General features: G+C 34.7%; 3 protein-coding genes, 1 long non-coding RNA gene and 2 pseudogenes across 6 annotated transcripts; 1 reads left to right on the top strand and 5 right to left on the bottom strand.

Moving 5' to 3' along the window:
• Positions 1-5,356: 5,356 nt before the first annotated feature.
• LOC143604183 (protein NRT1/ PTR FAMILY 5.14-like) lies at positions 5,357-8,973 on the bottom strand (annotated as a pseudogene).
• A 3,792-nt stretch (positions 8,974-12,765) lies between these two features.
• LOC143604185 (protein NRT1/ PTR FAMILY 5.14-like) lies at positions 12,766-17,273 on the bottom strand (annotated as a pseudogene). The gene is made up of 4 exons (XR_013148239.1): positions 16,948-17,273; positions 16,622-16,836; positions 15,372-15,808; positions 12,766-14,731 (listed from the first exon to the last, which is right to left on the bottom strand). The product of XR_013148239.1 is annotated as a protein NRT1/ PTR FAMILY 5.14-like (transcript).
• Positions 17,274-29,473: 12,200 nt separating this feature from the next.
• On the bottom strand, positions 29,474-30,877 carry LOC143604187 (vacuolar-sorting receptor 1-like). Its single transcript, XM_077080745.1, has 2 exons — positions 30,183-30,877; positions 29,474-29,875 (listed from the first exon to the last, which is right to left on the bottom strand). Exons 1-2 carry the CDS (start codon positions 30,781-30,783, stop codon positions 29,778-29,780), a joined length of 699 nt encoding a protein of 232 aa, XP_076936860.1. The 5' UTR covers positions 30,784-30,877; the 3' UTR covers positions 29,474-29,777.
• Positions 30,878-32,813: 1,936 nt separating this feature from the next.
• LOC143604188 (DNA-directed RNA polymerases II and V subunit 8A-like) lies at positions 32,814-34,799 on the bottom strand. Of its 2 annotated transcripts, none has more exons than XM_077080746.1 (5): positions 34,624-34,799; positions 34,384-34,541; positions 34,188-34,282; positions 33,121-33,226; positions 32,814-33,023 (listed from the first exon to the last, which is right to left on the bottom strand). In XM_077080746.1, the coding sequence occupies exons 1-5, from the start codon at positions 34,694-34,696 to the stop codon at positions 33,003-33,005; spliced, it is 453 nt and encodes a 150-aa protein (XP_076936861.1). In that variant the 5' UTR covers positions 34,697-34,799; the 3' UTR covers positions 32,814-33,002. The 2 variants fall into 2 exon arrangements, with proteins under 2 accessions (XP_076936861.1, XP_076936862.1); XM_077080747.1 differs by having other exon boundaries at positions 32,820-33,017; positions 34,624-34,797.
• Positions 34,800-36,935: 2,136 nt separating this feature from the next.
• Positions 36,936-46,645, bottom strand: LOC143604186 (uncharacterized). Its single transcript, XM_077080744.1, has 5 exons — positions 46,383-46,645; positions 44,096-45,035; positions 43,213-43,308; positions 42,998-43,134; positions 36,936-37,247 (listed from the first exon to the last, which is right to left on the bottom strand). The coding sequence occupies exons 1-5, from the start codon at positions 46,634-46,636 to the stop codon at positions 37,061-37,063; spliced, it is 1,614 nt and encodes a 537-aa protein (XP_076936859.1). The 5' UTR covers positions 46,637-46,645; the 3' UTR covers positions 36,936-37,060.
• A 1,925-nt stretch (positions 46,646-48,570) lies between these two features.
• On the top strand, positions 48,571-50,167 carry LOC143604184 (uncharacterized). The gene is made up of 2 exons (XR_013148238.1): positions 48,571-48,953; positions 49,662-50,167. It is a non-coding gene; the product is annotated as an uncharacterized LOC143604184 (long non-coding RNA).
• The last annotated feature ends 11,044 nt before the right edge of the window (positions 50,168-61,211 follow it).

Genomic DNA, 61,211 nt, shown 5'->3' with positions numbered 1-61,211 from the left:
AAGGTTCGGTTGTTAATCGGGTTACCGGTTAGTTTGTTAATGATTGGGGACTCGTACTTAATTAATAATTAAAATAAAGTAATATTATCTTATTGTGCTTTTAAATAGCTAAACCAATATTAAAAGAGACAAGACGGGTTTTAAATCAAGAGTTCGGTTTTATAAGAATGAATTGATATTAAAGCTTATAATAATATTATTAATAATAATGATAGAAAATGATAATAATAATTCTAAAGAGATATGTTATATATATATGTGTTTATATATATATATATGTAAGATAATGATGATAACAACACAACTATTTCTAATAATACTAATATAGTATAATAATTATAATAATAATTATTGTTAATAACACTAATATTTATAGTTAAGGAATAAAAATCTTTGATACAAATTTAAAGTGATGTTGATAAAAATAGTAATAATAATAAGTAATATTGGTAGTAAAAATGATATCATTTGGTTCGATTTCTAAACGAGTTCACAAAATAACCATATTAATACTATTGCTAGTAATTAATGATAAAATATGATTTTGATAGATAATAATAATAATATGATTATTTATAATATTAATAGCAACTTTAATATTTATAATAATAGTAACATTAAAATAATACTAATACTAATAATAATAATAATAATAATAATAGTAATAATAATAATAAAATAGTATTAATAGCTTTAAAAATAAGTCTTTTATATTGTATATATATATATATATCAAATGATAATAATAATAATAATAATAATAGTGATAGTAATACATAATAGTAATAATATGAATTTAAATCTAAAATTATAATATAACATTCATATATATTTACTTAAATTTTTATATATTAATCCAAGACCGATTTTAAAGATGTTAGTAACCCGGGTGTTCATCTTTTCCCAAATCAAAACAACAACATATCCACTCCACCCGATTCAAGTATATAACTAAAAATATAACCAGTTATTAACAATTTAAAACTGACAATCGATATATAAAACTAACAATACCAAAACCCAAATTAAATTTACCTATTATAAGTTCACGAGTCGTGGCTCTATACCGAAAAGGAACCGAGCCGAAACGGGGTCGTCGGAGGGAGATGACGAGAAGAGGGAGAGAAAGAGAGAGAACCGTAGAGAGAGAGACGCGAGAGTGAGATACGGAGGGAGAGAGAGACCGAGAGGGAGAGAGAGAGTGGCGGAGCTGCAGTGCCGGGTAGGCGGCGGCCGGTTTTCCGGTCGACAGAAAACGAAACCGAAGGAGAAAAGGGGAGCGGGTGGCTGGGGTTTCGGACCTGTGGGAGGTAGGTAGTGGTGGTGGTGTGTCGGAGGTGGGGAAGGAGAGGGTTCGGTGGCCGGAATTCGCGCTGCCGGACTCTCGCCATAGATTCGCGGCCGCTGGAAAACGCAAGAGAGAAAGAGTGGCGGCTGGGTGAGATAAGTTAGGGTTAGGGTATTTAACTATTTATATGTAGTATATAAATGTTACCTTTTGGACCCTCAAGTTCTAGTAATGGTTTAAAACGAGTTTAAATGTTTCCAAGCTTCTAATAACTTTACAAAACTCAGTTTGAACCCCTTAAGTTTTTCTTAACAACACTATATTATGACCAACATCGATTTATTTAAGGTCGAGGTCTAAAATGATATTATATAATAATTAAATAAGGTTTTTGGATGTTAAGTCGGGCTTACATAATAAAAGTTTACAAAACGAGTACCACTCAAGACTTAAATTTGACGAATGTCACATCAATCTTAATACTAATAGTAAGATAGTACCTAATCATGTTGGTCTAAATCATCGTGAGACGAGTTGTGGTCTTGGTTCGTGTCCTTGTGGAAACATATCGCAATGCAACAATAAATTATCAAGTTTACTGAGCAAATACATACCAAAAGTTGATAGTACTTGTCTAAACGAGTTATGTTCTGATAAAGGATTTGAACGATGTGCTTGTGTTTTGATTCCGGAACAAAAGAAGATCAAGGAAGATTGTTGTTCGTTCGATTAGATGACCGGGATTGCAGCCAAAGGAGTGGTTATGCGTTTTCATACGATCGAGGGAATGGTTGGGGACAGTGTCACCGAGGTAGTCGAGTTCGGAAGAGCCGAATGAACACAATCACGGATCAAGAGGAGTTCCAGAAGGTCAAGACCAAGATGAAAAGGACCAAGATGGTTGTGAAAGCCGAGATGGTCAAGATCGCGGGTCAAATCACACGGGTCAAAGAAGACAAGTTTGGAGACAAAGATCCGCCAATTTCGAGTAGGAAATTAGGGGGTGAGTCGGGTGGCTCGGGTACAACAATTGAGGGGGTGATTGTTGGGTCAATTGTTGTTTGGCTCAAGTGTAAGGCCCAACCCAATAATTAGGGTTATTATATTTGGTAATGTCTTGACTAGCAAGTTAGGTTAGTTTATATAAACCGAGTAATGGTTAGACATTAGATATAGGTGAGTTGGTGTAACCGAGTTAGGGTTCATCAAGAGTCAAACCGAGTTAGGATTTGAGGGTTTGTAGACATTAGATATAGTATGCTAGAATAAACATAAGTTCACAAATTGAGATATGAATGAGTAATTAACAAATTAAACAAGGCGAATCCTATTATCTTGAAACTTCAATGTCATCACTATGTTCGTGTGTGAAGCTTCAATTGTCACACCCCGACCAAAGGCGGAACATGCCGGGGTGCAACGTGATTGGACAAATATACAAGACACTATTTAAAGTGACAATATTTAATCAACTCATTTTATTTCAACAAATCAATAAACAACACATCTCGTCCACACAAACAAGTTGAATACAAGTAGCAATTATGTTGTTCATTTTTCTAATATCCTAATAGTCTTGGTAACATTTTCGTCAAGTCCTCGAGTCAACAAAAGTCAAACCTGTAACATTTCATAAAATAAAGTTTGTCAACACAAAGGTTGGTGAGCAATTCATAAGTTTGAGCATATAAGTATATAGTAATAAAAAGCCACAAAACTTGTATACAAAACGATAAATAAAAGCAACAACTTGGATAAATTGACAACCGCTAATAGAATTACGTTAGCGCCACCTAGCTACAAGGGGTTGCCAAGTAGTCTAGGATTTAATAGAATATCGTTAATTGCATTACGTTAACGACACCTTGCTACAAGGGGATGCCAAGTAGTCTAGGATTTATAGATTCAACCAACCGAAAGCGATAAACACATAGACATATAAATAGAACACCAAATCAAGCAAGTATTTAAGTAATGTATACAATCACGTTTGTGGGTTTAAGATTCCAGTAAATAAAGCATTTAGTTTGATAAGTATGAAATGTCACCTCAAAACGGAAGATGGAAAAAGGGGTATGAAAGTACTCACCTCGATTGATGAACCGAGAAATAAATAGATAAATAAATGAAGCTCGAACGGTAAACGAACAGATCCGACTTGAAACGATAAACACCTTAGCTAAAATAAATAATGTAATATATATTAATGAACTTGAAGCCATAATGAAACTATATTGGAAACACTGGACGAGAAGGTTCGGTTGTTAATCGGGTTACTGGTTAGTTTGTTAATGATTAGGGACTCGTACTTAATTAATAATTAAAATAAAGTAATATAATCTTATTGTGCTTTTAAATAGCTAAACCAATATTAAAAGAGACAAGACGAGTTTTAAATCAAGAGTTCGGTTTTATAAGATTGAATTGATAAAGCTTATAAAATATTATTAATAATATTGATAGAAAATGATAATAATAATTCTAAAGAGATATGTTATATATAAATATATATATATGTGTGTGTGTGTGTGTTTATATATATATATATATATATATATATATATATATATAGATATGTAAGATAATGATGATAACAACACACCTATTTCTAATAATACTAATATAGTATAATAATTATAACAATAATTATTATTAATAACACTAATATTTATAGTTAAGGAATAAAAATCTTTGATACAAATTTAAAGTGATGTTGATAAAAATAGTAATAATAATAATAAGTAATATTGATAGTAAAAATGATATCATTTGGTTCGATTTCTAAACGAATTCACAAAATAACCATATTAATACTATTGCTAGTAATTAATGATAAAATATGATTTTGATAGATAATAATATGATTTTTTATAATATTAATAACAACTTTAATATTTATAATAATAGTAAAATTAACAATAATACTAATACTAATAATAATAATAGTAATAATAATAATAATAAAATAGTATTAATAGCTTTAAAAATAAGTCTTTTATATTGTATATATATATATATCAAATGATAATAATAATAATAATAATAGTGATAGTAATATATAATAATAATAATAATATGAATTTAAATCTAAAATAATAATATAACATTCATATATATTTACTTAAATTTTTATACATTAATCCAAGACCGATTTTAAAGATGTTAGTAACCCGGGTGTTCATCTTTTCCCAAATCAAAACAACATCATATCCACTCCACCCGATTCAAGTATATAACTAAAAATATAACCAGTTATTAACAATTTAAAACTGACAATCGATATATAAAACTAACAATACCAAAACCCAAATTAAATTTACCTATTATAAGTTCACGAGTCGTGGCTCTATACCGAAAAGGAACCGAGCCGAAACGGGGTCGTCGGAGGGAGATGACGAGAAGAGAGAGAGAGAGAGAGAACCGTAGAGAGAGAGACACGAGAGTGAGATACGGAGGGAGAGAGACCGAGAGGGAAAGAGAGAGTGGCGGAGCTGCAGTGCCGGGTAGGCGGCGGCCGGTTTTCCGGTCGCCAGAAAACGAAACCGAAGGAGAAAGGGGGAGCGGGTGGCTGGGGTTTCGGACCAGAGGGAGGTAGGTAGTGGTGGTGGTGTGTCGGAGGTGGGGAAGGAGAGGGTTCGGTGGTCGGAATTCGCGCCGCCGGACTCTCGCCGGAGATTCGCGGCCGCCGGAAAACGCAAGAGAGAAAGAGTGGCGGCTGGGTGAGATAAGTTAGGGTTAGGGTATTTAACTATTTATATGTAGTGTATAAATGTTACCTTTTGGCCCCTCAAGTTCTAGTAATGGTTTAAAACGAGTTTAAATGTTTCCAAGCTTCTAATAACTTTACAAAACTCAGTTTGAACCCCTTAAGTTTTTCTTAACAACACTATATTATGACCAACATCGATTTATTTAAGGTCGAGGTCTAAATGATATTATATAATAATTAAATAAGGTTTTTGGATGTTAAGTCGGGCTTACATAATAAAAGTTTACAAAACGAGTACCACTCAAGACTTAAATTTGACGAATGTCACATCAATCTTAATACTAATATTAAGATAGTACCTAATCATGTTGGTCTAAATCATCGTGAGACGAGTTGTGGTCTTGGTTCGTGTCCTTGTAGAAACATATCGCAATGCAACAATAAATTATCAAGTTTACTGAGCAAATACATACCAAAAGTCGATAGTACTTGTCTAAACGAGTATCGTTGTTTGTTTCTGGGTCAAACCAGCTTTTGAGTATTAACATGAGACCAATGTTTGCCAACTTTCCAAGACACATCACAATTTCCATATAGTCCTCACCGTAATTCTTCACGGGTTTATCTACTTGTGACCAGAAAAACGTTAACAACCCACTCTTTGTAAGTCCTTCCATGAATCCAAGCATAATGAACTGCGGCACTAACCAAAGAAAACTTATGGATGTTTCTGCATCATCATCAGCAAAATTTCGGATTTCTTTCAACCTGTGAATCTCTAATTGCCAAGCAAAAGTACAAGATATGATATAACAAAGCATTCCGACGCCAATTTTAAGCTTCTGGTTATGGCGAAAACAAGTCCACTTATACAAAAATGGAATGGCAAAGCATGAGAAATCTTGAATCACATTGTATATCTGGACCGGCATTTTGTCATTATTTTCAAGATTGTCGAATTGTTCGGTATAGAAAGTGCTTCCGACTGCTGATATTAGGGACACCACAAAGAAAGTTCCCCATAACGGAAACATCCTTAACAGGCTTCGAAGTACCTTCAGATCTTCTTTGTAGCACCTATCTACTTGGTCCATTTCCCCTAGTGGTGATCTTCTGGGTGTAATCCCTTCATTTTCCGGGTTTCTTTCTTGAGATGTTTCTTGTGTAGAGGTATTGGTTGAACATCTACTTAAGAAAACAATATATTGTAGGATTTACTTTAAAAAAAATAAAGTGTCGTATGGAAACATTTGAATCTACACTAAAAGATAAATTGTCAATGATTTAGTTGTGTAAAAATCCTTTTTTTAATAGAAATAGGGTTAGAATATCTCAAGTGAGGTTAAAACCCACAACCTTTTAATTAAAAGTCATACCCCTTTACCACTAAACCAAACTAGTGGTTGTGTAATTAAACATTATATATATACATATCGTTTTTCAAAAAAATTTATATATAATTTATAAGAAAAAAAATCCGGGCTTGTCGGGTTGTCAGGCCGGGGTTTCGTCGATCACCTAGCCCTCCCTTATAGTCAGCCCTGTGTTTTCATTTGTTTTAGTTGTAGCTATTGTAAGAATATATATATATATATATATATATATATATATATATATATATATATATATGTGTGTGTGTGTGTGTGTGTGTGTGTGTGTGGTCATCATTATCATTTATATAATATTATATATAAAAGTTAATTATATCTTATTATATATTAGTTTGGTAATTGTTGATAGGTCATATTATCTTTAATTAACTAATAAAGGGTTTCCTTTGGGTGTATATAAAGAGAGATAAAGATTAACATCATAAACTAATCTCGCACACATACAATTTTGTGTCTCCTCTCTCTTAAACCGGGTCCCTGAACCTCAACACGATCCTTAACTATATATCTTAAGGGGAACTCGATCAAGCTGACAACTATGTCGTCTACATCCTTCACCGATTCGGTTACTACTCTCCATGCTATAACAGATACACATATGATTAATGGTTTTATTATATTATCATGTTTTCCATTATCACTATGAGGAATTGATAAACATGTGGTATCAAGAACAATGTTGTTTAATCGGTTTTTCATGGTTTTTCATTAAATCTGGATTTAAACCAGAAGACTTGAATCTAAAGTTTTGATAAACCCTAATTTTGATTTTTTATTATGCTTGTACTTATTGAAATCGGTTTATATATAAACTGTTTAAAACCTTTAGAACCCGATTTCACATTAAAAACCTGTTAAAATTTTATGGTTTTTTTGTTGATGTTCTTCGTATTTATCATGGTTTTTTTTTCGAAAATAATACATATTTTTGTTAAAATTCGGATTATGATTGTGTTTTTCCTAAAATAATTGGATAAACAAATCTCTAATTTTTTTTTTTGAAATTTGAATAATTACTAAGAATATAAATTTCAAAATTAAACAAATCTTGGAGATAAAATGAATCCCTAACCAAAATATTATTACCTTAAATAATTTTTTTATTTTAATGCTTACCGAAATCTCGGTCAAACCGAGATCTCATAAAACCAAAATCTCACAAAACTAAGATTTCATCAAAACCGAAATCTCATTAAAACCGAAATCCCATTAGGACCGAAAACTTATTAAAAACCGAAAACCTAATAAAAACCGAGAACTTAAGTGTTGACCGATAACTCATAAGGGTTGACTGAGAACTCATAATTTAAAGATATGCCCTTGTGGGTCTAGAGAACATATCAAGTGTGGAATCATGTAGAGCATGCATTCGTCTTTAAGAAGAAACCGATATGTACTCTAGTTTTTTGTTGACCATCTTCTCTAGTTTTTTGTTGACCATCTTTTACCTTTGTGTTGTTTTCATTTGTTTTGGTTGTAGCTATTTAATGAGGGTAAAACATTTAATAAAAAGTGTTTTAACATTCCAACTCTTTTTGTGAGTGTGTGATACTGATAACCAACAAATATTACCGTGACTTGGATTTAAGTAGCTCGTGAATGCGAGCACGAATCACCCTGAAGAAGATCACAATGGGTCTATGAGTTAATTCGCCTTGATGATACAAACCATGTCCTTTACAAAAGATCATCAAGTTGACTGTCATTGAGATTAAGCAAGTCCAGAACGAACTATTCCAAGTTGTATGAGCTCCCCCAAGAGAATATGGGGCAACCCACATTGTTGCTGAAATGGAACCAGAGGCAGATGCTATATTCCACCACAATGTTGCTCGTGCATAAGATCGCTCTTTGTTTCGATTTTCTGATTTGTCAACTTCATTAACCAAATCATTAAATACGTTTTCTAAGAGATTATCTCCTGATCTTCCAAGAGCTAAGAGAACTAGTATGATCACAGCAAGCCATGTCACATCGTACGGATTGAATATCAACAATAATATCACTCCCTGCAGTAGCAAGAGACATGTGTTTACAAGCATAGATACATACATTAATTCAAAAAAGAAAATATTATATTGGAACAGCCTAAATGAAAGCTAACAAAGATGATTCTCGAATAATCCGATGAATTAGTCACACTTACACTTATAAATGCGGTGGTTGAAAACAGAAGTGTTCGGAATCGTCCCACATATGAATCAGCCAAGTGAGCCATGATTATCACAAAAAGTGATGATAATGATTCTTGAATGTTTGAAAGGACTGTAGACCTTACAAAAGGTTCATTGTGGTCTACCAAGTACCACATAAGATTGTCCACAATCGCTTAGTATGTTAAGGAACGACTAAACACCAAACCTACATGCCCAACACATTGAAGTAGGTTGATACCGAAACAAAGTTTTCATAAACAAACCCGAAAACACATAACACTAATCGGATATGAAACTGAACTTACCAATGACAAAGAGGAGACGATGATCGTAGATAATTATGTAATTTCTTCTGCAGAATATATAAACAAGAGTAGAAACTATTAAGACCCCCAAAATTGAATAGGAAATGATGATCGTAAGGTCCATTGAATATTATAAGATCAACTAGATTGCTTCTTGGGAATGCAGTTTGCCGAGTGCTTTGAGTCACTCTTTTTGTATTTTACATTCTTAATGGTAAACACCACATTCTGTATATCACAGTTCCACAACTCATGTTTCACATGTTGTCCTTTCTACCATTTTTAAAAGTTCATGGTAAATATAATGTTAACATAAACACAAGTTAAAGTGACCGTATCAAAGACCGGAAAATATATGTAACACTTTCGGATGTCATATATGACTTAGATATCTTTCTGAATCACGAAGATTTCGTTTTCAGATTAAGTATTTCACAGGTAATGTAACTAAATACTCGGATACGACAAAAAAATTATTTTCAAGAAGTTTTAATATGTGAATTTCGAATGAATTCGATTATTTTAATTAGGCTAAGTGATTTCCTTTATAGACGTGTCAAATCAACACAAATTTAGGTTAGGGTGAAATGTACTTTCGGAGACTAATAAGGTATACTCGAATCGTTTTATACAAATACCAATTGACAAGGTTCGTGGCTTCAAAATGAGTTATTTAGGCAAGGAGATTTTTTTATGGCAACTTACACACCTTAAGTTCTACTTTTAAATTTATACTTTTGTGTAACATTCTAAAAATTTTGGTTCAAATTTGACAAATTATGAAAGATGACCCAAAATATTCCCAAAATATGTGATGAAAAATGTGAAATAAAGAAATGGGTTTATCTCACATTGATAAAATAAAAAATTAAAATTATCCCACATTGAAGAAAGAAAACATAAGATTTTACATACAAATGATTATAATCAGAATAGTATTTATTTTTTATTAAGAAACATAAAGTTTTATACAAGGGATAAGGGATATAGTCAAATTAATATTTCCGTATGGCTTAGAAACGTAAAACTTTATATACAAAAGTTATAGTCAAATTGATATTTTTTTCTTGAAGAAGAAACAGAAACAAAAGATGTTTCTTCATGAAGAAGAAACATATAACAAAGGGTCTAGAGGTCCAACTATTTTATAAAAACAAGTGATATATTAAGGTTAAAGCTATGCAAAACAGACTAACGGTCTCGATGATCTAGTATTTACAAAAGTTATTCTCATATTATAGGTCCTTGGTAACGCTCAAACATAACAGTGAACTGCATTGATCATAACAAAGGTGAATACGTCTAAATCCTTATATAATCATAATATAAGCTATTCACTTATACAAAAGTTTGCATGAGATTACAGATTCCTAAAATTTTAGTATCTGTTGGCATCAAGCTAGTTATACTTATGCCTGGATCATTACATATGTGGGTAGAGGGTAGGCATACCCTGGCAGGTGTAGTACAAGTTCCCGTCTCGTTGAGCCAGTCTATAAGGTTGTGATGGCTTGACTAATGTGTGATATATATGTAATCATTTTTTATATTATTTACTATATGTATGAAGTGTTAATTTGATTGAAGTTAATTTCAAGTTGTAAAGCTGTAAAGTAACATATTAAGAATCACTCTTGGCCTCTTGGGCCATACATGATCTCATATGCATTCCACAAAAATGGAGACTGGTCGGGAATAACCTGGAACATAAAAGCAAAAGCTCTCTCTGTACATGGTATAGCTGCTCTTTATTTTTATTAAAGTTAAAGCTAGACTTGATTTGTTCCTTGCTTTAGATGACAACCATGAAGATATTGAAACGTAATTGGTGCCGTCAAGTCCCTATTGGGCCACTTGGCGGCACCATATTGGTCCTTGCCATTTGTTTTTTTGTTTTTCTTTTTTTTGTGTTTTAGTTCTAGTACTCTTAACGAACATGTATAACGGAAGCCAACCGAACGTCAAATTTGTTTTTTTTGTTGTTTTAATTTCGGTATTGTAACGAAAATGACGGAAACCAAGTTAAAGTTAGACTTGGTGTGTTCCTCGCTTTAGATGACAAAAGCTCTCCACGAGTTGTCATAAACTTAATGATGTATTTATTAGTTGTCATATTTAATTTCTTAATTGTGGTATTATTTAAGTTTAGTTGTAAATGATTATAATCTTGTGTAAAGCAACCTAGTATAACCTTAAAAGTTCATGTAGTAATATATTAGTTCTTTCTAAGATTGTATTCTTTGGTTTGTTTTGTTTTATATACTACTACCTACATCACTCACATATAAAATTGTGGTTTTGCCTACAAGACACCGCACAAATAAGCAAGCATGTGATCCAATAGATTCTTCACTTTCAAGCAATTTCCTATATACCATACCTTATCTTCCATCTTCCACCATTGATCATAAACAATATGAACAACCAATATTTGTCTTTTGATCACGCTGAATCCGATAGTTCCAATCAACAATATGAATCCTGAGAACAACGAATTCAATTATCAGATCAACTATATTAATAACAGTGGGTCAGGACATGCTCAGCGTATTCCGGTGCCTAAAAAAAGAAACTTTTGGTTCTTTTTCTCATATTCTAGCTTTCTTGTTGTTTATCTAATATTTGTGCTTGTAATTGCATACACCTATCCCCTTAAACCCGTATACAATATCAAAAACTTTAATCTTCCGGTGTTTGATGAATCGCCCAATATAACTGAACAAATGAAGAACTCAGTCTACATGGAGGTCCACTTCACCAACCGCAATCCACTCATATCGTATCGGTATCATGACTTTATCATTGTCAGTATAGATTATTATCCTCGCTCGGGTGACCCTGTTAACTTTGCAGGTACTAAAATTGATCAAGGCTTTTATCAGCATAACCAAAATCATAAGAAGGTTAAAGTTCACATGCCCGCAACTGATGGTTTATCCAGTTTATTATCTCAGATAAATGACGAATCCAAATACATTTATTTTCGCGTGAATTTAGTTTTCAATGTGAGTTTCAATTGTAAAGTGTCGTGCATGCGTAAAGATCCTTTGCTTGTGAATTCTAGAATTTGGTATGAGTTTCCGAAACCGAATAAATGGTAAAAGAATAAATGTACAAGATTGAAATATATCATTGTGATGATCAATGTAACTGAACTCTTTATAGGGCTTTTGCAAGTGCCTTGTAATTTCAATCTAGATCAAGATTATTAATGATTATTGTTTGAACCTTTGAATGAATGCACATATTCTTTATGAAGGTTTCGTTGTAAATTTGTGATTAATTTGGTAAAACCAGTTTTTGCTTTATAATGAGTAACTACTAAACAAATAAATATCACTAGCGGAATATACTGATAAAATATCCATCAATATACTAACCCCACATATACTTTTTAATTCGTTGGAAAAAAATATTCTTATATATAATTAAATCCATTAGTAATTCCATCGGTAAAAAGTTTGCCAGTAATCCATCGAAAATACATCACTCAAGGTCATATCCTACGACCAGTTACCAACGATACCGCAGCTTTTTGAAGTATTAGCTCGTAGATCATGATACTCCGGTTATTGTTTAGTCGTGACTATTGAAACCATGAACTAACAAGTCCATATTACAACAAAAATAGAATTATTACAGTCAAACTATAAGAAAGTGACCAAAGTAGACACATTTGGGTAGAGGGGCCTTCCAGCTAAATTTTCTGTCACTAAACTCTCAAATATTGGTGTGTGTCAAAGAATAATTCGATCCGAGGGCTCTTGCACAAATTAGTTCAACCCGGTTTTGTAACCTTTGATTGGTACGTTGCACATTTAGTGAGTCTTTCGACACTACCATTCATCGTAATCAGCTACTATCGTTACGTGATTCAAAAGATAATCAAGTCTTGGCCAATCTTGATAACAAAAAGGTAATTAAGTCTTGGCTAATGAAGATAAAAAACAAGATGAACAAGTGATGTATAACTCTAAATTATACATATAAACCTTACACACTGTCCCACATTTCAAGAGATTTATAATGCAAATTCCTTAACTGAAATTCTTTGAATTTGTAGGTTTATATGGTGTTTTGGAGAAGTATGGAAGAAACCATCGGAGTCGTAGACGGTTGCAGAGCTGAAGTTGGGATTGATGGAACAAGCAAAAGAAGAGGAGGACGTATGGACCGTACTCACATCAAATGGCTCGCATAAGTGTTAAAAAAACATTTTGAACTTAGCATTAGACTATTGTTATTATTATTCGGTCGTATTATATGTGTACGTAACATTAAGACTTAGGTTTATTATTATTATGTGTTTTGGTGGTTAATTAACGAACACGTACACATCCTAACCGTTGCAACGGTTGTGTTCTTCTATGTATCCGCCAAATACACTATTAAGTATGTGTATCCATTGTAAATATATTCACCAAGTTACTAATACCATTAACGTTTTTTTTTATTCACACATCCGCTGCAAATTACACACACACATTCACAATATCGTTTCGCTTGTTCGATTATCGTTTTGTTAGGAATCAACAAGAAGTGGCTAAACCATTTCAGAGACCTAAGGCGTACTAATTGATAGAAACCCCAACCCATACGAATTTTCACATTAATTCATATATATATATATATATATATATTCAAAAAGACAATTGTCAAAGTAATAGCAGGCCAACAATATCTCCCCAAAGGGTCAAAAAACTTGTCATCCCCATGAGCCGGGAATCAAAACCTGAGACCCCTAGAAGGAAACCCTATGGAATAAATCTTGACCACCCCTATCACAGTGGTGATGGCAAGTAGTTAATTATATGAGAATGTAAGTACAGACTTGGCAAAATTCACCACACAGTTTTGGAGGCGTTCAAATTTGTATATATAATCACAAGATATATAAAAATTAAAGTATGCTAGAATAAACATGAGTTCATAAATTGAGATAATAAAGAGTAATTAACAAACTAAACAAGAGGAATCCTATTATCTCGAAACTTCAATGTCATCACTATAATCGCGCGTGAAGCTTCAATCTTATAACTAATAATAAGATACGTACCTAATCATGTTGGTGCAGATCATCGTGAGATGAGTTATGCTCCTTTTTCGTGTCCTTGTAGAAACATATCGCAACACAACAATAAATTATCAAGTTTACTGAGCAAACACATACCAAAAGTCGATAATACTTGTCTAGACGTGTATTGTTGTTTCTTTCTGGATCAAACCAGCCTCTGAGTATTAACATGAGACCAATGTTTGCCAACTTTCCAAGACACATCACAATTTCCATATAGTCCTCACCATAATTCTTCACGGGTTTATCTACTTGTGACCTGAAAAACTTTAACAACCCACTCTGTGTAAGTCCTTCCATGCATCCAAGCATGACGTACTGCGGCACTAACCAAAGAAAACTTATGGATGTTTCTGCATCCTCATCAGCAAAATTTCGGAGTTCTTTCAGCCTGTGAATCTCTAATTGCCAAGCAAAAGTACAAGATATGATAGAACAAAGCATTCCGACGCCAATTTTAAGCTTCTGATTATGGCAAAAACAAGTCCACTTATACAGAAATGGAATTGCAAAGCAAGAAAAATCTTGAATCACATTGTATATCTGGACCGGTATTTTGTTACTATCTTTAAGATTGTCGAACGGTTCGATATAGAAAGTGCTTCCGACTGCTGATATTAGGGGCACCACAAAAAAAGTTCCCCATAAAGGATATATTCTTAATAGGCTTCGAAGTACCTTCACATCTTCTTTGTAACACCCATCTCCTTGGTCCATTTCCGCTAGTGGTGATCTTTTGGGTGGAACCCCTTCATTTTCCAGGTTTCTTTCTAGAGATCTTTCTTGTGTTGTGGAATTGGTTGAACATCTACGTCAACATATTGTAAACTTTAGTTTCTTTATGCAATAAACAAAGTGTTGGTTGGAAGCATTTGAATCGACATATATAAAAATATAAAATGTCAAATGATATTGCACTTAATTTTTACACAATGAAATTAATAAAATAGCTTTAATTTTCCATTAAAAAGTTTGAAATCAAGTAATGTTTGGCAAGTGTCTTTTGGCGCAACATAGATATACATTTTAATTTTGGCGCAACAGATTTTCATCCATTCTCGAGTTTACATATTAATTTTGGCGCTCAGATCTAGTATTGGAGTTATGATTGTCTGAATTAAGTGGGTGTGCGAAGGACTAATACAAAGCATCATGTGACCATTTGAAATATAAACATCGTGGATTAAGTCATGTTTAAAGATATGCACTTGATGGTCTAGCCGTCGTCTACTCGTGTCATTCGTTGAGATATGTGAGGCATACATTCGAGTCTTTAAGAAGATGCCGCTATTTTTTTCTAGTTTGTTGTTTAATGTCTCTTTTATCTTTGTTTGTTTTAATGTGTTTTTGTTATAGCTATTTAAGTAGCGTTAAACATATAATAAAAAGTGTTTAATTGAACTCTTTGTGTGAGTGAGTGAGTGATACTGATAACCAACAAAGATTACCATGACTTGGATTTAAGTAGCTTATGTATACGAGCACGAGTCACCCTGATGAAGATCTCAATGGGTCTGTGTTTTAATTTACTTTGTTGATACGCACGATGTCCTTTACAAAAGATCATCAAGGTGGCTGTCATTGAGATTAAGCAAGTCAAGAACGAACTATTCCAAGTTGTATGAACGCCCCCAAGAGAATATGGAGCAGCCCACATTGTTGCTGAAATGGCACCAGAGGCATATGCTATATTCCACCACATTGTTGCTCGTGCATGAGATCGTTGTTTGTTTCGATCTTCTGATTTGTCAACTTCATTTACCAAATCATTAAGTACGTTTTCTAATAGATTATCTCCTGATCTTCCAAGAGCTAAGAGAACTAGTATGATCACAACCAGCCATGTGACATCATACGGATTGAATATCAACAATAGCATTACACCCTGCAGTAGTAGTAAGAGACGTGTGTTTACAAGCATAGATACATAGCCACAAATAACAACACTTTCAGTATAAGAATACCTAAAAGCTAGCAATTTCATATAATTCAATAAGCAAATATGATATTCACTACCGGAAAACAAGGGGTTTCGCTATGCAAAATGTAAGGCTCATTTCTAGTTTAGTCTTTTGTATTTGTAACTTGTATTTTGTTAGTTTGTCTAAACTTGTATATTGTATGTTTGGCCCAAAGGCCAATTGTATTTGGAGCCCATTGGGCCGTTTTATATGAAAGATGTGTATGGGAATACACACACTATATATTGTGTGTGTATCACATACACAACATAACCTTTTGCAAATATTATTCTCTAACCTACAAACTCTCTCTTTCTCTCTTCTTGTTCTCGGCCTAAATAATCACCAAACAAGATCCGAGATCTCGGTCCTAGCTAGTTGTTTCCGTCAACTAGTTGAGAGGTTGATCCAAGATAACTAGTAATAGTTAGTGTGTCGTTAGATCTGGTCACGGGACCTACACAAAATTTGCTACACAACTTTTTTTTAGCAAATTGCTACGCATTTATGATAAAATTGTGATGCAAAAGAAAACCCTAAATTACCTACGAGTTTTGCTACGAAATTGTGATACAACAGAAAACCGTAATTTACTAATTTCCCTACAATTTTGAATTTTTTTTATTTATATAAATATATAAAAGCCCCTTGATTTCTAGTAGTGATTAATTGGGACATACTAAATGAAAGCTAACAAAGACGATTCTCAAAACTCCTAATGAATTAGTCACGCTTACACTTATAAATGCAGTAGTTGAAAACAGAAGTGTTCGGAATCGTCCCACAAAGGAATCAGCCGAGTGAGCCATGAATATCACGAAAAGTGATGCTAATGATTCTTGAATGTTTGAAAAAATTGTAGACCTCACAAAAGGTTCATTGTGGTCTATAAGATACCACATAAGATTGTCCACGATTGCGTAGTATGTTAAGGAACGGCTAAAAACCAAACCTGCATGCCCAACACATATAATTAAGTAGGATGATACCGAAACATAGCTTTTATGATCAAACACGAAAGCAAAGCTTTTATAACATTAATCGGATATGAAACTGAACTTACCAACGAGAAAGAGGAGATGATGATCATAGAAAAATATGTAATTTTTTCTGCGGAATATGTAGATCAGAGTAGAAACAATCAAGACACCCAAATACGAATAGGAAATGACGATCATAACTCATAAGGTTCGTTGTATATTATACGATCAATTTGCCGAGTGCCATGAGCTAGGGTCACTCTTTGTGTGTTTTATTTTCTAATAGCAAACACCATGTTCTATTGGCAATGTTTTTTTCTATATAACAGTTAGATAACTCATGTTTCACATGTACGTTGTTCTTTCTACCCACTATTTAACATTAATCATTCTCCACTTTAAAAGTTCATGACAAATAAAGTTTTAACATAAGTACAGGTTAAAGTAGACAGTATCGAAGACTGGACAACATATAAGAGTTTTGGATTGCGTATATTACTCAGATGTATTTTTGAATCATGTAGAGGTCATTTCAAATTAAGTATTTCTCGGGTAACGAAATAAATATTCGGATAGGAAATAAAGTTTCTTTTCAAGACATGTGAAATTTGGATGAATTCGATGACTAAATTAGGCCAAGTGATTTCCTTTATAGATGTGTCGAACCGACACAAATTCAGGTTGGGATGAAATGTCGTAGTTAGAGATTTTTAAGGTATATTCAAATAAGTTGGAATTAAATTGAGAAGGTTTGTGGCTTCGAAATAAATTATTTAGACAAGGAGATTTTTTCATTAATTTCAAAATTTATACCTTTATCTATGGGCCATTTGTATAAAAAAAAAGTAACGAAAAGAAGACAGTGAATGAAACCCAAATCATCTTTCTGGACGGATTACTTAAGACTGTTGTACTTTAACCATTCATGACCAAAAAAGTTAAAATAATAAAAATAATTAAAAAAAATTATTTATTGGAAAAATTGGGATGCCAAAATACTTAATAATAATCATGTGTTTGAAGTCTTATTTAATTTATATAACTACTTTTAAGAGTGTATCTTAGAATTAATGACAAAACTATAAACTAATTAGAGTCTTATAAAATCATGTATTTGACCACCAAATATGTATTAATATCAACTTAAACAAAAGTGAATAGATTAGTTGAAGTTTAATGCTTATACAAAAAGTGGAACCAAACTTATGTGACAAATAATATTCATATTATTTTATTTAGTTAAGGTAAAAAGATTTGATCAATTTATTTTTAATTTGTTACCACTTGCCAACCTACTCCTCGCCTCTACTCCTAACTTTTCCCTCGTACCCTCTCAGATTGTTAGTACATTCTAATGTAACTTTCATGTCCATGTGTAGGAAGTGTTAACTGCTTGTCTGCTTGAAGTTAATTTCAGGTTGTAAGTTGTAATAACGAATAATCACTCTTGGGCCATACGTATCTAGGGTTGTCAAAACAGATCTTATCGTGTTTAACAAGTTAGAGACAACGTGCTATAACAGAAGTATCAAATATGAATACGACTCGTTTGACTACTTTATATCTCATGGATATAAGACAATTTTGAATTTTATGTACCAACAAGAAGAAATGATAGAGCATAACCTACTAATTTGAGTTCTTTAAATAAATTAATAAATAAATAAAATAAAGAATCACATAGCACACTTTTTTATTAACATGTTTTATCTTTTATGAAACATGTGTCCAATCTCTCATACTGATTACATAAAAATACAGACTAGTCACCTAGAACATAAAAGCAAAAGCTCTCCCTATGGTATAGCTACTTTTTATTTTTATAAAAGTTACTTTATAAAGTTAAAGACTTTATTTAAGATCATATCAACGCTGATTCTTGATTTGGCGGTGAAATAAAGGGTGGATATGTGTATAAGCCATAACTAGCTGTAAAGCGAATTATAAGAAGCTTATTTATTAGATAGTCTTAAAATGTAATTTTTCGTTTAATTTTGTTTTCGTTTTAATCATTGTATGGGTATAAGACCCCCTTGGTTGTAACAAGCCCAATGCGCAAATCCATTTGGGCCCATGATGTAAGTTAACCTAGTTATGTATAGGTGATCAAATCGGGTTGGTCAAAGGAACCGGAACCGGTTCAGAACCGGTTCCATTAGTCAACATCACTGTTTAAACCGGTTCCATGGTCGAACCGGTTAGGGAACCGAACCGGTTCCCCAACCCTCGGACCCGGAACCGGTGGAACCGGTTCTGACCGGTTCCTAAACCGGTTCTTACACTGTAACCGGTTCCAACCGGTTACAGTGTAAAATATTATTTTTTTTTTTCGTTTTTCGTTTCCGCTGCTTGTGTAGGTGATGATTTGTGTTCTTCTGATTTCTGAAGAGGCTCATGCTACTTTTGTTGTTCACCCACAGAGCAATGGTAAACAACATATTGAACTTAATGCTATGAGTGTCAGCGTGTTTGAATTGATTAGTCTGTATCGTGTATCGTGTAATGGTGAACTTAAATCTGTATCGTGTTACATTTGTTGAGTTTGCTATGTATTATAGTCTTTTGGCTTACGCAAGTCAAATGCTGAATTATAATCAAGAGCGGTGTTATATGACTCGTATTTGTATAACATGTTAAATAAAAAAAACAATTAACATAAAATTCATTTTATTTACTTTAAGAAGTTCAAAAAAAAAAAAGGTTACATGTTTTAAAATATTCAAAAACAAACTAACAAAACATTAAACTTATAAATATAAAGTTGTGACATATTATTTCTAGAAAAGCCTTCTTGTTCGTCGTAATTATTGAGTGGCGACTTATTCATCAGAATTACTTGTAGAAACGCCTTCTTGTTCGTCGTGCACTCGAACATCAAGTGGTGTTTCGTCTTCCAGAGTGGTTACGTGTTGAACACGATCGATTGAGTCCAAGTGATCCTTCAAGCAAATGCACATCTCCACCGACTCCAAATTCAGTCTTGTTCTTCTCACCGATATTACCCTGCCACTAAGAGAAAAAGCAGATTCCGAAGCTACCGTAGAAGCTTGGGCGGTTAGTAAATCACGGGCCATGGTGGCAAGAATCGGAAACTCGGTTTCCTTTACCTTCCACCAAGCCAAAACATCAAAAGTGCCATATTCCTCTTCGGATAAACCGGTAGAGAAATCATATGCACTATACCTTCCTAGTTCGCTTGAAGGGGTGTTACCCCTTTGTTTTTTAGCCGTTACGTTGCGAACGGTGTTCATAAGGCTAATCATGGGGTCTCGTACTCTAGTAGTACTTGAACTTGATGAAGACCCCCCGGCGTAGGCATGTGTATGTGACCCATATTTATTTATATAAAAGTCATACATAAATTTAAAATTCAAGTTAAAATCATTTTGTGCCTCTGTTGAAAAGTTTGGGTCAACTTCATGCATATCTAAGGCTGAAAAAATTTCGTCTATCACACATTCAACCCCCGTAACATTTAACATTGGGTTTAAAGCGGCGGCGCAAGTAAAAATCGGTGGCAATTCAAGAAAGTATTTTTTTAATTTAAACTTCATTGGTAATATGATGTTTGAAAACATTGAACTTTTATTTTCAAATTCTTTAAGATTGTTAACGATTAAAAATAACTCCGAAAGAACCAAGGGACTTGTCGGATAATACGTTCCCGATAGTTTCGTAGTTGAAGTTTTAAAAACTTCAAGAAAAGTCGATAAGTCATTGATAATTTCCCATTTCTCATTTGAAAAGGGGATTGCCAAATCATTCTCGGCAAGACTAGAATGAAACATTTGTAAAGTTTCTCTTTGTTTCAAAGCACTTTGAAACATTATGCAAGTGGAATTCCATCGATGAGGTACATCCCAATTAGCTCCCAAAGCTTTTCTTCCCGTATCTTTACAAAATTTTCTATAATCCATTTGTCTTTTTTTACTTTTCTTAAAAACTTCATGTAGCATTACTCTAAAATCGTTTATAACCGATGTAACCTCATCCGAAGCAAGTCCGTCTTGCACGATTAAATTAATGATATGTGCAACACACCTTGAGTGAAAAAATACACCATTGCAAATCGGCGTATATTTTAATTTTAATTTATCAACCGCCGATGTATTATTCGACGCGTTATCAAATGCAATTGAAAATATTTTATTTTCTAGTTTATAAGTTTTTATAACATAATCTAAAATTTCAAACAAATTATCTCCCGTATGTGGATACTCAAAGAGTTCGAAAGAAATGGTGCGTTTCATCATTTCCCACGATGACGGGTCTACCCAATGAGCGGTGACACAAAGATAAGATTCGGGTAGACCATGTGGAGCCGACCAAACATCACTAGTTAAGTTTATTCCCGTATTTATATTTTCAAAATATGCAATTAGTACCTCTTTGGCCTTCTTCCACAATTTTAAACAATAACGTTTAAGAGTATGACGACTTACGTGAATGTATTGTGGTTGAAGCGTATCTCGAATCATGGCGGTTAAGCGAGGGTTGTCGAAGTGGCTAAACGGCAAAGCTTCTTGAATCACAAACTTCGCCATACGATCTTGAACTCGATCAATTTGGTATGTAAATATTCCGCCTTCACTATCCATTTGCGTTTGTTGCGACTCGACGTTCTGTTTCAACGCCCTGCAATACGGTCTTTCGATGTGTTTCTTCAAATTTGAATTCGAAAGTGGGTTTAAATAAATCCCACAAAACTTGCACCGAGCCTTCAATGAATGGTCACTCAATTCAACCAAATCCCAATTGCACCAAATCTCTTGATTACGATTATGAGGTACAATACGAACGAAACTTGGTCCGGCGGTGGAACCTTGACCAACCGATGATTGTGAGGCAGCCATAACAACAAATATGAATATAGAAGAAGAGAAAACAAGAGATTAGAGAACTCAGAACGTTGTAATAGCGTTTTTTTGTATTTTTTTGCGTTCGGGTTTGCGTTTTGAGTGTTGTGATGAACCCATTACACCAAATACCTATTTATACTAGTAGTGGGGTGTTTGGGGAGCCAAAAAAACGGCCATTTTTGACCCCAACGGTCAAAAAACGGCCATAAAACCGTTTCCCAACGGCTAGAACTACTCCAACGGCTAGAACCGGTTCCGAACCGGTTCCGGTCGAACCGGTTCCAGAACCGGTTCCGGTTCGGTTCCGGTTCCTACCCGGTCCACCTCCAAAAATGTCAAACCGGTCCCGGATCGTCGGGTTGAAACGGAACCGAACCGGTTCCTACGAAAAACGGGTAGGAACCGGTTCGGTTCCGGTTCGGTTCCACCGAACCGGTTCCAGGAACCGGTTTTGTTGTCCACCTCTATTAAGTTATGGAGTATAAAGAGACATGTACACTACACTCCATATCCTGATAGACTTGATGATTCTGCTCACCAAGCCTACATATTGATCCGAAATTTGTTGTTAGATCCATCACGAGACCTACAATTAGTATCAGAGCAATAAAGATTTATCTTTGTTTGTGAAAATCTGAGCATGTTTAAAACATTTGAAAATTTGATCGGACCTTTGAAAAAATGATAATACATTGACTGAATGCATCTAGCTCATGGATAAATTAGGCTAAAAAGAGCTATAAGCACGAAATCTGATGTGCTCAATAGGATTCACATGTTTAGTAAAAACTTAAGTGATAAAAACTAAAATACGCTAGATTTAGTGGTTTTATTCTTTGAAAGGTGTTCATTTCTCAAGATACATTATTTCGAATTATAGACAGAAATATGATTATCCAGTCATACACGAGCCCGTTAGTGGTTGGTCACCACAAAAATATATGTTGTTTTGTTATTAAATGCTGAAAATTGAAAAGGAAAGGCAGAAACAAACTGCAAAAGTGCTTAAATGTTTGATATCATCATAGAATGTTGATAATACGCAAACATAAAGGGGTATATTAGAACCACTTGAGGCAGGGCAGTAAGTATGACAGCAGTAAGTCCGAACTGCGTAGCAAGTAAGTCGAGGGTTCAACCTTTTTCGTTTGTAAAAGTTTGCAAAATATCTTAAAAGTTTAGTTTATCTTAAATGTTTTAATCCAATCACTAGGGGGTTGGAGCCATTCGGGGTGATATGGAGAAAATATTTAACCCTTAAAAATAGATATAAGACATCATTGTTCTGATATTGTGTGTTTGAGTGTTTCTTGATCTGAGATCCTGATAGACTTGGTGATTCCGCTCACCAAGTCTACAGATTGATCCAAGATTATTTGTTAGATCCCATCACGAGACCTACAAGAACTATGTTGATGTTGTAGTGGGGAACGCCCGGCCATAAATGTCACCAAGGTGATTGCCATGGTGTTATACACTTTGAGGCTTTGGAAGCATTAGTCGTAACCATCGATCTCTTGTCAAAATGAAGTGGGTAATCCATTATATTGAATTCTCAATTTACGAGGAATATGTTCATTTTGATGTAGAGGTTGTTAACATGACTGAGAAAACACAAACCATAGGGTTTGAGGTAATCCTAGTATGAATGTATGATGGGGAGTTATGAAGACAATAAACAAAATGTGATGAAAATGATCACATAGAAGTTCATTACCATTTGTGTGATCTCATGGTAGAGGGTTTCGAGAGTAGAAAAATTCAAAAGTACTAATGGAGTTATTGATGATTAGAAACTTGTGTTAACACAACCTAGTATAACCTTAAAAGTTCATTAAATAGTATATCAATTAATTCTTTCTAAGATTGTATTCTTTGGTATGTTTACTACTACCCTACATCACTTTCATATAAGGTCCACCTCCATTTTGCCAAAGCCACTAATATTGTAAGTACTCCTTTGGGGATGAGAGCTAAATTGTGGCTTTGCCTACTAAAGCAAGTGACCCAATAGATTCCTCACTTTCATGCAATTTCCTATATACCATACCTTTATCTTCAATTCCACCATTGATCATAAACAATATGAGCAACCAATTCTTGTCTTTTGGCATTGACTTTGATATCGATGAAGTAGTAACCAGTGATGAAGATTATAGTCCTGCACGAAGAAACAAAACGAATTCTGAGAACGACGAAGACAACGATCAGAACTTGAATAACAATGGGTCAGCCCATGGCCAACATGTTCCGGTACCTAAAAGAAGAAAATTTTGGTTCTTTTTATCCTATTCTAGCTTTCTTGTTTTGTATCTAATATTTGTGCTTGTAATTGCGTGCACCTACCCCCCTTAAACCAGCCGTACACGAAATCAAACACTTTTATCTTCCCGTATTTGATGAATCACCCAATATAACTGAACAAATGAAGAACTTAGTCTACATGGAGTTCAACTTTATCAATCGCAATCCACTCATATGGCATTGGTATCATGAATTTAGCATTGTCAGTATAGATTATTATCCGCGCTTGGGTAAGCCTGTTCACTTTGCAGTTACTACAATAGCTCAAGGCTTTTACCAGCATAACCAAAATCATAAGGTTAAAGTTCACATGCCTGCAACTGGTTTATCCCGTTTATTATCTCAGATGAATAACGAATCCAAATACATTTATTTTCTCGTGAATTTAGTTTTCAATGTGAGTTTCAATTGTAAAGGTTCATGCATGCGTAAAGATCCTTTGCTTATGAATTCTAGAATTTGGTATGAGTTTCGGAAACCGAATAAATGGTAAAAGAATTGATGTACAAGAGTGAAATATATCATTGTAATGATCAATGTAACTGAACTCTTTTTAGGCTTTTGTAAGTGCCTTGTAATTTCAATCTAGATCAAGATTATTAATGATTATTGTTTGAACCTTTGAATGAATGCACTCATCCTTTATGAAGGTCTCGTTGTAAATTTGTGATTAATTTGGTAAAAACCAGTTTTTGCTTTATAATGAGTAACTACTAAACAAATTAATATCACTAGCGGAATATATATACTGATGAATTAATATCCATCAATATTAACCACATGTACTTAATTTTCCATTGGAAAAAAATATTCTTATGAATCCATTAGTAATTCCATCGCTAAGAAGTTTGTCAGTAATCCGTCGAAAATCAGACTACTCAAAGTCATATCCTGCGGCCAATTACCGACGATACCGCAGATTTTTGAAGTATTAGCTCGTCGATGATACTCCTTTGGTTATTGTTTAGTAGTAACTATTGAAGCCATGAACTAACAAGTCCATATTACAACAATATATATATATATTACGGTCAAACTATAAGAAAGTGACCAAAGCAAACACATCTGGGTAGAGGGGCCTTCCAGCTAAATTTTCTACCACTAAAATCTCAAATATTGGCATGGACGAAGCTTATTGAGGGCCAAGGGTGCCCAACTGTTTTTTTGCGCAGTAGTGTAAAATAACTCGTTTTTCGCCCAAAAATTTGTATGCGTGGTGTAATCTTACCCGTTTTCGTCCAGGCTTCGTCACAGAATATTGGGGTGTGCCAAATATTAATTCGATCCGAGGGCTCTTGCACAAATTGGTTCAACCCGGTTTTGTATCCTTTAATTGGTTGTTGTATGTTTAGTGAGTCTTTCGACACCCTAGTCGACACTTACCATACCATTCATCGTCATCAGCCACTATCGTTACGTGATTCAAAAGGTATGACATGTTTTATGATTGACATCAACTGGCCCCGGACAATAGATGTCGAAGACCACAACAATAATTTGTACACTTTTGTGGGACTCAAAAGATGAATAAAACACAACGACTTTATCCTTATGAATTGCTAAAAAGAATGGGGGAAAAGTATTAATGCTGTCATGTCAAAGGCCAACACCTACTTTCTCTATATCTTTATATAACATGTGGGAAACATTTACTCATGGTCTATTAAAGTGAACTATCTCATCAACAAAAACTAAATAATTATCATAAGTTTAGTTGAAAATATCTTAAAAGTTAATGTCTATATGATGAATAAAAGCAAGGTCACTGTTACATATAATGATGCAAATGAGCTTGACAGGACTCAAGTTCAGATTGAAAACTCTTTGCTAAGTTTATTGGAAGTTAATCCTAATTAGTAATTGCATGTTTATCTAGGTGTTTGTCTCAATGGCAAAGCTTGGACAAGAACGCGGGGAAAAAATCAGAAACGAGGGGGAGGGGGCAGGCTCAATTTTTCGATCCTAATTAGTTATCAGTTTGATTTAATTGCGTGTTTATCTAGGTGTTTGTCTCAGTGCCGAAGCTTGGACGAGAATGAAGGGAAAAAATCCTAAACGAGGGTGATCGAGAGGGGGCAAGCTCAATTTTTCGATCAAAAACGGTAAATTTACACTACGTATAAAAATTTCCAGGTAAAATCTGGGTAAAGTTGCACTACTGTGTCAAATAAAACACAAGGAGCCACCCTTGTCCCTTAAGAAGCTTCGCCAATGGTTTGTCTTACTAGATATTAGGAGTATGGATTATAGTATGTTTAGGAAGTTATTTAATATAAATAGAAGGTAGGGTATGCAATCAGTGTGCAAGTTTATTGATTACTAGCAACAGTCTAGTATTTGATTGCAAAACCAATTGTTCGAGTGTTATTTCCAAGGCCACCGACAAAGTTTGAGCTCAGCTCAATGTGTTTTCGTATGTAACAAACGCGAGTTTGACTCACGAAAGATTCTAGATCGGCTCAAAAAACTCAAATATTTAAATAAAACTTTTTTTAAACTCAAATGTTTAAATAATTAAATAGGATACGATTGGCACGAACATGTAGATCTACGAAATTCTCTACATCCAGAGTTTGTAACTCGAATATACGTGTATAGTATGCATCTCTAACCAGATAAATGTTGGTTTGGATCAAGATGACAGCTTCTGTAAAGATGTTTTTTTTCTACTTTGTTGCGGTTGTTTTCGATTAGACGTTCCTGTTTGTCCCTTGAGCTGCAACTTCAGATTGATTGTCCAGTGGCATGTATTGTGCCATGATGGCCCTGATCTCAGAATCCATGTATGTCTACACAAAATATTCACAAAGAAACAATAAGAACACCCTCCTAAATTCCTAATTAATATCATGTCAAGAATCTAAGTAAGTTGAACATGTACAAGTGAAACTACTAGAAAATAGCATTTGTGATCGTTTTGACCATCTCAATTACCCTTTTGCGACGCGTGGGAAATCACTTTTCGACCATGTTTGTGACCCTAACATAAAGGTGGCTAAATTTGCAACTGTTTTGTCTGGCCAAATTGAATTTTATTTTGTTCTTTTATTTTTAAAACCACTAAACAAATTCGGTAGCAATAGTTGCGGCAAAATTAGTTTGTATTTTACCTTTTTTTGTTTTATAAAACTAGAAACTGCATTTGCAACTATTTCAGTTGATATATATGCGCCGGATTGGGAAAAACAATCCTTGTTAATAATTTTGCGAACGATTTGTTTTGGCTGCTTATTTTGCGATCAATTTGTTTCAGCCGCTAAGTTTAATATTAATTGTGTTCTTGTTGATAATTTTGATACAACGTGATTCTGATCGTTAATATGGTTGCTAAAACTACGACCGTTTTTTATCAGTGGCAACTGGCAACCATAATTGTGTATTTGTGTGATAATCTAAATATTTACACTTTTAAATGTGTAGAAAATGATTAGATAAAGTTTTTAATTAACATGTTTTCAAGTGTGAATGATAATTTATATTTTTACATACCTAGCTATGACTTTGTACTATTTTAGACTAAAAATTATTTTTACAAACTCATGTTTGTGGTAGTGACATTGATTATTTCACATTCTATATATAAGGAGAAGGAAGCATTGAAGATGTTACTCAAGAAAATGCATACCCGGATTCTGTATTTGTAGAATGCATACGCTATGCCTCCGGCAACTGCCAAACCGAGAACGATGATCCATACAAAGCCCCATCCAACTTCCCGCCTAGCATCAAATTTACCTATTTTTCAACAAGCATAGTATTCATGAGCTGAGCTCATATAAGTCAATAATGCTCAAATGCTCAAAAAAAACATTTATTGTCTAGTTAGATCATATATACTACTTCTTTGTAGTTTTTTGATAGGAAGTATCCGTAATTCATGCATGTATAAATTTTAGAGAGTACAAGATTTGCTACAAAAGAGACTCAAAACGAAGTGGTTGTTTCTAAAAGAAGAGAGTAATAGGAAACAAGAACACTCACTTATACACGTGTCGTGTTCTCTAATATATAGCAAATCACCACCAACAACACCACACTGACACTCGTAACTACCCCATGTATTCTTGCATTTGCACTCGGGACACTGACAAGCCGTCTTCTCTTCGCATTCATCAATGTCTGGTATGTACATAGTAAGGACATGACTTCATTAATGTGTTTGACATATTAGGACATTCTAACTTTAATAATATGTTCAACATACATAGGTTACATAAGTAATAAAAATCATCAAACTAATTTCCTTATATATGTTATTTTAATTTTGTACTACTTATGAAAGGAGAAAATACCTTCACAGTTTTTAACTCCATCTCCCTTGAATCCTGGTGGACATTTGCAACCCTTGGAATGATTATCCTAATGAAAATTTGAAACATAAAATAAAACATAATGGGACAATAAAAGATGTAATTACAAAATAAGATGTATGTATAATGATTCATAGAGATTGAGCACTAACGATACAAGCCGAATACGTTCTACCCTGTTGGCTATCTTTCCAACAACCTCCATTGTTAAGCCAACAACGCAAAGCTCCCGAAGCTGCAACAATATATGGCACTGATCAGTAAAAGCACATTGACAAGAGATGATTGATACGGTTAATACGAGATAACCACTCTCCAAGAACGTAATAGATTAATGAAGAGACTAAGACATTTTTATTCATTCAGGTTTTCTCTAGTTCCTATTACAAGACTTAAATACCAAAAGAAAATTACTAATAGAAAATACGAGCATTAAAGATAAGACTAATATTATGGTAAGCATTTATGGAGTCACATGTTGAACCCTTGAACTATGCATCATTGACTTGTTCTGGTCATTCAATACTATGCTGATCCGGTTAAAGACTCTTTGATGGATCATCATTATGGGTCAGGTCATGGATGTTGGATTAATGGCCTTAATATCGTATCAATGATGCAGTATACAAATTACCTTCACAATGTTTATAACCGTCGCCAAAAAACTTTACGCCTTGAACAATTGGGCATTGGCACACTCTTCCCCTAAAAGTATCCTACACAAACCCATCAAACCATTAAAAACTATATTATGTGAAATTATGCCTAAACAAACCAAAAAATATCATAAGAAAAAAGCTCTTTATACCTGGCAGGCTGTGATATTCGAAGCTTTGTCGATCCAGCATCCACCGTTGTTTTCCATACACTCATTTGTTTCAATTCCTGAAGCCATGATCGTATGTATACATCACTTGCTAGGTGTACATGTGACTTCTTGTAAGTTTAAGTTATGAGCAAATGAGAAAATAACAAAGTAACATATCTAAAGAAGGGACTGACCATCTCTTAAACAAATGACTGGCTCTGTTGTCTCCTCAAATCCTGAACAAATGGCCTTTAGAACCGTTCCTTTATCGAGCTTACCTGATCAAGAAACGGTTATTTGGATATCAAACGCCTATATGTTGGTGATATTATTTTAGTTGGATTTACTTAAGATCAAAGAGAAATGGGTATAAATATTGTTACAAGTTAGGATGTGTCGAGTAAACATTTCTTCGCGTTTATGTGGCGATCGAGCTATATTTTAATCTTAATATTTGTTATATGTTGCATACCGCGAAATTGTCTGTTGTTTATGATGAGTGTTGGCAATATAGTGACATCTCCGCGGGGACCTTTACCTATCTGTGAAAGCACAAACTTAACCTCTTTAGACCTCTTGATTCCAAAAATTAGTCGAGTATTTTAATTATATCGTAAATTCTTCTAAATTGATCAACAAACCTGCGCATTCTGCTCGGCTTTCAACACTTGGTTATCCACATCTGCTTCTGTATCTCCCACGCATTCTCGTATTTTCTTCACATCAACACCTGAGAAAGATAGCCACAAGTATTTAGTGACATAAGAACTTAAACATGCCGTCACTAATCACATTAAGATATAAGGGTTAGATCCGATACAAATAAAATTAAAATACTAAACATACAAAAAACCAGAGTAATTAAAGTTTTGAACTAGAGTAATTATGTTAGAAAAAATAATATAGTGTAATAATAATTACTCTAGTTCAAAAGTTACAATGTAATAATAATTAATTACTCTAGTTATTTGTACATTTCTCACGATAAAAGTCATTTGTATTAATTTAATCAGTCATTAAATGTTTTAAAACCTCACCAAGTGATGCAATCACATCTTCAGCACACTCTTTAGTATACTTCTCATCTGTCATCGGACACCGAATCGCAAAATCCGTCACATAATCCCACCAAAGCCACGGTTTTCCGGATTCATTAGCAACTTTAAAAAAACACGCTTGCCGCAAATTTTGCACGACAACATCTTTCCCATCATACCCGCGACCAAAATCCTCATCCGGGTCCGGAGCGCAATATCTCCCATTATTAATACATTGAGACTTACATTGCTTACTCAAAATAAAAGCCTCAGGACAATACCAAGTAACATAATGTGGTGTAAACTGAGTGTAACCTTTTTTTTCCAATATTTGAGCCACCCCTTTAAAATCTTTCAAAAACTCTTTTTGGCTGTCGCATTTGGGGCCGCACTCGTCGTTGCTGTTTGTCCAGAACTCGTATTCGACTCGGTCATCAGGGTGTGGGAGAGCTTCTCTCCAGTCAAGGTTTACTTTCACCATGTCTGGTTTGCTTAAGGCTTTTTTAATGGCTTCACCAAGTGACTGGCTTATAAGGGCTGATGGGATGGATATGTTTTGTAAGTAATCGGCTCGGGCGTGGCCTTCTTCGGGTGTGTCCATGGTGATTAAGGGCTCGGGCCGGTCATCGGCTACAAGAACTGCAGCTGCTCCAGCTTTCTGTGCATTCCATGCCTTTAGTGTGAAATAACAATCTGCCAAAAATAAATTTGTGTAGATTTAACTTGAAATGTTGATAAATTATTACTATTTATAATAAATTATAATTTGTTTTTAATTCCATTTTTCTATCAAATCTTATGTATTACACTGTTCGAGATCGACTCGTTAGAATCTAAAATCAAACCAAAATGTAAAATGTTCTAATAAATGAGTCCGAGACTGAGCTTTATATACAGAGCTCACCTAAGCTTATTTTGTTATAGTGTAATAATAATTACATTACAACAAATGAGTAGCATAATAATAAAAACTCAAGTTCATAAACAAGAACAACAGTAACAATATTAATTTTTCTAGTTATTTATATGTTTTTTACTTTAAAATTTATTTGTACCAAATTCCACCACAAATTAATTATATCTATGCTATAGATATTACAAAATTAACTATATAATATTTTATTTATATACACATATATCATTTGTATATAAGTAAATATCTAAATAATTAATAAATAATAGACGAGTCAAGCTTGAACTTGGAATTTTTTTCTCAAACCCTATTAAGCCAAACAAGCCGGGCACAAACTTAACCCAATGTGTTCACGGTTAAGTGCTTCGGTGCGATAAGTTCTAGGACGTTGTGTGTCCTCCTAGAGGTCCCCACCCAGATAACCAAAAACAAAGTCGTAAGTTTTTTATGAGCAAAGTGGACTACATTGGTTAATATTCATATATTGATATATATTATAGCTCGTTTTGTATATTTTTTGTCAACCAAATGCACGATACGCATAAGCAATGAATGCGGTGATTTTATAATAGATGATTCGATATCAAAACAACATATTTGAAAGAGGGATTCGAATCAAAATTTACTGCCACGATCAACAAGAAGGAAAACCGGAAGACCAGCACCGGATTTGAAATTGAAAGTAACATGATCTGAGAAGCCATTGCATGCCTTTTGATTAAACTTAGGATAGACAACAGCACCAGCTAATGTACCTCCATATTGAGGAACACCAAAATTACCAATTGCACATTCATAAGTATCTTTTAAATTTTGTGGTGATGTCACCCTCAAATTATTCTTCTCAACCACAAATCTCCCAAATGTTGATCCACACAACAACAAAACACATATTGCCAACTCTAATTTCATGGTACTTTTATTTCAGTTTCATAAGAAACCGAACAATTGTTTTCGTGTTGAGAATAAGGTGAACGAATTTGGGTTGAAATCTTTAAAAGATGAAACTTTTTTTTATAAATTTGGCATGGATTTCAGTTGAGAATAAGATGAGCAAAAGAAGAGAAAAATGCAAAGGTGTGGAAATGTGTTGTTTGTGACTAAAATACAAGTGTAAATCATAGAGAAGTTTACAGGCATAATTTGATCAAGTCTTTGATGGACAGTTTCTAAATATAGGTTTACTTGGATAAAAATAGGATCTTCATGACACCTAATGTTTTAATATTCATGATATTTATATAAAATTAATCACATATATACACATAAAATGAAAATTTTTAATAACATTCATTGATCTTAAAAGTTATCAATTAGAATTAGTGTTATCAATCGTGTTAGTTTAACAGGTTGCATATTGGCGGGTTGAACTGTTCAACCAAACACAACCCGTATAAAGTATTTGTGTCAAAAACATCAACTCTAATTAACTTGATCACTTAACCCACCGATTGGTGTGTTGTAAAAAAATGAGTTAGAAAGTTCAACCGGAACACAAGACACTTACTAAACGGGTTATATGGCGCAAACCTAATATTTTCGTATCGTGATAAAAATCGACATCCCTAATCAGAAAAATCTGATTAATACACAAACAACAATTCTCAAAAGGTCACTAATTTTGGTGTAATTAATCACTTAAAGGCTATTCCCCCCCCCCCCCCCAGCGGTCCGGTGTGCGTGATTAACTTTTCGACAATACAAGAGGAATCCCTAGAACATTTGTCAAAACAAAATAAATTGCAAGCATGCATACCATAATGAGTAAACCATAGCTCAAAAGTACACATCATGTATGAGCAACTTATAGTTGTCAACATATTTTACATCTGATTGATATTAATATAATCTCATTAGTCATAACTGAGCATCAGCCTGCTTTAGAACACAGATTCAGACATGTGGAACTAAGCCTTATCCACCTGCAACTAGAAAAAAGGTAGAAAATTCTTATAAGCACAAACCAACAAAATGCAGCAAAACGGGCCGGGCTACATAACTAAAATTAAAAAGATATGTTTTTACCTTCATCATAAGAATGAACAACCTCTGATCAAGCTCAAATTTAGCTGCAATTGAGGGGTCACCCCTCAACAACATCAATAAACCGCCAAATGAAACATAAAGGTCCCTGAAAAACACGTGCAGGTAAGATATAAGCCGTCTTGACCATATTTCATTGGATAATCTCATAATCGGATTAATTACATATAAAACTTATACAGTTTCAAAAACTGATATGCATCTTTTAAATTACATGACATCATATATACCTTTTTAAAACACTAAAAATGTAAAATGTTTGGTAGAACTAGTTTTCAATGATATAGCAGGGGACTATATACCAGTTTATTACAAAACTGTCACTAACTTAATCTTAACCATTAAACTGATTTGATCAAGAGCCTAAATTGTTTTCTACGCCTTTAGGCCAAATCCAATTTGTGTGTGTATCTCCGTATGCATACAAATATATACGATATGTGTGGATATATTCATATAGGGTGAGGATCCTAAGAGAACTTTTTGAAATTGAGAACTTTGAGAACCATTTTAAGCCACAAAAAAACCTTTTAAAAAATATTTTAAAAAAATATAAAACAAAGAAAAAACGAAAATTTAAAAAAAGTAAAATAACCAAAAAATTTTATTTTTCATCCCAGTTTCATAAAAAATAAAGAAATATATATAAAAAACACATATGTATATTTGTATTTAATCTCAATTTACATAATGTACACATGTGTATATTATCATTTATCTTAATTGTACAAATGTGTACAAAGAATAACATGTATAAAATTAAAAAAAATAAGTATTATACATATGTGTATAAATTTGCTAAACCGATATTTTTTTTAAATTTTTTTATGAAACCAGGATGAAAAAATAAAAATTTTTGGTTTTTCTACTTTTTCTATTTTCACGTTTATTTCTTATTTTTTAAAAAAGAGTTTATTTTGTAGTCCAAAATGGTTCTCAAAGTTCTCAATTTCAAAATGGTTCTCACATGATCCTAATCCTATTCATATATATACATAAATAATTTTATACGGAAAAAAGCACATAGATACTATAAGAATCAGACATACGCTTTAACATTGGCTCCCGAGCCTTCCTCGGATATCCTATACAACTTTCCGTGCATCACGTAATCAAATTTGTCAGCAAGGGACTTTCTGCCACCCTGGAAATAGAAACAAAATTCCATAAAAAAATCTTGGGCTAAATTATTGTCGAAGTTATATTTTAAAAAAAAATTTAAAAAAAGTGTCAAAAATAAATTACCGGAGTAAAAAATCCACTGTCGGGAGTTCCGTCTAAATTTAAGGTAGTAGCTAAAACCATCATAAACTTGTCACCAACGTGCATAGGATAAACCTCCGTATTCACATCCAGTTGCATGTACATATCGAATTGATCGCTCCTTGCTTCAATGCGATTAACTACAAACAATAAACATTTTATATACTCTTCAATAAGATCAAAACAAAGATAAATAAGATGAAACCGAAACAAAGACTTAACCTTTGTCAAATTTCTTGCCATCGGGATCGAGCTGATCAACCCTAAATATGTCTTCAAACAAAGTTTCAACCATCCTTCAGACACGAATTAAATTCACCTATAAAACAGAAACTTACTAATTCAAACGTATTATGCTATTGCACAGGGGTGAGAGAAATAACCAAACCAAACTGTTAGCATAAACCAAACCGAACCGAAATTAACACAAAACCGAAGTAACAGAAAATTGGTTATCGGTTTTTTTTTTTTTACATCCTCGGGTTCGCTAAGCAGTTAACGCGGAAAAATATCGGATATTGGCCAAGGACCGATATTTGAGATATCGGTAATTTAAATATGATGTAAAATTCACATATATAGCAACTTAACACTAATAATTCAGTAAACTCTCCTCCTACCAGGCTACCATTAACAAATTAACCTTTAACAACTTGCAGAACACTAACAACCGTAGCAAGTAGGAACTGATTTAGACTTAAAACACTAACATTGAACACTAAAAATTGATAATTAAGACTTAAAACACTGATATCGGGAATATTGGTGATACATCAGTCAAATATCAGTCAATATCGCCGATATTATCGGTACCGATAGTTTACCAACCGATATATCAGCGATATCGACTGCATAGTATTTTTCATATAAAATCCAGCTTTTATACCTCCATTTAATAATGAATTTCATGTTTTGCGGCTCAATTTCAGGTAATTATACATAAATTTAATGTATTTATACCTCCGTTTCGTGTATTTCTAAGAAAAAGTTTTAGCCTAGCTTTAGTTTTGGTTATTAACCAGAGTTAACAAAACCGAACCAAAAACCGACTGACTAACAGAATTAACTGGACCGAACCAAAAACCGACAAATTAACGGAACTGAATCCAGCCAGCTACCTTTGGTTTCAGTTTTCGGTTTCTTCAAATAACCGAATAAAAAACCGAGAAACTAACCAAACCGATCACTAGGCATTCAGCTATATATGATATATGCTCACACCTAATTGAATTGAATTGAATTGAATTGAATTGAATTGATCAAAATTAAACCTAATTCATTCAACATAATCAATAACTAACTAACTAACAGGTTCTTAACGATGATGACGGAAAACATAATTAGATTGATGGAACTTACAGGTGATTACTGGACGAGCAGAACTGGACTACTGAATGGTCTGTTAGGGTTTATATTATTCTAAATCGGGTTATCGGGTCGGTAAGTTGAAATGGGCCCAATACTAATGGATGACAGACATCATCATGGACCTGGGCCTAACTAAAGGTGCATAAATCGGGTTTTTCAAACACCGGTTTCGGGTATGAAACCGGGTTCGAGTATTGGAAAATCAGGTATTAGCAATACCCGAGTCGGGTCCGGGTCCGGGTATTGTCTCTAACAACCATACCCTATGCATCGGGTTTGGGCCGGGTATAGAACCGGGTATTTGAATCCCTTGTTTTCGGATATTGAAAAAACCTATTTTCGGGTTTTTTCAGGATTTTTTCCGGGTATTTTTCGGGTATAAACTGGATTTTTTAGGGTTGTACTTTTTAGGGGTTTTTTTCGGGTAATTTTCATATATTTTTCGGGTATAGATCTGGTAATTAAAAACCCCGGTTTCGGGTATTACCAGGTACAAATCGGGTCCGGTTCGGGTACAGGTTTTGGTACCGAAATGCATACTCCATTCGTATCATGCAGGTATGGTCGGGAACGTGTTCGGGTATTAAAACCCCGGATATAAAAAAACCTGGTTCCGGGTTTTTTTTCAGGTCCGGTTACGGGTTTGGGTTTTTTGTTCACCTCTAGGCCTAACTACTATCATAATATAATTTTAATATCTATTAAACGAAGTGGAGTGCCCGGTGTTTACGTCCTCTTGAGAAGTTAGTTGGTCAAGTGGTAAGAGGCATGTCCTGTCCTCCCTTACCTTAGTGAAAACACGAGTACGATTCTCACTTGGACCAATTCAAATGACATTTGGACGAATCAAGGCTTTTAATCACAAATTTAAACCTGACAGTGTTTACAGATTCCCACTTGGGCCAATTTGATGTATATAGCAACACACATAAAGACTCAAGTCTAGCTTTAAGCTAGTTAAGATTACGAGACGTTCACGGTCTGATTCAAATTTATCTTGATACAAATACTACGGGTAACCAAAACCGGTTGAGTTGGTTAGCTAGGTCGAATCAATCAAACCATCCAACAGCCACAATCGAACCATATAAATCTCAAACCCACCGCTTTAATTCGGCTTAGACATTTTTTATCGCGTTCTACACATGCAAAAAAAAAAAAAGTCAACTACTAGTGTGCTTTCTAATTTCTATCATCATTCAACATCTTACAACTCCATGGTATATTCAAACCAGTTAGTAACCCTTTTATACATACACGACACACGACATAAAACAACAACATCGTTTGTTCATTCTCGTTTGTCTTCTGCAAGAACCTCAGTTAGCCCGATAAGATGATCAGTGGAACCCAGCCCTTTCTTTTCCTTCCTTTCCATCATTGTCGTTCCAGCTTCACCGCCGTCCACTTTCACTCCTGTTGTAAGTGATATCGCCTCCTCGTCATAGTCATCTCCTGTATCCCCTGCATACGCATATCTAGAATCCACATGAAAAAACATGTTATTCCTTAAACTTTACAAAACTAAACACTATTGTAAACCCGAGTAGGAAAATGGGTATAAACGTGTTTGCAGGTAGAGGTGTAAATGAGGCAAGATGCTAATGAGCTACTTGATATCGGCTAGCTAAAAGCTCGAATTGAGCCGAGATTAAACAAGCTTGAGCATAAAAACAAAAGCTTGTTTAAAATAACAAGCCCGAGACTGAGCTTCACTTATCAAGTTCGAGCTGGCTAGCAAGCTTAAACGAGCCCAGTTTTTGTATATATTTTATTTAAAAATATATATTTATGAAAGCTAATATTATATATAAAATATGATAAAAAAACTAAATAATATGCTATATTATTTATATAAATTATAATTAAAATATATTAAAACTTATAAGTTTATATATACAGACAAGTTAAGCTCCAGCTTTGAAAACTACGCACCAGCCGAGCTCGAGCTTTGGAAAAAAAGCTTGAAACAAGCCGAGCTCAAGCCTAGACGAGCTAAGACTCGGTTTGTTTAGAACCCTACTTGCAAACACTGCTTCTGTCTGTTACGAGCAGTGTAGAGAGAGAGAGAGTGAGAGAGAGAAACAAACAGAATTAGGTATCAATTTCATAGATGATCCCCAATTACAACAGAGTTAGGTATATAACGAACGTAACAGACTCGTCAACTATTTACAACACAGACCCTCACTGTTACTACACTGACACAACGACCCTTCCTACTTTCAACAATTACAAAAGAACCCTCTTATATTTTCTATTTCGTATCATTACACCCCGCCCAATTAAAGTCTTGACCTCAAGACTTAAATTCGGGAAAACGTAACTTGAATTCTGCAACATCTTCCCAAGTAGCCTCTGAAACTGGAAGCGAATGCCAATGAACCAAAACTTGCGTTGAAGCCCGATGACCTTTTTTGTACACTCGTTGTTCTAGAATTGTAGCAAGTTGAAACTTAAATCTTGGTTCAACAGGAATGGGAATAACCTGTTGAGTGAGACATGAAATGTGTGATGAACTTGAACATCATTTGTAAGCCACTGGACCCATTCTTTCAAGCACCAAAAATGGGCCATAGTACTTAGGAGACAATTTTGAAAATTTATTATATCTCATAGTAGATTGACAATAGGGATGGATCTTAACAAATACCCAATCACCAATGTCAAACACTCGTTCAGAACGTTGTCGATCTGCCAATTGTTTCATTCTATTCTTAGCCCGAAGTAAATACTGTTTAAGAATAGAAATCATTTCTTCCCTATCACAGCATAACTCATCGACTGCTGCCACTCTAGCATCTTTAGGAATATAAGGTATGAATAAGGGTGGTGCATAACCATATAAAGCCTGAAAAGGTGTCATATTGATGCTTGAATGATGGCTAGTGTTGTACCACCATTCCGCAAGGGATAACCATTTACACCAATCCTTCTCTTTACCCATAACCATACACCTCAAGTACGATTCTAAACATCTGTTTACAATTTCAGTTTGTCCGTTTGTCTGTGGATAGTAGGCAGTGGATAAAGCTAAGGTGACTCCATGTAACCGTGTGAACTCCTTCCAGAAGTTGCTCAGAAAAATTGGATCTCTATCCGAGACTATAGTGTCGGGCCACCCATGCAACTTAAACACATAGTCTAAAAAAACTTGAGCTACAGCTGTGGCTGAATATGGATGGCTTAATGGAATGAAGTGAGCATGCTTGGTAAGTCTATCCACCACTACAAAAATAGTGTCTATACCTTGAGATATTGGCAGTCCACCAATGAAATCCATTGATATGTCTGAAAAGATGAATTTTGGAGTGTCAAGAGGTTGCAACAAACCGGGACTAGCCACATGTTCAGATTTAGATCTTTGGCAGACTTCACATTCTTTGATAAATTGTCTGACATGTTTAGAGACCCCTTTCCATGTAACAAAGTCTTTAATTCTCTGCAAGGTTGAATGGACACCTGAGTGACCAGCCATTGGAGTTGAATGACAAAGGGTAATTATGTCATTTTGCAGCTGATCATCTTTGCCCACCATTAAACTGTTACCTTTGATTAAGGTATGACCGGTCCATTTATAATTTCTAACTAACTGCCCTTCTTTTAACCTTGCAATAATATTCTTGAGCTTCTCATCATTGGACCAGTTCTCCAATGTAGCTTTAATTCTATCAAATAGGGATTCATCCTATACTCTTGACAAGGCATCAGCAGCCAAATTTTCACAACCTTTTTTGTATGAAATTTCGTAATCATACCCCAACATTTTAGACAGCCAAACATGTTGCAGAGGTGTAGTGACCCTCTGATTAAGTAAAAACTTCAAACTTTTTTGATCAGTTTTTATGATAAAATGACCCATGGATAAGTAATGATGCCACTGCTTGACTGCAAATAGGATGGCCATCAATTCCTTTTCGTAAACTGACCAAGTTAGTTGTTTTGGTGAGAGCGCTTTACTGATAAAGGCTATAGGATGCTGATGCTGCATAAGAACTGCACCTATACCTTTCGCTGAGGCATCTGTTTCTAACACAAAGGGTAGGGTGAAATCTGGTAAAGCCAACACAGGTGGAGATATGAGAGCTTGTTTAAGTTGGTTAAACGACATAGTGGCTTCATTCGACCATTTAAAAGAATCTTTCTTAAGCAGATCAGTTAAGGGTTTTGCCAATATGCCAAAAGATTTGATAAATCTTCTGTAATACCCTACAATTCCCAAAAAACCCCTCAATTGTTTAATGGATGAAGATATAGGCCAAGCTTTAATTGCTTCTACCTTTTTAGGATCAGTTGAAACACCACCATTGGAAATTATGTGGCCTAAATACTCAACATTAGTGCCACCAAAACTGCACTTAGATTGTTTAGCATACAACTTATGCAACCGAAACAGTTGGAACACCTCCTCTAAATGTACCAAATGCTGATCCAAAGAGCTGCTATAGACCAAAATATCATCAAAAAACACTAGTACGCTCTTCCTCAATAATTGATGAAATGTTGTGTTCATCAATGACTGAAATGTAGCAGGAGCGTTTGTGAGGCCAAATGGCATCACCAGAAACTCATAGTGTCCCTGACGAGTTCTGAGTTCTGAAAGCGGTTTTATGGATATCAGCCTCATTCATTCTTATTTGATGGTACCCAGATCTAAGATCCAACTTAGAAAACACTTTCGCTCCCCCTAATTCATCAAATAGTTCCTCTATCAAAGGAATAGGGAATCTATTTTTTATAGTTGCATTGTTAAGCTTTCGATAATCAATGCATAGTCTCCAAGTATTGTCTTTTTTCTTAACCAAGACCACTGGAGCAGCAAAAGGACTAGAGCTATTTCTGATCACCCCTGTATCAAGCATTTCTTGAACAGATTGTTCAATGATATCTTTTTGCATTGCCTGATACCTATAACTTTTTTGATTAATAACCGTACCTTCATCTTGCAATGGTATTTTATGGTCACAATCCCTATGGGGTGGTAAACCAGATGGAGTTTTGAAGATATCTTCATATTCTTGTAAGAGTGAATCCAACTTAGGTTCTACCATAGCGTTTGTTATAGCAGCAGAGTGCTGGAATTGACTGTTCTGCCCTTCAGAAGTGTGCAGTTTAATACTCAGTAATTGAGCCTTAGAAACATCTCCTTTATGTAGCAATTCATGCATCTTTATGTTGGAACATAAAGAGATATTATTATCACAACCCTTAAGCTGATGATCTATACCATCAATCTTGAATTGCATGGTGAGATTTTTGAAATTCCACACAATATTGTCAAGATTGAGTAACCATTGCACACCCAAAACCATGTCATAGTTTTCAAGTGGAATAACAAATACATCAGCTCTGAACCACATACCTTGCATAGCCCATTGAAAATCCGGACAAATCTTAACACAGTCTAACTGATTTCCATTGGCTACCCCTACCGTCATACTCTTAATCTCTTTTAGAGGACAGTTCAGTTTTTTGGCTAAATTTTCATTGATAAAATTGTGTGTTGATCCAGAGTCGATTAATACATGGATTTGTCGTGTTCCTACAGTACCCATAACCCTCATGGTGGAATAGGAATGAATTCCTGTTAGAGCATGAATAGAGATTTGAGGCTCTAAATTGATGGGTTCACAAGGTGTAACAGGTTCATGTGTTTGAATGATCTCTTCGTCATTTCCTATTACTTCTAATACAAACAATTGTTTATTCCTACAATTGTGTGTTGGAGTGTATTTTTCATTACACCAAAAACACTCCCCTTTGGATCTCTTATTTTCCATTTCTTTACTAGAAAATCTTCTGGTTGTTAATTTTTGGCTAGTAGGTGGAGTAGGAAGCAAGGGTAAATGGGAGGTGTGAACTGGTGGTTTGACAGTAGACAATGGTGTAGGGTTAAGGGTAGAACTGGAATTATTAAAAGGTTTGGCATAGGTTTTAGGCTGATATGAGACTTTTAAATTGGTTGCATTCTGCTTCTTGGCAAGCAAGTATGCTTCTTTCATGGTTTTTGGATCAAACATGCCTATAGGACCTCCTATTTCAGGTTTTAATCCCTTAAGAAAAATACTAACAGCATATTCTTCAGCTATTGTAACCCTAAGCAAGTTTTCATCAAATTGGTCACAAAAATCTTCTAATAATCCGGTTTGGACGGTAGAAATGAGAATACCCATAGCATCATTGAAAAGAGTAGATGAAAAACGGTCAGTAATGGTTCTTGAGTACTCAGACCAAGACACAGTAGCAATTTGTCTGTTTTTGATGAAATTATTATGCCACTTCATTGCTTTACCCTCCAAATTGATAACAGCATAACGTACCTTGTAATTTTCAGGAGTCTCATCGACATCAAAGAAATGTTCGCATTTACAGATCCAGTCCTCCACTTCCTCTGTAACGTTGAATTTGGGGAATTCGATTTTGCCTAATCGAAACAGTCTTTCTGTTCTTGAGTTATTGAAATTTTGATTCGCCGTCTGATTTGCATCTGGATTGCTTGTTGAATTGTTGTTATTTACCAATTTGTCAAGAATTTGACGAATGTCGGTGAATGACTGCTCAGCCTTCTCAACGAACGCGTCAAACTTCAACAACGACGTGTGATGATCTCTAAGGGTTTTATCGACTTCTGCTTGACTTCTTGTTGTCGTCATCGTGAATTGAATGAATACTGGTACGAATTGGAATTCCGGTGGAAAGAATTGAACTCCGGTGATCAGAATTCAAAGATAGAATCGAAAATCGGAATCGCGATTATAAAACTAGACTTATTACAATAACTATATAAAGTCGTTGCCCTTTAAAAACTGTATTTTTGCGGCTTTCAAACCATTTGACTTGTTCTGACTTTTGAATGAAGCATAACATGAATCAACCAAGGATACAAGTAAACGGGCAAAACCAGCCACTTCTATTTTGTCCAATAAATTTAATAGAATACCCTCCAAGAATGAAGTTAAAGAATCTTGTGAACCCATATCAACATTACTCGTTTTGTGTTATTATGACAATGGGAAAATAAAATGGCGGTAAAAAATTGTCAAATTGGAAATTCAATTACGAAAGAAAGAGTTTTATACAATTTAAAAGGAAACATAGATAAGAAATAGAGGGGGCAAAATGGGAATATAAAGGGGTCAGTTCAAAACAGGTAAATTTTTGTAAGGCTTAGGTTAGCCCAAACTACTTTTTGTACAAAATTGTAATTATCAACAAATAAAAAGATTACCTAGTGGGATTGCGGGAAGGAGCCCAAAGAACGCATATAACTACCAAAAGAAAGAAAGCAAGCAGTGACCAGACAGCAGGGATAATCCAGGAAATACGCCATAGCTCGCTTATTGGGTCGGTTGCATTAAAGTATAACTGTAGCATTCATTGATGAATTACAATTAGAAGAAATAATAAATCCACAATTATATCTTATAAAAATATAAATGGTACCTCATACCCAATCCAAGCAATGGAAATAAGCACAAAAAGAGCAAGTGCGTTTGTGAACTTTCTGTAAACCTCCAGTTTTGCAATGCTTCTCCTCATCTAATAATAAATATCATATTTAACACACAGATATTTAATGCCAAATACGTAAGAGATTGAACATAAAGTCACATTATTACTGAAATAATAGAAGTGTTTTTTGATGCATACGGCCTCCTAAATCACATTATATAAAACAATATCCAACTGTAACTGAAATAAACTAACCATATATCACTTATATCAAAATGTAAAAGAAAAAAAACATAAAGTGTTTTCAGGAGGCCTGTAAAAGAACCGAACGAGCACGAAGAAAGCATTTTCATGTTCATTCGTTTAACTTTATCCGCACAATCAAACACAAGCAATTAAACGAATGGGGTTTTCTTGGTCATGCTCGTTTGCTAAAAAGATGTGTATGGCCCTGTTCATTTATGTCTGTTTGTTAACAGTATAAGCGAACGGTTCAAAAACATAAATGAATAAACATAACTTAACATAGAAAAAAGAACATAACTGAACTAAAACCAATTAAAAGTAAATGTGAACGTGTTAGGCCAAAAAAACATTTTCAAAAATAGTAGTAGTAATGGGTAAAACATTAAAATTAATACATTAACGAATGTATTCATTTAAAACGAATTTAAATGAATAAACATAAGTGAACGTTCACAAACATAAATGAACGATTAAGACACGTGTAGATGTTTGTTTGTGGATTTGTAAACGAACTTCCCACTGCACAGTTCACTTCAATTCGCCTACAGCAGTTCAACCCAACAAGGTTTCGACCCATACAAAAAAAAGATTATTTTTTTAAATGAATTCATTAGGAAGAAAACATTACCTGAAGCTTCTCCAACGTCTTGGATAAAGAAGAAAATATCCACAAAATAAACCAAGCATCCAAAAACGCAACCGGCAACACAAAGTACAATTTCGTCCTTCCAGAAAAATCATTAATATTCCCCAAATGTTCAACAACCTCAAGCGACTCAGAAACAACAAAATAAGCAAAACCGAGTATCAACACTTTCGAGGTCACACCACCTAGCGTGGGCCTCACCACACCGTATCCCATCGCCACCACCAACAACAATAACCGAGAAAGCGTCTTTTTAACAGCACTAATTGTAACCGCCCATAAAGTAATACCCACGGGCCGACTGCCGGTAACACTAAGATTTGAATAATCAAAGTACCAAAACGCCATTTCACACATCCCAAGAGCAATTACAGCCGAGATATGATAATGCAATTGCATTATATCTTTCCAAAATTGCACAAATCGTAAAAACCAACCAAGCCCGAGAATAAGATAAGCTAACGACATGAACCCATAAAACGTCATCAACGGAACCATTTTCCCGGGTAAATACCCGTCGGGATTTCGCCACACGGTTTTTCCGGTTATTGTTGTACCTTTGAGTTGTGGATCACAATACATAAAATAAAGATAATACATACCAGTTTTATCTATCTCAACCGATTGAGGAGTCATTTTAACTTCTTGATTATTTCCTTCAAAGAAGGTTTGGATACGTTTCGGCCATTCAGGGTTATTTTCGTCTTTTTGGATAATAACTTCGCCTACTGTGCAGGATCTCTCTGCTGAAAGCTTTGGGTTGCAACATAACACATTGGAATTGTTTTTCAGAAAATTGCCACCGATTCGTTCGGTATCTTTTACCTCGAATATAATTGCTTCAATTAACCCGGTTCTACTCTGCATCTCATTTTGAATTTTGGCTGATTCAGCTGTCCTTTTGAAGGATACACTTTCAAATCTGAAATGTCAAGATAAAAGCTTTTAAATCTTTTACTCAATTTAAATATCATCAGATTTCAGTATGGGTATACATATTTGAGCACAGCGAACAAATGCACAAGAAGGCGATATAAGACTGACATAATAAGAAACAATTTATTGGAGTTATAATACAACTTAAAAGTCTACTTATAATGCCAAAAACCTCCTAGATAGTTTTATTCTAAGAGTTTGACTATTATTGTATCTACTAGTCAAGAGTCGTATTGTTATTTTAGTCATAACTAATGCACTAGTCATTTTCTAATTTCTAATAATAAACAAAACAAAAAATTGCTTGCAGCTCAGCCTGACTTGACTTAATTCGATCTCTGGTCAGCGCATTAAGATCCATTATGAGATCAATTATAGGAAATTAGTTAAAATAAGCACTGTTACAGCGAGGAGTCAATACTCAATAGTATATAAACTGTATAATACACATTAATGATTAAAACATTAATATAAGATGTCCATATAAGTATATAACTTCATTAATCAAAAGTTTCTCCGCAACTAAAAATTAAAATTTTCAGCATACCTAAAGAAGCTAAACTTATGGCTAGCAGAAATAAATCAAACATTTAAGAAAATGAATCTTGGCTTGTAAACGAACTGTTCTCGGTGGGACGTTCGTTTATATATGTCTATTTAATAAACAAACCAACTCGAACAAATATGTTTTGTTCATTTAATTAAACAAACGAACAGGAACACGCGTTTTCGCACTTCAATAATGTAGCTGGTGAACGTCCGTTTATGTTCTTAGTTTACGTTTGTTCCTTCATGTGCTGTCCAATCATGTTATAGTTTATTTGTTCATGCTCGTTTATAGGTTTTAAACAAACGACCATGAACAAACACGAAAACGCCTACCATTCAACTTCCTTATCTTAACTTATATTCGTTTACGTGTGTTCAATTACGTCCGTTTTAGTTCATTTGTTTATATCCGTGTGCTTGAACTGTTTGTTTAGGTTTTAAACAAACAAACAAACAAACACGAAAACGACCGTTGAGTCCGTTTACAGGCCTGAAAACAACTAATAACATCCCTATCAATTCTATACACTGTCCTCACATATTCAATCACTCAGTCAACCTTCAATTTCAGTCACCTTAATAATAACAATAACAACAATAACAATAACAATAACAATTTCAATAACAATAACAATAACAATAATAATAATAATAATAATAGCTAATAATAATAATAATAATAATAATGATAATGATAATGATAATATAATAATAATAATAATGCTAATAATAATAATAATAATCATAATGATAATGCTAATAATAATAATAACTGTAAAAAAACCTAATGAAGGATTTGCCGGCGAGAGGTTTAATATCGGTGTTGTTGAGATCATGATCTTCGTGACGTTTAGAGGCGAATAAGCCTTCGCTGCCGCCGTGAAAGAGGTAGGCGTTCAACTGTGGCGTGAATAACTCGCGGCGGTACTCGTGAATCGAAGCTTTGATCGGTGCAATTGAGAAGCTGAAGAAGAATAATAATAATAATATTATAAAACCTAGGTACAGTAATAATCGATCGCCATTGTAGAGTCTCATTTCTCTCTGTATGTAATGTATATCTGTGTGTGTGTGTAATGAATACTCTAGAGCTCGGTTACGGACTTCCGAGTTCCGATACGAACGTCGGGTAGGTAATTTTTTAATCGTTGATAGTTACGAAAACGGAAATGTCGGTTTTTGAGTTTTTTAAAACATTTTGGTTTCGGATGTTTTGGTTTTTTGTTATGATTCGGTTTTGGTTTTTGAGCTTGAAAATTTTGGGTCGAATAGAATAAAAAGAGTTGGTTAAAAAATAAATGGTTTTTTTTTTCCGAATATTTCGGTTTTGATGTTTGGTTTCCGTTTTTGGGTTATGTTTGGCTCGGTTTGGTGTTGGTTTTTTCTGTTTTGATATTAGGGTTGGAAAATTTTGGGCTGTGGATAAAAAGAGGTTGGCAAAAATAATGAATTTGGTTTTTTTGGTTTTGATGCTTGGTTTAGGTTTGGTTTTGTTTTTTTGGTTTATGGTTGGTTTGGTTTTTCAGGTTTTGATATCTAGGCTTGAAAATTTTGGGGTGAATAAAAAAGGTTGGTCAAAATTAATGATTTTTTTCGGTTTTGATATTAGGTTTAGGTTCAATTCGGTTTTGGTTATTTCGAATTTTATATTATGTTCAATTCGGTTATGGTTTTTCCGACTTTGATATCTTGGCTTGAAAATTTTGGGCCGAATAAAAAAAGTTTGTCAAAAATAATGAATTTGGTTTTTCGGTTTTGATTTACGTTAGGTTTGGTTTTGGTTTTTTCGTGTTTTTTGTTTATGTTTGTTTCTATTTTGATATTTGGACTTGAAAATTTAGACCAAATAAGAAGTTGGGCAAAAGCTAAATGAATTTGGGCCCACTTAATGAAATTGGGCCTAAAAGTAGTGGATCGTGGATGCATGGTAAGTTGGTAACAATAATATTCATTCTTTGTGACAAATCACATCATAGAAATTAGAATTAGAATGAAAAAATAATTGAAATTATGTATCTGTTTTGCAAATATAGGAAAATTCGAGTTTAAGAACTGATTCAACATGTTTTTTAAAATATTCCTTTTGATAAGAATACATAATTGAGTGGGAATCCTATACAATTCTAAAGAAAAGCTAGTATGAATCATGTCCCAATATCCATCTCTTTGGCCATTAGGCCATGCACCTAATGTTACAAAAGCAAGAGCACTACTAAAATAATCTATATTATATGTGTTTTAATTATAATATCAAGGAGCATAAATGAAAAAAAATTACATAAACTAATACGCGAAAATAGTGATGTAAGCGAGTCGGGATGTGTTTAAACACGATTAAGTTTGAGTTTGGATTTCGAGTTTGGATTTCTGTAGTGCAAGAAAGTTCAAACTCAAGCTCCGCTTGTATCGAATTTTAGTTATGTGGTTTATCAACTCATGAGTGTTTAGAGGCTCAAGTTCGTCGCGTGAGGAATTTTATTGGGAAGTACGACTTATATATAAGAGATTATCAGTTAATTATATTATGTTAATAACTAAAGTAACGTTGGTAATCACAAGATTAGTTATATAATAATAATAATAATCCAACATAAAGAAAGTTTCACAATATATAAGTAACAATAATGATATTGTAACTGCTAATGATTTCATGACATTTAACCTATCTTGTTTCAAATATACATGTAATGGCTTTACACATGTTTTTAAATTGTCACATGTATAAGCATGTATAAAAGATAGACAACTATAAAATTGTGTTTCATCAATTATTATATATAATAAACAATAAATTTCAAAACAAAAAATATATATATACGTCATTCATAATATCCGGTAAATGTCACATTAAACGTGTTTCAAGGAGAAACAAAGTGAAAAATTTGTTTGTAACTTTTGGTAAACGTTAATGTCATGTGTAGACATGTGATACGTATTGATAAATTATAATTACCGAAAAAACATCTTGGATGGTCATCGCCGTTTAAAAAAGTAATAATAATACATAAAAGGATGAATAAGTATTTTAGTTAAATAAGTCTTTCCTTTTTCTTACTTTTGATGACAACATTTCCACTAACTTTAAAAAGATAATATTGTGAATCCAATTCATTTTCCATAAATTGGGGAGGTGCGATCATAAAATCAGTTCAATTCCATCAATCTTTTTGTTGCATATCAAATGGAGAAGATGACACTTCTTCATTATATGGACACCATTTTGGTCCCTTTTAGCTTCTTTGTTACATTTGGTTACCATGCTTATCTTTGGTACAAGTTTAAGACAAAGCCATCTTGCACCACCATCGGCGTTGAATCGATCAAGCGAAAGCATTGGCTAAAAGGCATGAAACAGGTATCGGTTAATTACGCTTTGTGGCTTGAAACCCTAATTTTGAGAGTGTTTTTTATGTGTTTGTTAACATCAAAAAGATTTTAGACTTGAATATGGCCATAAATCAAGAAGAATTTAGACTATATGAGTTTTGTTAAATCAATAAAAAAAAACCTGAAGTTGAATATGATCTTTGGCGGATCAAGATGATGTTGAAAAATAGTTCCATAAACAAACTTAACGTTTGGTTGAATCGTTCACCTTGAATAATAAACGAACTGCCATGGTTAAAAAAAAAGTGTATTCATTTAACTAGACCGAGAGAGCATGAACATATGATATGTTCGTTCATTTTTTTATGTTTGTTCATTTATATTGGTTCATGTCCTTTTATATGTTCATTAATTTATATTTATTCAAAGATGAGTCCAACCTATTTTATAACCATAACCCTATCCGGTCTATTTTGTTGTATACTTCAAAGTTTTTATTGATGATATTTAAACTTTAATTTGGAAATTTTTGTTAACTTCTTTCTAGTTACTACCCATTTATGTATGTTTGTTCTCGTTTGTGTTCATTTGTTCGCTTACAATATAAGCGAACGTGAACTTACTCACTTTCTTAAAGAACGAACACCAACAAGAAAATATGTATGTTTGTCCATTCATGTTCTGATCCTAATCAAAACCCTAACTAGTCATGACTTATTGTGTGTTTCTTGATCAGGGAGATGATAACAAAGGTAACTTAGCAGTACAAAGTTTGAGAAACACATTGATGAGCTCTATACTAGCAGCTATGGTCACATCAATTATAACAGTTGCATTGGCTGCTTTGATAAACAACACTTATAGCGGAAAAGATCTATTCACCAACCCATTCTTTGGGTTACATACCACTAAAATCCTTTTCTTAAAATATGGCTCAACCTTTCTCTTCTTGTTAACTAGCTTCCTATGTAGCTCTATGGCCATTGCAACTTTGATTGATGCAAACTACTTGATTTATGGTTTGGGAGCTGAACCCGATGCCGAAGATGTATCATCACCATCACCATCACCAGCGTGGTCACCTGCCTCGTCACGTAAATACACTAGGGATATTTTGGAAAGAGGGTTTATTCTAGCGGTTTTTGGGAACAGGATGCTTTGCATCACGCTCCCGTTGCTTTTTTGGTTGTTAAGCCCGGTGGTGTTCTTTATCGCTTCGGTGATGTTAGTTTGGGGTCTTTATATGCTTGATTTTGTTAATGTTGTTAGTTGCTACTAAAGTACTAAATACTAATAAGTGGAGTCTTTTAACAAAATGAACTTGTAAGCATCATTTGGTTCATTGGTTGTGATTGTGTGAATCTTATATATTATCTTTGATCACTAGCTATAAAATCCATCACAACATCCATGTATAAACGAGACGATTTTCACTGGTGAACGTATACGTTGGAAATCCCTAGTGAAAAGGGTTCATTGGTAATCCATCAGTGATAATTTTTAGGAATACATTGAGTGCATAATGAGTTTATGACGGGTTACCGATGGATTTTACCGAGAGATAGATAACCTATGACGGGAGAGTGACATCGTGAGATTACCAACAACTATGTTTACCCGGTTGAAGAGGTTTCCACCTACGACGGGTTTTTCAGTCGGACCTGAAGCGTCACATAACTATGGGCGGTTGAAATCTTGTAATAGATGCACTCAAAAAAACACGGGTGTTCAAAAAAAATATATCTTTTACATTTTATATATCATAACTTTTTATTAGATGTATTTTTAGGTGTAAGTTTTAGATGTATATATAAAGCCATTTTGTCTTATGTTTTCGTTGGTAACTTGTTAGATTGCTTTTAACTTTTAATCAGTTAGATGTCAAAAAAATTTGCAATTTAGTTTTGACTCAATCCTGACATCTAAAAAAACTTTAGTAAAGTGAGTAATAACTTAGGGGCTGTTTGGCAAGGGCTGAACCATTAAGTGCTGAACCATTAAGAGATCTGAATGATTAAGTGGTTCTGGACCAGTAAGTGCTGAACCAGTAAGTGTTGTTTGGTTGAACCTCTGAATGGCTGTGCAGAATGACTATTTTACCCCTCTGAACTATTTTACGCTGAACGAAAGATATCTGTTTAGTCTGAGCTATTAATAACTATATTGAATGACCAAACTTTCGTTATAACCAACCAAAATACATCTTAATACAAACTTTGGCTATAACCAACCAAAATACATCTTAAAAATAGTTCACCATTAGTGTGCATCAATTGTAAGAGTACTAAAGGTAATCCGACTACTAATAAAAAAGCACACAAACAATAGTCCTCAAGGCTTTTATGAACTTTGAATATACATTAAATGATTTTGAACACACTTGATCAGTTAACACTTAACACTTGCTCCAGAATAACACCACATGCACATTCAATAACATTTGCTTTAGGATTGGGAATATCACATTCAAAACACCATATATGCTTTATAACATTTGCTTTAATGATGAGAAAATTTGGTCCCAAATTAGGAAATTAACAAAACCATTAAAATATCATAATAATCCAACATCAGACATCCCATGAAACACATTTGTTAACTGTTATATACAAAAGTTTTGGGTTTTCAAAAGCTATGATGTTGTTAAGTTCCTCTCTTTACAAAAAGACTTAACTACTAAATCATTCCTTCGGTATTCGATCTTCAAAAGATAAGACTTGAACTTGAGATGTTCATCTTCAAAAGTTATGTACTTTTGTTGGTTGATCCTTCAGTAGCTAGCACCTTTCCACTACATTGTTGACTTTGACTTTATGAAGTCAACACCCATGTCCTACATTTAGATCAGAATTCATTTTTATAACACCACATCATGAAGACTTTTTAGGGCCTGCTCAAGCTTTTGGAAGGCCTAAAGCGGATAGAAAAATGGGGGCCTTCTAACAAATTATTGCAAATTTAGTTAGTTTAAAAAAAAATTTAATGGACCTTAAAAATAATAAGACCTACTAATAAAACTCATAGTAAGATAATAATGATAACAACTTCAACAAAATGGTAGTAGTATGAAGTACTAATAAAAATGTTACCAGGCAGTTTGTTAAATAATATCAAAAGCATAACAAGCGAGGATTTCCTATTTCCAAATTTAATAAGTACACTTGCAACATGAATTAACACAACAACATGAATCAACACCCTCATTGTTCATCAACCAAAATCAAAACAATATGCTGTTTACTAATCCATCTGTTTGACCCGTTAGTGCATATACTCGCATATCTCAGTTGCAAGTACTATAAACACTTTGAACAAACTATAATATATGAGCATAACAATTTAAAACCAAAACTTCATGCCTAGTTCAAGTGTAACAACTATTTATGTTTAACAGTTTTAAATAAAATATTACTTTTATGCAGCTGCTGTAATAGGCTTATTTGACCTGCTTAACGACCATATTTTCTATGTTCTAAAATTCTTGAGAAACTAGACTTAGCAAGGTTTCCAACCCAAAAAGAATCATCTTAATCGGATCAACGGTTTATTTTATATGATAATTAGAAAAACTAGACAGATTCATAAGTTAATTGAAAATTCAGCTTACACCATTTTGTTATGCTGTTTGCACTGCAGTTTTCGAGTACCTACTGACCATATTTTCTCTTGTTATAAAAATCTGCGAAAAACTAGACTCAACAAGCTTTTCAACAATATAAAATACACCCCAAACGAACACTCCGTTGATTTAATATGAATATTCAAAGTTTAACAAAAATCTGAGTAAAAGCTGCGATTTTCAGCCTAGTGTTTCTTTTCTTTTCTGGATGACACAAGCAAACTCATTTCTTGATTTAAAACTCAGCTCACACATGTCTAGAAGTTTAAAACATCTTACAATGATCATAGACTAAGATATGTCAAGAACACTTCTAAATTCACGAAGTCATCATAAGAGTTAAGAAACTGAGCCTGACAAAGAACAATGGTACACTGAATACCACTTTCAGCCAACAACTTAACCCTAAAATTTTGCACCCCGCCCTTAACATTTTCCCAAACAACCAGAAACTTGAAAAAATAACCCAAAGAACACCGTAACTAAAGCTCAAATCTTTAGAACTGAACCCTAATCCCTAACAATTATGAGCAATCCTATCAATCTAATTAATTTGTTTTACCATCTTGAAAAGTCAACAATTCTAGATAGATGATTCGTACTTCAATTTTGTATTGATAGTGTGATAAAATCCTATTTTGTACAAAGCAATTTCATAAGTACTTCAATTTTCTAGATTTCATCCGAGCAGATAAAACACTGAAAGTTTAAACATCTTTTTTTTATTATCACATTCAGTTCAATTATAGGCTAATAATGATTTATAGTGTTTAATTTTGTAACTTGGAATAGAAAAGACGAGAACCTGATAGAAGTGGCTGAGAGAGGCGGCGCTGACCCGCAACAGGAACCGGCGATGGTGACAAGCGGCGGTTTCGGCCGGTGAGAGGCAGTGGTTATTAGGGTTAATGTGCTGCTGATATGTGGTAGAAGGAATGACTCAGGGCGGTGGGTAAAATGGTCTTCTTTTCCATTCAGACTCTTCTAAAAGCTGAATGATTAAGAGGTAACTTTTGATAAAACAAACACTCTTAATCTAACCGAATCAGACATTGGCATCTGAATGGTCCCATTAAGAGGCCAAACAAACCACCCCCTTAGCGTGAGACGTAATTTTCACTCGTTGCTTGGTTTGTTTACAACCTAACCTAACCGAACCAAACGACTGAAATCGAATCGAGCATTTTTCGATTGAACAACGAGTGATTTTCGAGCATTATTTAATTCTTTTACACTCTAAAAATTTCAATAAGTAACAAGTTTGATGGTTGTAAATAATATATTTTGCAATGCTGTAAAACTCACTAGGCGGTCCCTAGGCAGCCGACCCCCTTGTAGAGAGTACTCGGAGTACTCGGACGTGATAAATATAACATAAAATTATTGGATATTATATATATATATATTAAGATAAGCAAAATTCACGTCAAAATAAGCATAATTTATATGAAAAAATTCATGTTTTGTTTTTATTTTTAATTTTTTACTAAAAATAAATAACAAAAAAAAATAATTGTGGCCGAGTTGACCTTGGAGGCCGAGTAACCCCGAGTACTCCGACTTTTGACCGAGTTGGACCTTGGCGAGTAATAGTGGCCGAGTTGGAAAAAGGTGGCAAGGTTGATGTCCGAGGACCTTGGAATCGCCGATTCAAAGCCTTGGAATCCGACTTTTACAACACTGATATTTTGTAAACAAATTAGTAGTCTTTAGAAAACCATATAATATGTTGTAAAATTTTAGAAGACAAGTTTTAAGTGAGATATAATTAACATGTAAATAAACTTATAGTATTCTGAAAACTTACATCGAACTAATGAAACTATAAAATTGACGGAATATGAAAAAATTTAAAAGGATTTAAAATATTGTATACGTATATTTATGTGTGTTGTCTATATATTTATATATTTGTTCATATATAATTATATACACAATAAATTATTAATATTCGAGCCGAAGCGAACCGAGCAGACCTTTGCTTATTGCTTGGCTCATTTACAAACCAAACTGAGCAGAGCAGCTCGTTTACAATCGAGCAAAAAATTGAACATTCTTCGAGTGAGCGACGAGCAAGTTCTAGCGATAAAAAATTTCAAACGGCTCTAAGTGTCACGTAAGGAAATTATATAGGCCCGAGTTTGTAAGCCTCGTACGTAGCCCATTTGATAATTGCTTGGGCTTAAACAAGTTAGGCTAAGCCTAAGTGCCTAACAATAACATCTTGAAATCCACTAATCAAATATAATAGGTATATCTATCTATATAAATATAAAACTTGGTTAATATTTAGTACTTATTCTTTTTAAGTAGAAGGTTATAGTTAAGTGAAGAAATTTCACGCTAAATAGAAACTAAAGTTTTTATTCGTCGAGCTTATGACAAAAAAATAAAAGTTAAACGACTAATTCCTTTTTTTCCTTTTACTTTTTAAATTGAATTTTACAATCAGATCAAGCTATTGACTGTTATGTTATTCAGCTAACACAAAAATAAAATAACATTTGAATTTGCATGATTATCGATCAGTATGAATTATTTATTAAAATAAATAATTTGAAACCTAATTCCTAAATTTATCTTGAATAATATCTATACAATTTTGAAATAAAGAAACACAGAAAATACTTCGTCTGCATCATCATCTTTTTTTTAATATATTTTTTTTTATCTAGTTATCATTTAAAATAAGGAAAATATTTTATTGTATTGTTTCTTACAATTTATTAAAGAGAAAGAGGTAGTGCTTTGCGGGTCGCGTTTGTTGGAGTCAAGAGGTGGAAAAAGAAGCCTTTTCACATAATGCGAAACAGGGATGGGCTGTGGGCGCGGTATACAGTATATACAGTACCCTGATCATGAAATTTTCAATTTTCAAAAAAAATTGATACCAGTATAGAAAATGTTCAATTTGATATCAGTAATGAACTATACCGTACTAGCAATGTACCGATCCTGAAACACAAATAGTTGGTACCAACGATATTTGTTTCGGTACCGGTTTGGTCTGATACTTAGTACCATTTGCTAATCCCTAATGTGAAATTTGGACGATTACAAAGACATGTACTTGAAGATTCAATTTTTACTATCAAATTATAAGTTTTACATGAGATAAATTAGTTTCCATCAACGAATCGTTTCCAAAAGCTGCAGAACTCGATGATGTAAATGTACCAAAAAACAAAGATGCCGCACAACTACTTCGGCCTCCTGGTCGCCCGCCTCAGCCCTCCACAAGGCTTGGTACTGCATTCCACCATAAACTAAAAATATATACGATAGAACATGTTTGATAATTGTTTTGTAAAGAATCAAAACAATCTAATAAAAGAAAACTAGAAATAGGTTCAAATAAATCTTTTTAATCCAAAAAAGTTTTGGTTGCTAACTAATATTTAAAAAACAGATCTAAAATATAGTAAACTACATGACATGATTAGGACTACAGGTATAAAAATGTTACTATTAAAATAAGTATAAGTATAAAGTTAAAATAGTTTTAAAATAGGCGGCTATCATACTTTATTGATAAATTATACTTCACTCACTATAAAAAGACATACTTTAAGAATGTGCACACAGCTTTATAAATATACATGAAAATGTAGTTTAGTGATTAAAGCTAGAATAATAATTTAATAAATATGTTTTCTGGGTATGTTCTTACAAAGATAAAATGTAACATGTTGGTTAATTATATTATTCAAGAAAATAAATAATTAGTGAATAAAGCATTAAAGTAAAAAAACAATGATAAGAACATGAGATAAATAAGGGTATGAGCTAATTTATCACCATAAAATAGAATTGTTCAGTTCTCACTAATACACTTAACAATGATTCAATTACAATAATGATGTGTCACACCCCTTTTTTAAATGACAAAACTGATTCTATATAAAAAAATATATAGGTTTTCTGTCGTCGGTGAGTTATCGTGCACGACTCATTGAGCTATTTTCAGGAACACAAAAGTTTCGGAGTCAAGAGAACCAAATGTATCAAAAGCATATTAAGAAAATGAAAATGTGTTGATTTTAAAAATAAGAGTTAATGGCCATTTTTGTGACAACCGGTAATTTCCCAAACCCATAAGCTAAGTAATCAACCTAATAATTAGGTGATTGTAAATATTAAGCGCGTGCATTTGTTATGTGCGCCCTGCGCGAGCGCGCCATGTTAGTCAGCGCGTGCAGTTGTTATGTGCAACCTGCGCGAGCGCACCATGTTAAGAACCAGCGTGAGCATATGTTATATGCGCCATGCGTGAATGATTTGGCTTTATGTTTTCATGTAACTTAAACGTTATGTTGTCTATGGGTTGACCATCCCGCATGATGCTAAGGCGGGTGCATCCTACATCGTTTATGCGCGTGCGGAAGGAACTAACCTACCCGCATGGCGGGAACGTTGAGAGCTAGTTTGTCTGAAGCTCCAAGATGGAATTGACTTCAACATGACTGATCACTATGTTGAAATACCAAGACCACCTGGAGAATCTACAAATGAAACTCAAATGTCCCTAACTGCGAGAAGGTTACGCACCTACCCGCAGCAAAGACATGTCCTATACGCAGAAAGCTATGCGCACCAAGTTATACGCGCAGAACACTTGGTCTATTCTCCAGTTAAGGAGATTACTCCCCCGCCCGAAAGGAAACAGTAGCGTGTTTCAGAGATTTTCCACTTTTTACTGTACACTGACAAAAGTACCTGAAAAAGCACACTGTAACATGAAAAGTCAACTGTCAGCCACCCTATTCTCACCAACCCCAGACCTGCATGTTCTGTCCAAATCAAATCAAAATCTTTTATCCACCACTCCACTCTTAAGTAAATAATAATAACTTCCATACTTTATCATCATTACATTTAGATATGAAAAGATTTCAATCCCCTAAAGCAAGGGATTGTGTTCCCTTGAGTTTGCCTATAAATTTGTAGCCTAAATTATCACCCAAAACACACTTCAAAGAACTACAAACTTGCACTAATCCTTTCCCAAGCATCCGTTGTTTCCAGCTCCGATCCTGTTACTAGGTAAGCCGAGAATATAACCTTGAGACCTACTATCCAACCCTTATATTCTCCTATTTCTTGATCTAATATATATACTTGTTATTTAATCGTATTCTAGACCTTCGATTCCGAGGCCAACACCAAGAAAACCCGAATCTCGATTAATCCCTTAACAAGAACCACAGGTGAGTCTCACAGCCCCTATTTTCACTGTTTTTAAACTGCTTTCGGGGCGAGGGACACGTACTTAAATAATGTTTTATCATGGTATACTTACAAGCTATGCAAGCGATTATGTGTTTAAGTTATGTTTCATGATGAGCAATGCAAACGGTTATCTAAGGTTTTCAATGTATGTGCGCTAGAACTCGAGTAAGTGATCACTTTACCATTGGAACTCTAAGGGTAGGGACTGCTGGTTTGATCCGCCCACTCGTAGGGGTCGCACCTCTTTGCATGGACGAGTGCCTGGCATGGGGCAGTACTATGGGGTTGAGCCCGCTCGTAGGGGTCGCGCCTCTTTGCATGGACGAGCGCCTTGTTTTCCGGCACAACGTCTGCGCGTAACCCGCGGGACGGTATCCATAGCTCGTAGGGGCAATGCCTCTTTGCATGGACGAGCACAGTTTCTCAGAATTGTTCGCAGCGTAACCCGCGGGACAGTATCCTTAGCTCGTAGGGGCAATGCCTCTTTGCATAGACGAGCATAGTTTTCCAGAAACGTCTGCGCGTAACTCGCGGGACGGTTTTACGTTATTTAGCTCGTAGTGGCTGCGCCACTTACATAGACGAGCACCGTATCCAGAATTTGTTCACGCGTAACCCGCGGAACGATTTTTTATCAGAATATTGTCAGAATTGTGTTAATACGATTTTACCAAGCAGATGTTAATGATGTTGCCAGAAATGTTTCAGAATGATTTTTATCAAGTTACTAAACTTGTGAACTCACTCAGTTTATACTGATTCAAATGTTTTTACGTGTCTTTCAGGAGATAACTAGGTAGCGCATGGAGTCACACTTAGAGCACCACACGCTGAACATCTAAAACAAGCTTTATTGGAAGATTTTGGTTTTATCCCCTCGATGCGCACGGTTACCCGCCGCGCAAGGGGATATGGCGAGGAAATCTTCAGTTTTATACTTGGATGTTTCTTTTTGTAATCTTTGAACAATGTAATGTGTTTGTACTAAACTTCTCATGCGCAATAAAAATCTTTGAATGTTTTGCAATGGCCCGTGCTTAATTATCAATCCCCACTCGTGCGCGCCCGGCTGTTTCCGCCGCTCAGGGCCGGGTGTGACAGATTGGTATCAGAGCACTGGTTATAGCGAACTAGGAAAAGAAGTTTTTAACCTAGACTATAACCTTTGGGGAATCGCATGAAATATTTTTCAAAGAATATTTTCAAAAGAATATTTTCAAAAGAAAAATCACACACGCACTTAGGAACACGGGTCACAGTGTCTAGAGATAAGAACATTATGTGCTCTGAGTACATGCGCTAAGTTTGTTATATTTTCTTTTTATGAAAAGAATGCCTCCAACCAGAGCCAAGGGAATTACCATGACACCCGAGGAGCTCGCAGAAATAATCGCGCAGGCGATTGCAACGCATGAGGCCAGCAAGGCCGAATCTAGTCAGGGTCGCCAAGAGAACGAGACCCCAGAACCCGAATCCGGAGCCTTGAACAAAGGATGCTCCTATAAAACATTCATGGCCTGTAGGCCTTGGCCGTTCCAAAGGCACCGAAGGAGCCATTGGGCTCTACAATTGGATTGACAAGATGGAGACCGTTCTCTCCATCAGCGGATGTAGTGAAAACCAGAAGGTCCTTTACGCGACCTGCATGTTCCAAGAAGCAGCTTCGTCTTGGTGGAAGCTCCAAGTAAAGACTTTGGGGCGAGAAGTTGCTCTTCACAAGACCTGGGAAGAATTGAAAGAAATGATGATGAGAAAGTTCTGCTCTCGCGCAGAAATTCAGAGCTTGCAACAAGAATCTGGAACCACACCATGATAGGAACGGATATCGATGCCTACACCAATCGTTTCAACGAGCTTTGCCAGCTGGTGCCAGACATGGCAAACACAGAAGAAAAGAAAATCGAGAGGTACATCTTTGGGTTACCTCCTGTCGTTAGAGTCCCGCTCAACGCCGCCGCACCTCCGACCTTTGACGAGGCGGTTGCGCGAGCCATCACCCTTACAAGGGATACGGTTCGTGCGGGTATGTTGACCGCTCGCTTGAACGAGCAGCGAACCTCTGACTCCAAGAGGAAATGGAACTCCCACCGAGGGTCAGACTTCAAGCAGCCACCGCCCAAGAAGCAGGAAAGCACAAGGGTTTACGCGATTCAAGCCGCGGAACCATCAAGGAAAGGATACAGCGGGCCTCGCCCATGGTGCAGCAAATGCAAGTATCACCACGAGGGTGAATGCGCAAAAATCGAATGCGCCAAATGTGGCAGACCAGGACACAAGGCGATGAATTGTCGCATCAGAGAAGCTGGATCGAGCGACAGCTGCTACGCATGCGGGAAGCCTGGACACTTCAGTCGGGATTGCCCACAGAAAGGAAACCAAGCTCGCGGGAGAGCTTTTGTGATCGGCGCGGGTGAAGCAAAGGAAGAGCCGAATGTGGTAACCGGTCACGTTTTTGCTTAACGGTCATTATGCATCTGTCTTATTTGATACTGGCGCTGACCTAAGTTTTATATCCCATGAGTTTAAAAACTCCCTGGGCTTAGCGACCAGTAGGCTAGACAAACCTTATACTATAGAACTAGCCAATGGTAGGCAGTTTATGCGCGAATGAAAGGACTGAGCAATGTGTATTAGTCATGGGAGGTCATGAGTTCAATATAAACTTGTTGCCAATAGATTTGGGAAGTTTCGATATTGTGGTAGGTATGGATTGGTTGGTCGAGAATCTCGCGGAGATTGTTTGTCATGAGAAGCAGGTTCGGATTCCACTGTTGAACGGAGAAACTTTGATGATTCAAGGGGAAAGAAAGGGAGTTGCGACGAAACTGATTTCGTGCCTAAAGGCGCGCAAGTGCCTAAGGAAAGGGTACTACGCCTTCCTGGCGCATGTAATAGAGAAGGGAGATGAGCGAAGAATTGAAGACTTACCTGTAGTGCGCGAATTTCCAGAAGTTTTTCCTAAAGATCTGCCCGGATTGCCGCCACCCCAGCGAAAAATCGAGTTTCGAATTGATTTGGTCCCAGGAGCTGCGCCAGTAGCCCGAGCGCCTTATCGATTAGCTCCATCTGAGATGCAAGAGCTATCCAATCAGTTACAGGAACTTTTGGATAAGGGTTTCATACGCCCAAGCTTTTCACCTTGGGGAGCTCCAGTACTGTTTGTTAAGAAGAAGGATGGTTCGTTCCGGATGTGTATTGACTACAGGGAGCTGAATAAGCTGACAGTCAAAAATCGGTACCCCTTACCGAGGATTGACGACTTATTTGACCAGTTGCAGGGATCCAGTTATTATTCGAAGATAGATCTACGGTCAGGATACCACCAACTTAGGGTCCATGAGGAAGACGCGCCAAAGACAGCCTTCCGAACCAGATATGGCCATTATGAGTTCTTAGTGATGCCTTTCGGGCTAACTAATGCGCCGGCTATATTCATAG

The sequence above is a fragment of the Bidens hawaiensis genome, unplaced genomic scaffold (genome assembly GCF_021521415.1).
Source record: "Bidens hawaiensis isolate Kalapana, Puna unplaced genomic scaffold, B.hawaiensis_p1.1 tig00064144_1, whole genome shotgun sequence".
In the NCBI taxonomy this organism is placed as follows: domain Eukaryota; kingdom Viridiplantae; phylum Streptophyta; class Magnoliopsida; order Asterales; family Asteraceae; genus Bidens; species Bidens hawaiensis.
This window is presented reverse-complemented; position numbering and strand designations above follow the sequence as displayed.

Bases quoted from the DNA above. Each gene is read 5' to 3' on its own strand.
- LOC143604187 (XM_077080745.1), bottom strand. From the start codon at position 30,783: ATGGACACACCCGAAGAAGGCCACGCCCGAGCCGATTACTTACAAAAC. The intron at 29,876-30,182 runs GTGAGGTTTTAA...TATCTTTCTCAG, and splicing joins AGATGTGATTGCATCACTTG to GTGTTGATGTGAAGAAAATA.
- LOC143604186 (XM_077080744.1), bottom strand. From the start codon at position 46,636: ATGAGACTCTACAATGGCGATCGATTATTACTGTACCTAGGTTTTATA. The intron at 43,309-44,095 runs GTAATGTTTTCT...ATTTATTATTAG, and splicing joins AGACGTTGGAGAAGCTTCAG to ATGAGGAGAAGCATTGCAAA. The intron at 43,135-43,212 runs GTACCATTTATA...TGAATGCTACAG, and splicing joins TTGCTTGGATTGGGTATGAG to TTATACTTTAATGCAACCGA.
- LOC143604188 (XM_077080746.1), bottom strand. From the start codon at position 34,696: ATGGTTGAAACTTTGTTTGAAGACATATTTAGGGTTGATCAGCTCGAT. The intron at 34,283-34,383 runs GTAATTTATTTT...TTCTATTTCCAG, and splicing joins ACAGTGGATTTTTTACTCCG to GGTGGCAGAAAGTCCCTTGC. The intron at 33,227-34,187 runs GTATGTCTGATT...CGTGTTTTTCAG, and splicing joins TCGGGAGCCAATGTTAAAGC to GGACCTTTATGTTTCATTTG.